Source organism: Anolis sagrei, chromosome 2 (assembly GCF_037176765.1).
Source record: "Anolis sagrei isolate rAnoSag1 chromosome 2, rAnoSag1.mat, whole genome shotgun sequence".
NCBI lineage: Eukaryota > Metazoa > Chordata > Lepidosauria > Squamata > Dactyloidae > Anolis > Anolis sagrei.
Window position 1 is genome coordinate 126067419 of NC_090022.1, and position 72089 is coordinate 126139507.

A 72089-nucleotide genomic window follows, 5' to 3' on the forward strand; every position below is an offset into this window, starting at 1 on the left:
TCCAATGTTCTGCCGGCTTATGTTGGATAAGCGAGACTCTACTGTACTTGTGCAAAGAAAGTATGGAGGCTGCCAGTTTAACTTCTCTGGGAAAGATATTCCAAAGATTGGGGGCCACTGAGAACACCTTCTCCTGTGTTCTCCCACAAGTGTACCTATGAGAGTGAGAGGGAAGGACTTCTCTAAAAGTTCTGTAAACATGGGCAGGTTTGTAGGGTCCTTCAAATAATTGAATACAGGGAATGTTGTGCTTGGAATAGTCTTTCTGCTTGTGTGTATAAGAATCAGAGAGGATGCATCTACACTGTAGAATGAATGCAGTTTGATACCACTTTCCCTGCCATGGCCAATCCTATGGAAACCTGTGAAAAGTAGTTTGGTGAGACACCAGCACTCTTTGGCAGAGAAGGCTTTTTTCATGTCAGGAGTGCAAGTTGCTTCTGCTGTGAGAAAATTGGCTGTCTGCAAGGACATCACTCAGGGGATGCCCAGATGTTTTACCATCTTGTGGGAGGCTTCTCTCATGTCCCCACATGAGAAGCTGGAGCTGACAGATGGGAGCTCACCCCTCTCCCTGGATTTAAACTGCCAACCTTTTGGTCAGCAGTCCTGCTGGCACAAGTGTTTAATCCAGAGGCAGAGAAGGCTAAATACCCAGTAAAACTACAACTCCAAGGATCCCATAGCATTGAGTCATGGCAGTTAAAGTTCTATCAAGCTGCATTAATTCTATAGTGTAGATGCACCAGGAGAGAGAGAGAGAGAGAGAGAGAGAGAGAGAGAGAGAGAGAGAGGATAAGGAACCCTTACAGCCAAGTCTCTTTTGCACAAGGCCAGGTAACCTTGAACAGAATCTTCAGTTATTGTCTCATCACCTCGGGAAGAATTGGCAGAAAGAAGAAGAAGGGAAAAAAAAGTAACGGGTGCTTGCTTTTGTCATGCCTAATTATCATGATTATGAATACAACTGGTTGGTTAATGGGTATGAACAGATTATTAAATTGCATGCACACCCTATTTAGTGCAAACCCATGGGGAGTCTCCTTTATGCACTGGCTCCTGTCACACCAACACAGGGTCACACCTTCATTGTCCTCCTGAGTCATTAATCTGGAATCCCTGCTATTACAATGCTAACATTTTCAAACACAGGTCAGAACCTCATGGTCCTTGGTCAACATGCAGCCAGAAAATCGCGGAACACATCCCTTTGTCATTCCTTAACCACACGCTTAATGAGTCAAATTAAAAAAGGTGTTGACAGATAACTAACTTTATTAATTTATTGCCGCTGCCTCTTTCCTTCCTCATTTTTAAAATATCTGCCACTTCACTCAATTATCTGGTAATATCAAAGGCCGTGGATAATTATGCAATTCTTATTAACAATTTAATAATTCAAATTCAGAGATTGGGTTTAGGGCTGCAGCATACTGAGTATATAACACTGCTTGCTCTTCTTGTGCCTTATCACCAAAGTACATGAAAGCTTTGGCCCTGCTAGATGCCTCATGGTGATTAAAAAACTCTCCATATGTGCTCAGAGGTTTACTTATAATTGGCATATTTTCAGCCTCTGTTTGCTCTAAACTAGCGATGATGTTGATTGTATCATTCTATGCTGAACTATGCTATTAGACAGGAAACTATAAAACGCTCCAACTTCATTACATTCCCAAAGAAAATGGCCTTTCCTTTTTTGAAGCTGGTATTTTCTCAGGACAAAAAGCAATAGGAAGTTCCTTTCAGAGATGAAAAGTAACTTTAGAAGATGTTCCTTGGGAGGAAGGAGGATTAGGACTGCTGGCTAATCTACATGTATTAGATGGTTGTTATGATACATCTTAAATGAAACATTGTTGTCAGCCATTTTTAAATGTAATATCTCATAATTTGTTTTTAGGCTGTACGCTGTAATGTTTATTTATGTTTTAGTTTTCATGTCTTAATGGATTGTTCTTGGTTTTTATTTTTATTTTTATACTTACCAGTAGTTCCCTTGTTGTAAGTTTTCTGTTGTTACTCTCAATTATTTTGCATTATTTTGATTTGTCTGTACCTATTTTGAAGCATTGAATGTTTGCCTTTTTATATGCAAATGGCCCCGAGTCCTTCTGGAGAGAGAGGGCAGTCTAGAAACGGATGATGATGATGATGATGATGATTATTATTATTATTTGGAAGATTGAGATTTCTTTCTGTTTGTCCCAGTCCCAGTTCTGATTCCTGTTGTCTGGTATTAAACATTGTCAAAAGTTTCATCATTTATTGAATTCATGTACAATATTGTACATACGCTTCTGCCAATCTAGCAGTTCGAAAACATGCAAATGTGAGTAGATCAATAGGTACTGCTCCGGCAGGAAGGTAACGGCGCTCCATGCAGTCATGCTGACCACATGACCTTTGAGGTGTCTACGGACAATGCTGACTCTTCGACTTAGAAATGGAGATGAGCACCACCCCCCAGAATCAGACACTACTGGACTTAACATCAGGGGAAAACATTTACCTTTACCGTACAGTTTACCTCTAAGAATCAATGGTTTTCTTTCTAGTCCCTGGCTGATGAAACAGCAAAACTTGTAACCAGTAGAAGCAAGTTTTCCTCTTTCCTTTTGAAAACATTTGCTTGTGAAAACATTCCTTCCTGTGAAGAAAACATGAAAAATTTTAAGTGAACCCAGATAAAACAAGTCTATTATTTATTTACATTTTTATAATTTTATAAAGGCATATACAATTACATAGATGTGTATTATTTTAAAATGCCCTCTATCCACTAATAGCCAGAAAGTTTTGTTTTTCTAAATAAATTTATAAAATTTTATCAGTTCATTTCTTTTTTTATTTTAAAATCCAGATTATCCAAGATCAGGTGGAATCTGGTGCCTTGAAGGTATGTATGAAACTCGTGTTCCTGCTCAGTCATGGAAACCCACTGAGTGGCTTTGGGCAAGTCACACTCTCTCAGCCTCAGATGAAGGTAAAGGGAAACCCCTACTGAACAAATCTTGCCATGGAAATCTTGGGATAAGTTTGCCCTAGAGGTACTATACATTGAAAATGGTTTAAACGCAAACAACAGCAGTACAGGTGTATGTTTTTAAAATGCAGATTACTGGGTAATACCCTGATAAAATGTTGTTCCCTATTATTCAGCTCAGAGTATTTCCTAATCTGTTTTTTCCAGGATCTCAAAATAACTTGGGTAGAGTTCATTCCTGGTGAGTTACTGGAGACCGACTTTGACCAGGTGTCACTGGCAAGCGCTGGAAAAGGATGGTTCAGGTGACGCCCTCTCATCCTCTGGCCAAATTCCAGACAGACGAGGATTGCGTGCAAACAGATAAGCTCAGAGAAGTGTCAGGGACAAGTCGAACCTCTGTCCCCTTTGTACACCTACAAAGGGGCTTTGCTTTCCTCGGTGAAATTATTGCTCTGAATGGCCTCCCTGCTAATGGGTTTGTAGAGCTGGTTTGTGTTTGGCTAGGACATCTGAAATATGCAATCTGATCTTCCGATGTAGCAACTTGGTCCTGGTAATGAGTATTTTCCACCATGGTGTGTGTGCCCCTATCCAATGCAACTGGTGTGCGCAATGTCACCCTTTCCTTTGCCCACAGCCATTTCACCTTTTACTCCCCCCCCCCTTTTTTTTTGCCTCAAGGGCCTTGAACTGACTGCAGCTTGTCCCCAGAATTCAGCAGGAAAACATGAAGAACAAGCTTTTCCGGGGCCTCGAAGTAAAAGAAGAAAGGAAATTACCCATGTTTTTTTTCAGGGCTTAAGCAACAATCCATTCAGATTCTACTACAGTAAGAAGCTTTTATTTAAGTACTAGGTGAAGCAACCCACACCCATTACCTAATACCCCAGGTTCAAATCTGAGGAGATTGGGTTGAGCTCCCTCTGTCAGCTCCAACTCCCCATGAGGGGACATGAGAGAAGCCTCCCACAAGGATGGTAAAAATCAAACATCCAGGTGTCCCCTGGGTAACATCCTTGCAGGCAGCCAATTCTTTCACACCAGAAGGAACTTGCAGTTTCTTAAGTCGCTCCTAACATAAAAAAAATCCCCCAAAAAAACGAAGACCCCAAAAGGCCCCTAATGTCAGGAATTTTACCAGCAGGGCCTCAGACAATACCATTTCCAAGCTTTTTAAAAATTTGAAGACTCTTATGAGCTGTCTTCTCCTGTTCCTGCTTTTTCACCTTTTTCTCCAGCTTCAGCAGTAATACCTTATAGTTCTATCTCTTGTTTTTAAATTGCATTGTAACTGGTACGTTATACCCCAAAGGTCCTTGAGAGCTTCTATTTCCCCTACTTTCCTTTTAACCTCATAAATCTTAACAGCAATGTCTTTGCCCTTTTCGGTTCTCCTGTCTTTCTTTTTGCCTCAGGAACAGTGCCTTAGAGAGCCCTTGTCTTTTTTCCCCTAGAGCTTTCAAAATTTATTTCTGAATGAGTTCTGGCAGGACCTCCTTTTTCTTCAGTTGACTCTCAGTTGCAGTTTCAATTTTGGCTTGAAACTGGACAGGTGTATAGCTGAAAAATACATTTTCCCAGGTCTTTTTATCTGCCTTGTCATTGGTATTAATTTTAACTTCTGTAATTGCTAGCTTGTGGTGTAAATAACCTAAAGACACAAGATCCCATCTGAACTTGAAAGCTCATCAGGATTAGCCCTTGTTAGTACTTGGATGGGATACCACTAATGAATAGCAGGCACTGTAGGCTATAATTCAGAGAAAGGAACTGGCAAAACTACTTCTAAGTATTCCTCATCTAGGGAATCCCTATGAGTTACTTGGAGGCACATACATAGACATTTACCTAGGGAGTTTGCATATGAACCTGCCTTTTCAGTCAGAGTGATTGTGCACCAAAAACAGAAAAAAATAAATATAGAAGGAGGACATATCACCTTACCTAGCTGGGCTGTGGCTGTTATGAGTCACTTACTTGAGTTCAGGAGTCAGAGGAGGGAAATGAACATAAGAAGCTGTTTACTTTCAGTCAGGCCATTTATCTTTCTATGTAAATGTTGCCTGTACTGCCTAGCATTAGCTTTCTAATGGGAGTCTTCCTTACCCTTACCTAAGATCTTTCAGATGCCGAGCGTATGCTTTGATACTGAATTGTGGCTTAAGGAAAGGTGTAGTGATTTCAGCTAGGACCGTGGTTAAAGGCTCCATGCCTGGCGAGCATAAGCTAAACCAGATAGGCCAGGACAGAGAAACAAACTCACCAGATTGAAGACAAGCCACAGAGGTTTATTACATTTCAGCTAAAATGAATGCTAGTATAAGCAATTTGCTTCCAAAGGTACAAGCATAAACATACAGAGAAAAGCAAGATATCTTGTACAGTTCTGATAGCTATTCAGACTTCATGCTCCCTCTCCTCATTGGCTGAGAAAGAGGCTGGTCAGGATCTTCACAAGGATTGATCAGGGATTCCCTTGATATCATAGCGTACAAGCAGGGATTCCCATGGTGGGAAGAATGGCAACCAGGAATTGCTCTATGTAAGGAGTCAATCAGCTGCAGAGATGCCTCCTGGGAGGGTGCAGGCCAAGAGGAAAAAATGGAACATACATGCTGTGTTTTGATAAACTGAAACATCCAGATCCATGTGAAAGAAAAGTGCGGAGCTCAAAATACAAAGACTCTTAGACAATCAAGGACTTGACTATCAGTATAGAAAGTTAATTAATGCAGATCTACTGAGCTCTCTCTTCTGAGGGAGTGGCAGACTCTCAGCTTCAGGTTAAGTGGACAAATATTCTGAGCTTTTCTTGTTGGTAAAGAACATAATCTATCTATACATACACACAATGCTTCTGATACAGTAGTTATCTGGCTTGGGAAATAGTTGGAGGAATTTGGCCAATGTCATCCTATCCAAGAGATTATGCAAACGGGGCATGAAGAGGTGGCTGCCTTCAAGTTACACTTTGATACATATAAGAAACAGTTTATACACTTCATATAAGAAATTGATACAGTACACAGAAATCATCAGATAGGCACATTTTATTAAAGGGTTGAGCATTGATAGAGTTTGTAGGGTATAGCTGCTGCTAGGTCTGCTCCTGTTCCCCTCAAGCTTCCGAATTTTGCAACTTCGGACCTTTGGAGAAGGTTTTAAAAAAAATAATAAAAAATTGCTTGTAGTCCCTTGATGAACTATAAATCTTTCTGGGGGGGGGTGCAGTTACTGTGGCTTGATAACAAAGGGACCTTATAGCTTACACTGATAGATTTAACTATATGCGTGGACCTTTGGAGGAGAAGGAACTATTGTAGGTTAGAGGTTAAAAGCTTAAATCTTAGATCCATGCTAAAGAAAAAGGCATTTGAAGTATTAGTGACAGAGAAGAATATTAAAAAAAAAGGTGGGCCAGGGCTCCAGGATTTGGTATGACTGACTCTAATATTTTCTTTGTGTGGCGCAGGGCTGTGAAACAGATTAAACTGATGGCTGGAACTGTGGCCTGTGAAGTTATGATGCAGGAAGACAACTCAGTGAGCATCAAGTGTACAAAGTTCATTAACAAATGTTTTATTAACTTCTCAGAGCAACTCCTGCTATAGATACAAAACAAGCAGTTTCAACAGAAGCATCAACTAAAATAGGTTAAAAAAGGACAGCATATTTCAGGCTTTTGCATTTCCAGTTGGGAATAATATGGAAGGTTATAACAGCATGATATGTGGCACAATTCAACTCAAATTCAAGGTTTTCCCAACCATCTCCTCTGCAGGAAGAGGAATCTTCCTTGAGACATTGTGACATAGCAGTGTTTAGTGTGTCAAGTTAGGACTGGGGAGAACCTGATTCAAATTCCTGATAGCTACCAAGCTGTTTGGATGACGTTTGGACAGTTGGTATCTTCCACTTTAACCTACCTTACAAAGTATTGATAGGGGAAGAATTTGCATGGCACATTGAACTAATTTGAAGAATAACTCATTTGAAGAAGAACTCATTTGAAGAAGAAAAAAGTAAATAAAGATAGAAATCTTTATTTACTTTTTGGTTCACTTCTAGGCACTGAGTTGTCAAGAGTCTAGGGGGTTTGCAGTGGAACAGAGAAGGAAGAGGGGTTACCAGCTCATTGTGAGGGCTACTTCTGGGCATAATCATCACCAAAGCAAGGTTATATTGCCAAAGGTTGCTCACTTCCCTAAGTTTTAGCGCCAGTCAAGACTAGCCATTACTGTGAGATATGGGACAGATTATCCCACAGGTAATTCTTTCCACCACTAACAATAAATCAATCATTCAGATAACTATTGTGGTAGAGCAAGGCAGCTTTTGTGGTAGAGCAAGGCAGCCGCTTCAGGTGGCAGATGCTGGGAGGTAAAGTGGAACATTGTGACTTAAAATTGTTTCTTTCATGGATTTCCCTGGCCATTCCCAATTTTGAAGGCTATTGGTGTGCCTGTCCAGTACCCATCAAAGGAGGTTTGTTGCCCTCAGGTGCTGGTGTAAAATGTAAGGTTCAACTTCCAACTTCTGCTCATGAAATGGTGGTGGGATGACCTTTTAGTTGTTTCAAGCAACGAAATACTGTGGGTGGGTCCTCTAGTCAGAGTCTTCTGTGTTTGGGATTATTGATATGTCTGTGTGTAAAGATATAGTTTGCTCCCTCACCATTACACTGTTCTGTTCACCCAGCTACTTCTGAACCCCCTCCAAGAGGGCAGTGGTTTTTTGAGCTTGATTCAGCTGCCAATCAGACAGTCTGTAGCAGGCAGCACAGCAGTTTGAAAGCATTGATTCCCAGGAGAGTGGTAGCAATGCCAGTGTGATGGGAAGCATCAGGAAACACTTAGTGTGCTCAGATTTCAGCAGCTGCTGGCCTCCTGAATGGAAATTTTACTGTCTCTGACTGCCAAATCCCCTCATGTTTTCCCAGAGAGTTAGAGAAAGTGCACTGCATACTCCCATTAGTGTTCCCCACCCTTTCCCACTCCGATCAGCTCTTTTAAAGGGAGATTGTGCCAGCAATCTCCCAGCCTAATAGCAGCAGAAGAGAATGATACACAATTATGGAATCACTTTTTGAGAAAAGACAAAAGACTGCATTAAGGCATCATGTGGCAAATTGAGCACATAAATCAAGTCAGTTGTCAAATCCCTCTTTACCCTGGAAGTCTGGAATGTAAAGCCTTTATACAGTTGAGGCTGTAATCCAAAGATGTGTGGTCTGAGGGCTGCATGTAGCCTCCAAAGTGCTTTTGTACCCCTGAGACCCCAAAGTGGCCAGAAACCCAATTTTGGGACATGGGGGGGGGGGAATAAATGATGATAAACCTCAGTCCTTAGATCAGCAATTTGCAGTTCAACCCCAAACAAGTCTCCAATATTCAAGAATAACCGAAATACAAACCAAAATATACTGTCTGTACCTTTCCAGTGACAGTTGGCTGACCTGATGTCTCTAATGCACTTGTTCAGCCCACAATGTCTGGGCGGGAGAACTGGCCACAAGCTCTGTTGTTTGGGATCATCTTTCACAGTGCTAGGAAATCACATATTTTGTTCTACAAGTGCAAGTGGGAACACATAAGAAATGCATTTTGGAAGGAAGATAAAGAGTATGTGAAGCAGCACTGAAAGAATGCACTTTGGTATAATCCAGAAGGCAGAATGTTATCCAAAAGGCAGCTACAGGAAAATCTAGCAACATTACGGCTTCTTTAAGGAATAATATCTCTGGCTTGTACTTTCAATTTGTTCTAAATAAATATCCTAATGCTTCATCACCAGGGCTGTACAAACAGCACAGTTCAATAGCCTTTGAAATGATTTCTGAGATAATCCCCAGTGACAATGTGAGTGCGACCTCTGCACAGATCTCTCACCACTCCTGCCTACTGTCCAGTGCCCAAGTCATTCAAATTTCCTTTATGCTTGCCAAGTCCAAAGCACTTCTGTCTACCTCTAACTTTCTATTTTTCTCTCTGTGTCTCTTTCTTTCCTCTTTCTCGGTGTACAGTGGCGTCTTCAAGGATCAAGTAGCTCTACTAGATTTTGGATTGTAATGAGGAATGGTTCTCATGGGATTGCAAGACTTTGGCCATGATATTATTTCAATCTGACCACAAAGAATGAGGAGAAGGCATTCAAATTGATGAAGAAAGCCATTCTAAACATCTGCACATCTCAACCCTTCCAGGTGTTCATGGAAAGTTGATTTCACAGTCATGATTTTCTAAATCTGGAATAAGTGATTAAATTTCACAGATTCTTGTTTCTTAGCAACGGTAGTTGTCCTTGAACCTCTTTTGGATCAATGGAGGTTTGTGTTGCATCATTGCTGGAAACTATCACCAAAATCCTAGATTAGTTAAGTATAATTACTTAAGTAGTGTATCCTGGCTGAATCCTGCCTTACTGGCCATCAGCTGCAGCAAGCAACAGAGGTTTGTTTTCTTGTCAATTTGGATGCAGTACAATGATGTTTCCACAACCTTCATGTCAGCAATCTCGGTGCAACAATCAGAAGTGAGGCCCCTATCATGATGGGATGATGAATACACATATTATGAATCTGTAACTCATGGCCAGCATTAGACTAGGTGGAGAAAGCGTATTTTGTACACAGATCCATTTTCCTTATCAAACAACCAGCCATTTCTGCTGCAAGTGTAACTGCCAGACCCTAATTTTATAATGTTTAACCATTATTGTCTCTTCTTTTGAGAGCATTTGCCTCTGATTTGAGAATCCAGGGTCTGACAAGTACACCTATACTCCCTGGGAAACATCAGACATTCTCCTGTGGAAAATCGGAGACATTTTCATGATAGATAATTTTGCTCTCATAAAACTGTCAGCTTGCAGAATGGCTTCCTTTCATGAAGAAAAACAAAATGAAACAAAAAGTATTCAATAAAATTGTCTTGGAAACTTAGCACCATTTCTGCGATCAATTTTTTGTTCAGTGTACTGTCAAAGGCTTTCATGGCTAGAATCACTGGGTTGTTGTAGGATTTTTTGGGCTGTATGGCCATGTTCTAGAAGCATTCTCTCCTGACATTTTGCCTGCATCTATGGCAAGCATCCTCAGAGGTTGTGACTTCACAGCCCAAAAAACCTACAACAACCCAATTTTTGTTTGTTTTTGTTCATTTGTTTTTAAAACCTGATGCCATTTCATAAAAGAAATACCTTACTGCTTTCTCGGAGAAGCAATCTCTATTAGTCACACTGGGGGCAATATTGGTTATAGGCAGAGGTTTCCACTATCCAAACCTTGAATAGTAATAAAAATGTAAGTATTCTTCAAAGAAAATTCTGTGTGACAAGATACCAGTTAGTTGAATGATTGGTGTGGCATCTGTTTTGCCAGTTTTAGTACCTGTGCCGCTAATATGGGATAGTCTTGTGGAGAATGTGTAGATTATTTACTGAACTAATACAAACCACTCAGTAGTTCCTCTGCCTAGCGGTGGATTAATCCCTTATACACAGAGCGAAGAGTAGGGGATTAGGGGTAACATCCTTTCAGATTTGTAGATTGATAGAATGGACACTAGGCCTTGTCCTGATCACGCACAGTCCTCTTCCTCCTTGCAGCCAAATCTGCCTTCAGCGGTTAAGAAAGAAAGACTTAATGCTCTGAAGAATGTGGTACTTCTGCTTCTGTCTCAGCTTCTTGCGAATGATAGGGATCCAGACGAGCCCACAGACGAGCAACATGAGCCCCAGGGACAGGAAGGCTGGTCCGCACAGTTTAAATATCTCTTTGGTTGGGTTTTTGGTTGTTGTGTTGGCTGCCATGGTTGTGTTTTTGTCCATAGTGAGGCAGGTTAGGCTGGTGATAGCCACGCCGAAGAGGAAGACTGCTCCACCCACCGACAAGACAATGACTGGCTTATGGTAAACATCCCATTTGTTCAGTGGTGGAGCGCTCCATCCAGACTCACTGCGTGAGCTGATGCACAAGGTACTGGCTGTCCGACTGGTCAGCAGGTCCTTGGATTCGGGGGACTTTTCTCCTTCCTCTTGGTTTTCTCTTGGTTGGATTTCCATGACTACCAGCTTTAGAGTCACATTAACATTTCTAAGTGGGGAAGAAGAGAAGAATTAAAGTTAGTTTCTGTACAATTGATGCTTATGACTAGTAGTGACTCATTTTATCAGTTACATCTCAGGTATAGGTCAAAAGACCCATTGGACTTTGGCATCCCTCAATCTGTTTTCTTTTTGACCTTACCTTTTAGGGTGAACATTAATATATGTCTTGGGTGAGAACTGTGTAATCCTTACAATGTTATTGAACTGAAATCCCCAGAATCCCTCACCCTTGGCCAGGCTTGGTAGCACCTCGGGAGATACAGTTCAACAACATCTGGAGGGCCACATGATTTGTGGCCCTGATTTTGTTGTGTGCCTCCAAACCAATTCTGACTTATGGTGAATATAAAGCAAATTGTCTCAGAGTTTTCTTGACATGATTTGATTTCCTCTGAAGTTGAGAGAGTGAAATTTGTCCAAGATAACCCACTGTGTTTCCATAACCCAGTGGGGATTCAATCTCTGGCCACAGACACTGAGGGAAATGCTCTGCTCCAGGTTTTTAGTCTGAGTTTTAAAGCAACTATCAGAGATGTTGAACCCTAATCTCAAATAGCTTCAGCATCTGATGCACCATCTACACGGCCAGATAAAATCCAGATTGTCTGCTTTGAACTGGATTATATATAAGTCTACATATAATTTGGTTCAAAGCAGATAATCTGGATTTTATCTGGTAGTGTAGACAGGGCCTGAGCAGCTACCTTAAAGGTTCAGAGCCAATTTGCTCACCTGCTTCAAAGTAGGAGTCACCAGCTATCATCAATGCATTCCCTTCAGAAATCTTGGAGGAGTAAAACAACAACAATCAAACAACATCAGCACTTTCAATAGCTCTTACTTATTTTCCTTAGATATACAAGTTGTGCATGGATAGACAACTTCCCTCACCGATCTGCACCCATTGCCAAATATAGACTATTCTAACACTTTCCTTCCTGTCTGCCACTTCATCTTGAGTTTTCACTGTTATCTTTCTCCCAGCCCCCATCTTCACTGCCATAATATCCAGATTATCTGCTTTAAACTAGATTATATGATAGTGTAGACTAATATAATCCAGTTGAAAGCAGATAATCTGGATTATCTGATTAGATAATCTCCATTATATTGCAGTGTTGAAGGGGCCTCAGTTGGTGGATCCCAACCTTGATCTGGAATAGAAAGAAACAGATCTGGCTGTATCACCCAGGATGGAGTTCTGGAATAATTCCTGGTAAATTTTTATCCTGCAATCCCTCCTGGTTTAGTCACATAATTTTATTCAGTATCTGGGGCTGCTGTCATTGCTCTCTATTTATAATTGCTTTGTATTTTCCTTTTGCTTGTTCTGTATCTTATCCTCAGAAAATGTCACAACAAGAAGGGAAAAAAGACAGTAAAGATTTTTTTTCATGCGACATGGACAGGAATGTGTACAGTTGATTCAGAGCGGGAGCAGCTGTTCCTGGAAAAGGTGGAGGACGTGTTAGGGATGCCCCCTCTCTTTCCCTATCACAGGCTGTGCCTTTCTATTTCTAGAGCCATTTCAGGTCCTTTAGAGTACACAAAACTTTCCTGAAACTTCTCTGATCTCACAAAGCAGGGAGAGGTCACAATGAACCCAGGAATAGTGGATTTTGAATAAACATATGTAGGCTCTGGTTGTAAAGCTACAACATTCTTATAGGCAGTCCTAGATTTACCATTGTGCTTAGGTGTGCTTCAGATATCAGGGGGAATAAAAGCAGACTGAGGATATCATCAAGACCTCCTGAAGTCTTCTACTCTTCTTTTGAAAACTGATTTTTAAATAAGTCTAGAGATATTGCCCCACAGTAACCAGTGAAAGGTAATGCTCTAATCCACTTGCACTCTGCTGTGACGGTAGTTTTATGTTTTTTTAAAATCAAAATAAACACAAATATTCAAAACCAGTTTTTGGATGGAGGGGAATTGTATCTCTCTCTCTCTCTCCTCCCCCCCCCCCCTCTCTCTCTCTTTCCTCTCTCTCTCTTTCTCTGGTGTCACAAGGTAAGCCTCGGAAGCTCTAAGGTTGGGCTTGATCTTATGGGCAATGTTGTGATTGTGGAACTGCACTGCCTGAAGGCATCTTGTTAACAAGCCTGATGCCTCATTTTCTTGCCAGCTACAATCCCATGGTTGAAGAGGTATGTCTTTTCCTCCATGAGTATTTGTGTGGGTGCACATAAAACCATTGCATGCCTCAACAGAGCCTAAAACACTGGGGAATACACCACCTTTCAGAACTGCAACTGGAGATTCACAGTCTATATCAGGGGTCCTCAAATGTTTTAAACAGAGGGCCGGTTCATGCTCCCTCAGACTGTTGGAGAGCTGGACTATAGTTTGAAAAAAAAAACATGAACAAATTCCTATGCACACTGCTCATATCTCATTTGTAGTACTACACACACACACACACACAAGGACAATACAAGATTTAAAGCAAAGAACAATTTGAACCAACATAATTTTTTTCAGTATTTCAGTGGAAAGTGTGGGCCTGTTTTTGGCTGATGAAATAGTCAAGTTAATTAGGATTGTTGTTGTTGTTGTTGTTGTTGTTGTTGTTGTTGTGTGCCTTCAGGTAATTTCAGACTTAGGATAACTCTAAGTCGAAAGTGTAGGGCAGAGGCTGGGCACATGACTTTAGAGGGCCACATCTAGCCCACAGACCTTAGCTTGAGAACTCCTGTTCTAAATGATTATTTGCAAAGCTTCCAGCTGTGCAAAGGCTGTGGGAAACTGGAGGAGGAGGTGGAAGGCACATCCTGCAAATCCTGAAGCAGAGAAGGCTAGAAACTGAGGTAATGCTTTGGTCCCTTGCTTCCTGGCACAGTTCAGATTACCTGGAGAAAAGCGATGCCTTTCTCTTCCAACAGCCAGTTCCACATGTGTTCTGATCTTGCCAGAAAGCCTTTTTGGTGTTTTTTTTTAAAAAGCTCTGTCCTCCTTCAAAGTTTTCCAGCAGTGTTAGCTCCTTAGTTGCCTTTGACAATGCCTTATCTTTCCAACCACCATTCCAATTAGTACTGCTAATTGGACACAGTAGATAGTGTGGATAGTTCAGGATCATCTTAGACCCTGGGGTTTTCTGGCCAAAATTTGAAATCTAGGGACAGATCCTGGTGAGGTCATTAAGCCTTATACCTTAAATACCTATCATAGTTGCTCATATGTATGCACCATAATTTCCTGTTTTGAATTTAAGACAGAAGTCATAGCCAAGGGGCTGGTTGCAGAGGCAAATAAAAGAAGAGGATTGTCAGTTCCAACCTAGCAGTACGCATGAGGGAAACGTTCAATTTAGATTCCTTGCTTCTAGAAAGAAGGTGGATATTGAATGGAGAGTCAGCCCCATCACTATGATGAGGAAAGTTGGAGGAAGCTAAGTACACAGATCACCTACAGAATCTTTGCAAGTTTCAGCAACAAATCAAGACTTGCAAATTGGAGCAAGCTGCTGGTATACTTGTTGGGTTTGAGACTTGCTCACAACTCTTTCCTCTCCTTCTGGATTGGGCCATCACAACTGGAGAATTTGCATTTTTGTCTCGTATTGATGAGGCATGCTGGCAGTTACAATCTAGTAGTATCAGGAAGGCCACATGACCACCTAGCACAGGTGAAGAAAGAAACGTCATAGGCTGGATCTACACTGCCCTATATCCTAGGATCTGATCCAAGCTTATCTGCTTATCCCAGATTATCTGGCAGTGAAGACTCATATAATCCAAAGCAGATAATCTGGGATCAGATCCTGGGATATAGGGCAGTGTAGATACAGCCTTAGTTCAAAGGGAAGAGGTCTTAGACTACACAAAGGCTATCAGGACTGAAAGCTACCCAGGATCCTGAAATGCCCTGATGTGGTTATCTATCAATTTTGATTTCAAAACTGTATCAAGGTTTTTTAAACTACAAGTTATTTCTTTCACAAATATGAAGACATTTGTACATTTTGCTCAGTTTTTTTTAAAAAAAGATCTGTAATCAAATTCTCTTCCATTTGCAGATAGTTCTGAACATGCTCAGCATGGAGAGGGCCAAGTTGTACCTGTTTTCCCGGAAGACATGGGACTTCTCAGAACAAAGGAGGCAACCATTCTCATACAGCTCTAACATGGTTGGCTACTAAAGGGATTCACTTCCAAACTTTCAAAGATTACATATTCAAAGCTCTGAATGGACAAATCTATCAGTTTCAGCTTCTTTTATGATAATTTTTATAATTTTGGGTTCCACCCTGATTTTAAATAGAAATGATTATTAATACATTCTTCTCTAGAACAAACTGAAATTAAAACTGTACTTCTTCTGTAGGATGCAGAGATTCTCCTGTCAGTTGGGAAACTCGCAAAGGGGGGTGTACTAAAGCTGGATATTGATATTCCAGGGAATCTTAACTGCCCATTACAATAAGAGCAGATATATGTATCCATCTCAAGTTCTCTAACTCAGACTGCAAACTGTTCTCAATATATTCTGAAATTTCACTGATGGAAGCAGAGGCTGGTCAGAACTACCCCCAACTCATCAGCCCCAACCTAGCAGTTGATGGTGACCTGAAAAGCTTGTCCATAAAGATCCAGTTTGGGTGCTCATGAGCACTGTTTTGACACACCCAGCCTCTGCAATTCAGACAGGCAGAGTGTGCATTGGCCTTGGTCCCCAAAGTTCAGGGATGGAGATAGGGTGGTCTGAGGTCTACAGGTGGACCCCCTTTTGCAGCCATCAGACACTCCCAGTTCTTTAGATCTTCCCTCATATTAAGAGAAATTAGGTGGGAAATCACCTCTGAATTGCCCAAACCCCATTAAAACAGTCCCCACACATTTCACAACAGAGCCTCATGTGCCACAAAAGTAGACTGTACTGGATATACAGGGCATTAATCTGAATTGACTGGTAGGTCTCCTGGGTGATTTGCATTAGACTGTCAATGATTTCTGGTTTCTGTTTGTTTAATAAGCACAGCAACAAAAGGATGCCTTCCACGCCCTAAATGATACTGCCAGAGACAACGAGGCGCGGGCTTTTGTGTGGAAGGACTGAGAGCTCAGTACAGTTCTGGTGTTCAAAATAAATGCCTGGGTTCCAGATTCCATAATTCAAGGTATTTGTCTTTTCAAGTGGGCTTTCCCATCAATAAATATTTTATGGGCTATTGTGGGCTTTCCCATCAATAAATGTTTTAAAAATTCAGTTTAAAATCTCTGAAGTCTTGAGAGTTCCAGTTTAATTTTTTCCTTTAAAATTTTGTATATTCAGATTATATGTAGCCAGACCGATTCTTTTTTGTACTTGTATTAGTCTCTTTCTTCCCTCATATTCAGATTCCACTACATCATATACTTTTGGCAGGGATTTTTGTTTTTATTGTTTGTTGTGTACAAAATACTAACAACAGCTGCAATCCTAGATCTCTAGAAGTATTGTAATTATTATCATTCCTAGATTCCGCTTATAATCATTAGTGGACTGTGAAACAAGAGTGATAATAGTAATAACAAAAAATGACAATGAGAACAACACATAATTCTAGCTTGACTGACAAACCATCAGAATGAAATTGTCATATATAGATAGGCTCACAATAGCACAACTACAAAAAGTGACTTTGATAATGTGCCACATTCTCTGATGACACCACCCTGGTTTTTTTAGATTCTAGAATACAACCCAAATCGCGAAGGGTTCAAGATTCCAGTTGGTAACTCCCGGTAAACTGCAAAACCCATAATGATAACAACGGTGATAATTTCATGGTTTTATTTTTTTTTAAAACAACAAAGACCACCAGCCTGAAGCTTGCTCCTCATCTTAGCAGTCACAACACTTCTTTTGTTGTTGTTACTAACTAGTCTGCCAAATCTTCTTTCGGGGAGCAAGTGCCACATGAGAAAACATCTCCATGTTTCCCTGGAAAACTTCCCATGCTCTTTGTTGTTATAACTCAGCCCTGATATGTGGGATAGCCCTAGCATTGGCACTCAATTTTGCTCTAGGTGGGGCTTGGGATCCACCCTGCAGATCACATCCATGCAAGGGATTCAAGGACTTTATTTCCATATGGGTTTTCTCAGCACTGAGCACTGATGCTCAGCTTCATCCAGACAATGGATGTTATGCCAACTTCAAAGTTCAATGAGTAGCTCTGAGCAAAATAAGGTGAAATCAGCTAAGATCTATTTCAATGTGGTGAGGATGATGGAAAGCACCCCGGATTCCTTGAAGGTTCACAATATGAGCTTAGAGGAAGGGGTCTGTTAGGATCCCCCAGTTCTTGCTACCCATAATACCATGACCCCCCCCCCTCCAGCCCCCAGATACAACAGCCAGCATTTCTACTCACACGATGCCCAGAGGCTCCTTGCAGTTGGCTCACTGCTCTGTACAGGCATGGAATGTGTCCTAAGTGGATGTTGCTGATTTCCTAAGTAGCTTTCCTGACAGCCTCAGCTATCCCTCTCTGATATTATCTGTGCTGAGTGGCTCATAAACCAAGGAGCCTGTTCCAGCTCAGATGAGCTCACTCGCTTAGGCAGCCGCCAATGGATTGCCTTAACCCTTCCCTGGCAAGGCTGTCAGTTGTTTTCATTCAGCAAAGCAAACTATGTTGGGGGCCTGCACTGCAGAGGTGGTGCTAGAGCTACCTTGGACAAGCTACCTTTCTGTCAATTCAGGGTTCTGAATTGACAGAACCCTGGCAGCCCAGGGTTCTGTCAATTCAGGAGCATGGAAATTGAGCATGAATGTTTATGTTCTTTGAAAGCAACTTTCACCAAATGCTTACCTTCCATGCTAATAAAATGTTTCTGCTTTCACACTGATAGTATTCCAAAATTAAAACAGGAAAAGTACTCTGGTCCTGGAAGGCATTCTAAGAAGCTGTTTTTGCTGGGTTTTGTGTTTCCACAGCTTTCATTCGGAACCCCGAGGAGAGTGTGGGTGAGCTCCCTCTGTCAGCTCCAGCTCCCCATGTGGGGACACGAGAGAAGCCTCCCATAAGGATGATAAAACAGCAAAACATCTGGGCACCCCCTGGGCGACATCCTTGCAGACAGCCAATCCTCTCACACCAGAAGCAACTTGCAGTTTCACAAGTCGCTCCTGACATGAAAAAAAAATCAGAAACAATTCTGCAGGAGTCAGGAACTGCATAACATTCGGACCTTGTCTTTAGATTTTCTCCCTCTTCCTCTCCTTTCCTCCCAATTTCCTTTCTCTTATCTGTCAAGTGTTAGATCTTAAGGTCTAAGATTCAGATTATCAATTGATAAGTAGCAATTCTAAAAGTCTTTGCAGCCTTTCAGGGGTATGAGCATAAAGCATCCTCTATCAAGAATTCTGAAATCTGAAATATTCCAAAATCGGAAACCTCCTATATGGGTTGTTGAGATAGTGACACTTCTTCTCTTCAGTGGTCCAGTGTATACAAAATGATTTTCATGTTCAGGTTTGGATCCCATCTGTATGATATGCATATTATGTATATGTAAATGCATATTATGTATATGCAAATACAGGCATTGCAAAAATTTTAAGAAATCCAAAATCCAAAACATTTCTGGTCCCAAACGTTTTAGAAAAGGAATACTCAGCTAACTAAAATAACATAGTTATGGTTTAGCATAGCTATGATACAGCAGAACATTGTCAGAGCAGAACCAAGCAATTATGCCCATTCCTTATGAAACCTCGATTTTACTGCCTAGGACTATCTTGCTATGTTACATATGGAACATATATTTTGACTATTTCTGATAGTTTCTTTGTTTTCCTCCCCTCCCCTTTTGGGATATACATAGAAAGATTATGAGAAACCAGATATCAAATGAAAAGGGGAATGTGAATGTACCTGAATAGATAGCAATACCACAATCAACTCAATGAACCCTTTGAAACTTTTCATTAAACTGTTTGAATTATTATTATTATTGTTGTTGTTGTTGTTGTTGTTTCTTCTTGTAACCCAAGGTGGGTTACAAAATAGAATATGAAATATGTAAATGGCCCACATTCAGTCCTTCATGTGAAGACCTAAGTGACCCAAGCTTATGTTCAGGACAGCTCTACATACTGTAATTCCTGGGAAGACACATGTTATCCATTAGAGGTCCATGACACATGCAGATTCCTTCTATTTCCCAAAAAATCTGAATTATCGGGAAATAAGATATGATGTACAGAGATAAAAAGGTATAAACAAAGCACAAAAAAGATTAATATGCTTAATTACCTCCTGCCTTTAGAATCTGTTACTGGAAAAGCCTGTAACAAATGTAATTTTGTTTCCTTTTTGCTTCCCACTGTGCAGTGAATGTGTTTTTCATAATTTGACCCATTGCATTGGTGTTCTGGACTATTAGGTGATGTATCAAGCAAACACATCTTGCGATCAAGAGAGGAGAACATGATATGCTCCTTTAAGTAATGTGTTGTTTTATCCAACCATTTTTATGGGCAGCCATTTACCTGAAATTTAAGCTTATTGCTTCTCATGTTAGGGCAAAATTAGACCTGATGTCAGAAATACCTAATAGTTCATCTTCTCTTTGTTTCTTTCTAAAAGCATCTATGGAGAGCAGCTTTTCCACATATCCTTGAGGAGGAAACCTTTAGCTTCTTTGAGTCTTCACCAGGAGAGATAAAGCAGGGTAATAATAATAATAATAATAATAATAATAATAATAATAATCAACCTGAAACTGGATGATGGGAGTTGTAGCCCAAAACATTTAGAGCATCAAAGAATCACATCTCTTGTTGTTGTTGTTGTTGTTGTTGTGTGCCTTCTAATTGTTTTCAATTTATTTATTTATTTACTATTTATGGCACCTCGAATGAAACTTGTCATGGGATGATCTAGAGAAAGGTTGCCTGTGCCTTTTTCTGAGGCTGTGAGAGTGAAATTTGCTCAAGATCACTGAGCAGGGATTTGAATCCTGCTTTCCAGGATCATTGTCAAATGCTCAAACCACCTGCCCTTCTGTTTACACACCTGAAATTACTATGAGAGGAAAGCAGGGATCAAAGGTAACAGCATTATGCAATAAATGATATTTCAACTTCTATTTAATGTTCTAGTTAGCTTCAGGGTATTTCCTTAATCCCCACACATAACAACAATTCACAAAGGGCAGTTCCAGACATACATTAAACCCACTTCGGATTGTCCCGTGGGTTGTCCCCATTGCAGTGCAGTAACTATTGTGCTGGAATGGGGCAACCCCAACGCCCACCCTGCTTTAAAACTAAAGAAAACCTTACTGGGCCATCATTAGGCCTCTCTGGAGCTCCCTGGAATGTACCAATGACACATGAGGAGGTGGGTGGGGGGTAAGGAGGAGTGATTCTCTCCCCCCCCCCCACTTCCTGGTGCATAATTGGTATGTTTCAGGAAGCTCCAGAGAGGCCTAATTGCGGCTTGGTAAGGTTTCCTTTATTTTTAATGTGCCTGGGACGGGGTGGGATGGAGGTGGCGGCATCTCACATCTTTAGGTTCCAGAAGCCCCAAAAGTGTAAGATGTGTCTGTGGACTGACCCCTGGTTAGTCACGAGACTACCCATGGGTCAGTCCCCACAGGGCCCATAGCCTATTAGAACTGGGTCTTTCAGAAAGCCCAGGATCTAGTGGGCTATCTAAGGGCCCATCCAGGCAGGACCCATAACGTGAGAGCTTCCGCAGTTGTACTGGAGGTGCCCAAATGACATTGCCGGTAACTGAATTAATGCAAGATAGAGCAGGAAAACCCTGCTTTGTTCCAAATTAATTTGATACTCCATTAGACCTGGGTCTTCCTGAAAAACCCGGGTCTAATGGAGTATGGACCCTGTGGGGACTGACCCTCGGGTAGTCCTGGGGCTACTGAGGGGTCAGTCTGCACAGTCCATTCCGCTTCTGCATGCTTCCTGGAACGTACCAATGTAGCACTGGAGGTGGGGAGAATCACCCCACCCCACCCCACCCCACCCCCACCTTGCTTCCTGGTGCAACACTGGTACATGCTAGGAAGCATGCAGAAAGGCCTAATGGTGGCATGTTAAGTTTTTCTGTTATTTTAAAAGTTTTAGAGAGGGATTTGGGTTGTTACTGCACTACAATGGAGACAACGGACAGGAAAACCCACTTCTTTTGGGTGCCTATACAGATAGCAACACAGGAGAAAATGGGTTTTCCTTTTTTGTCTCAAATTAATTTGCTTTTCCTGAAAGCATCATTTGGACGCCCCTGGAAAAAGCGCGAGAGCTCGTGCTTTTTCAGCCCTGTTTGATTAGGCCCAAAAAAGTCCTGCTGCAGGAGCATTACAGAAAAATAACTCTATGGTGTTAATCTGCTGATAGAGTTAAAAGGAACTCAACAATTGACAGAGGATAATCTCTTAGGGTCCTTTCACACAGCCCTATATCAGAATATCAAAGCAGAAAATCCCACATTATATGAGTGTGGATTCAGATAACCCAGTTTAAAGCACATATTGCAGATATTGTGGGATTTTCTGCCTTGATTTTCTGGGATATAGGGCTGTGTGGAAAGGCTCTGGGGAATCAGATGGGAGAACCTATTTCTTTTTTCTTCTATCTCTCTGTACCCTCTCACTCCCCCCCCCCCCCCAAATGATGTGAGGGAATAAGGAAAGGATTACTTTTACAAGACCTCAGATAATAGGTGGTTTAGGGTACATAATTTAACAGCACATTGTATACAATCTAGGAGGAATTTGGAACTGAATGGGAGACAGAAGACATAGGAGACAGTGGACATTTGGCTGCCTTCCCTAATACAACGTACCGCAAATGATTCTGGTGACATTCACTCCTCTCTTTTTTAATTTTGCTTTATACAAACTTAATTCATCCTCTCTAAGCAACAAAGAATGTTGAGGTTCAGCATCCTACTTGTTTCTGTAGCAGAGGAAGGGAACATGTGGCTTTCCAGATGTCATTAGCTCCTTCAGCACCAGCTATCATGACCATTTGTCAGGGATGATGGATGCTGTAGTCCAATAAAGGCTGGAGACTCATGTGTCACCGTTTCTTATTGTGGGAGCAGAGGGAGAAAGAGAGAGATCAACAGCTCTAGTGGTGTTCAGCTTACAAAGAAGTCTGGCAGGTATGGACAAGAATGTTAGAAGAGACGGGATCACTGGCTGCACTCTGCTCTCTCTCCATCTCCCTCCCTTCTCTGAATTTCAAATAGGTGACTTGGAACTGGAGGATTATAACAAGATGCTTGCGTACATCTCCACCTGAAGCTTCCCCTCCCAGCTAAACAAAGCCAGTTCCTTCAAGATTTCTTTTGTGTTTTTTTGACCTATAGGTAAAGATACAAATGCTTATATATTGATGGAAAATGACTTTTTGGGGTATTTCCTTTATTTTTTAACCATGTTTCTCCTGCTACTCTCAGTGGATGCTAGTTTTTCTAGCTTTACATCATTTCTAATATCAGAGAGGTGATTTGCTCCTGAATACCAGATGCCAGAAGACATGAGCCAGGAATGCTACAGTGATCCTGTTGTGTTTGTGAACTTCCTGTAGGCAGCTGGTTGTCAGGATCCGCTGGATCTTAGAAAAAAAACTCGCACTCACAAGTAGATACTCGGATTTGGAGTTTATTTCAGTCCATACAGAGCAAATTCAAAGAGAGAACTGAAGTTTCCCGCCCAGAGTCTCCAGATCCCCCCTCCTGGCTTCGCCCCCTCCTTCTCCCCCTTTCTTATCAAAGTTTAGACTAAGATTCCTTTTCCCACAGCTTCAAAGCGAATACCATGCCCAGATGTCCCTGCCATAAACCCATCTATCATGACTACCCCCTCTAGTGTCAGGAAGAAGACTTCTTGGAATCTCGAACATGAAGGCACATCCTGACATATCTCCCCCCCTCAGAAGACGGCCCCCATCTGAAAAAGAAAGAAAGACACAAAATGAGACACAAATTCAAGGCTTGGGTTTCAGAGGAAAAGCAGAGTGGAACCGTTTCACGAGGCGCGGGGCCTTGACGTGTTCCTGTAACACCCATTCGGGATGGATGGCCTTAGAGGACCACTGGACCAAATAATAAAGCTTTCCCCGAGTCCTTTTTGAGTCCAAAATGTCCTTGATCTCAAAGTGAGTGTGGGCCCCCACCATGATGGGGACCGGTTGGGAATTGGCCTCCGACCACTTAGGGGAGGCAGTTGCGGGCTTGAGTAAGCTCACATGGAACACCGGGTGGACCCTCTTCCACGTGTGGGGTAGCTCCAGCCGTACAGTGACAGTGTTGACCACGTCCTGGACGGGGAAGGGCCCAATAAACAAAGCCGACAATTTACGTGAAGGCTGCGTGGATCTCAAATACCTGGTGGATAAGTAGACCAGGTCACCTACTTTGAACTGGGGCTGAGGTGACCTTTTTTTGTCAGCGAACTTTTTGTAGTCCATTTTGGCTTTGTCTAGAGTCTCTTTGATCATCGGCCAGGCCGCTGCAATGGACTCCCCCCACTTATCGGGGGTCTCTCCTGGCTCGGGGGGCATCAGGCCAGGGAGGGGAGGAAAATCTCTACCCCCCACAATTTTAAAAGGCGAAGCTCCCGTGGATGCATGTTCGCTATTATTGTAGCTATATTCGGCGAAGTCCAGTAGGGAAGCCCAGTTGTCTTGTTGATAAGTGGAGTAGCATCTCAGGAACTGTTGTAATGTCTTTTGGACCCTCTCGGTGGCACCATCGGTCTCAGGGTGAAAAGCCGTACTTAGTGCCCGCTCAGTCCCCAACATGGACAAAAAGGACTTCCAGAATTTGGAGGTGAACTGTGTGCCTCTGTCACTTATAATCCTGCTGGGGCAGCCATGTAACCGGAAAACATGGTGGAGGAACAGCTTAGCCAACTCAGGGGTTGAGGGGAGTCGTTTTAAGGCCACAAAGTGGGCTTGCTTAGAAAACAAATCAATCACAGTCCATATGGTATTGTATCCCTGGCTATCAGGTAGCTCCACTACGAAGTCCATGGCAATCTCTGACCAGGGTTGTGAGGGGTTGGCTACTGGTTGTAGCAGCCCTGTGGGCTTTCCCACTTTTTGTTTGTTTTTTGCGCAGGTTGGGCATTCTTGGGTATAGTCTTTTATATCTCTGCGCATTGCGGGCCACCAGAATTGGCGGGCCAAAAGCTTGAGAGTCTTAGTGAACCCAAAATGACCTGCCAGCAGCGAATCATGGCCCCTTTTCATTATGTCTTTCCGCATAGAGGCCGGCACGTAATATTTGGACCCATAAGCCCACAGCTCCCCCATCTGGGTCAGTTCCTCCTTGTGGTTTTGCAGCCACTCATCTTTTTTAGCTGCCTCTTTTAACCCCTGAAGCACTTCGGCTGGCTGGCTGGGAGGCGAGGGTTTGTCTCGGAGGCTAGCCCGAGTCTGCACTACCAGACCCATCTGCTGTTTATTAAAGAGCGTTCCTGACTCTGTGGGGGATGAGTAGTCTGCCTCAGGCATGCGCGAGAGTGCGTCCGCGACTTGGTTTGTCTTTCCTGGGACAAACTTGAGGCGAAAATTGAATCGCTGAAAGAACTGGACCCATCTGAGATGTTTGGCGTTAAGTCTCTGTGGGGTCTGCAGGGCTTGCAAATTTTTGTGATCTGTCCACACCTCAAAAGGGGTTTGGGTGCCCTCAAGGAAGTGTCGCCAGTGGGCCAAGGCCGCTCGCACTGCGAAGGACTCCTTTTCCCAGACGTGCCAACGCTTTTCAGTTTCAGAGAATTTTTTTGACAAGTAAGCGCATGGCTTGAGCTGACCCTTCTCGTCGGCTTGTAACAGCACCGCCCCGTAAGCTGCCTCCGAGGCGTCGCACTGTACTACAAAAGGCTTAGAGGGTTGGACATGCGTTAGGATGGGCTGGCTTGTGAATTTCGTTTTGAGGACCTTGAAAGCCCTTTGGCACTCAGGGGTCCATTCCAGTTTTGCCCCCGGGGTCTTTGCCTTTCTAGTCTCCCCCTTTCCTTTTGTCTTGAGTAACTCTGTGAGGGGCAGCGCCACCTCAGCAAAGTCTTTGATGAATTGCCGGTAAAAGTTGGCAAACCCCAGAAATCCTTGTAACTGCTTTCTGGTGCGAGGGGGTTCCCACGCCAACACATCCTGAACCTTTGCTGGGTCCATGGCTAGCCCCTCTGTGGATATGCGGAATCCTAGATAGGTGAGCTCGGTGCGGTGGAACTCGCACTTTGAGAGTTCTCAAAACATAAAGCTGGTTCTCCCTCAGGATTTGGAGCACCTTTTGTGTGGTTTTTATATGCTGATCTAAGGAGTCTGAGTATATCAGAAGGTCATCGAGATAGATCAGCAGGCCGTCATATAGCATCTCCCGGAAGATGTCATTTATGAACTGTTGGAACACCTTGGGGGCTCCTTTTAGCCCAAAGGGGGTCACGGCCCACTGGAACTGCCCATAACAACAATTAAAAGCCGTTTTCCAACAGTCCTCCTCTCTCACCCTCAGGCGGTAAAACGCCTCCCTGATGTCCAATTTTGTAAAGATCTTGGCTTTGCCTAGCTGTGCCAAGATGTCTGACATGAGGGGGAGGGGGTACTGGTTAGCGGTGCATATGGCGTTCAGCCCCCTATAGTCCACACATAGCCTCAGCGACCCGTCTGCCTTGGGTCTAAAAAGCACTGGGGCGGCCACTGGCGAAGTGGATGGTACTATGAATCCCCTTTCAAGGTTTTTATCTAGGAATTCTCTTAAGGCTTTTCTCTCCGGCTCGGACATCGCGTATAGCTTGGGGCTGGGCAGTTTAACATCGGGTTCGAATTCAATAGCACAGTCCGTTTTTCTGTGGGGAGGTAACTGATCACATTCCGTCTCACTAAAAACGTCCGCCCACTCTCGATAAGCCTCTGGGATGTCGATTCCCGAGCCCTCCGGAGTCGCCTCCGCCTGTGCTCCCTGTATCTGCATGGGGGGAGGGGGGGGGGTTGGCCGGTTGTGTCCCTCAGGCTTGTACTCCCCATCCGCGAAGGAAATCACCCCCTCAGCCCAGTTAATTTGAGGGTTTTGCCATCTCAGCCATGGGATCCCCAGTATGACCGGCTGATGGGCCATGGGGGATATCACAAACTGCAAAGTCTCTTTGTGGGTTCCCATTTCTAGATGTAGGTAGTCTGTTTTTTCCATTACGGGGCCCCCGTGTGCTGCTGTCCCATCCAGTTGGGAGAAAACAACGGGGGTCTTTAATGCCAGGGGCTTGACTCCCAGTTTGGCTGCCAGGGAGGGGGTGATTAGGCACCTGGTGCACCCGCAATCCAGCATGGCTACAGTTTTTATTTTCAGTCCCGATTTGGGGTTGGTCAGGGCCACAGTCATTTTAAGCACATCACAATTTAACTTCTTCAACTCACCGCCTGTCGCCTTCACGATCTTCCTGTCGGCGGTCCTCACAGGAGATCTTGCCCGTTTCCCGCCAGGTAGAAGTCTCGGTCTGCGCCCTCCGGGTCTGTCTCCTCCTCCGCGGGAAGCTGGTACGGGGCCAGTGCGGTCTCCACGGCCGTGGAGGCTTTCCCCTTTGCCGGTTTGGTTCCTGGCGCTGGCCTCGGGGGAGGGGGTGTCTTGTCAGGCCTGGGAGCGTTGGGAGGGGTGCGTCCTCTCGGGCACTCTGCTGCTCTATGTCCTTCTTGGCCGCATGCGAAGCAGGGGCCCCTCCTCCCTTTCCTCTCACGGCTGGCTGACCTTCCTCTGGGCGAGGGGCGTCGCGGCCCCCCCTGCGGGCCCGCTGCGGGGTGCCGAGTTCGGCCTCTCTCTCTCGCCCTGCGAGGCATCTGCTCCTGGTCGCACTCGACTCTTCCGGCCAACACAATCCATTCCTCGAGCGTGGCTGGGTTGCTCCGGTGTAAAGACCATTCCAACACATCGGGGCGCAAGCCCGCTCGGAAGTGTTCGAGCTTGGTGGCATCCGACCAGTCTCTAATCCGGCCTGCAATGGCTTTGAATTCCAGGGCATATTCAGAGTCTTGTTGCCCTGGTGTATCCTCTTGAGCTGTCCCTTCGCCTTCTCTTCCGCCAAAGGGTCCTGGAATCTCGCCCGCAGCGCCCTCAGGAAGTCGTCCAACCTCCTCAACTCCGGTGCCCGGGTGTCGTACATTTGCATGAGCCAATCGGCCGCCACGTCCTTCAAGTTGGCCCCCACTGCGTGGATCATGGCCCCCTCTGAGGGGAAGGAATCTCCATAGTCCTCCATGTAATGCCTCACGTTTGTGATGAAATAGGAGAGCTGTTTGGGGTCCCCGTTGAACTTTACACGTAGCTCTCCTCTTCCGGGGCCCCCCTGGAGATGGCTTCTCCCTCCCCATCCTGATGTGAATGTTGAGGTCCCGGGCGGGGGGTGCGAGGGTTCTCCTTCCGTGGCAAACGCCACTCTCCCTGAGGGTCGGTATCCCCGTCCCATACCTTGCGGGAGGGAGCGTCGCGTCTCTCTCTCCTCCAGCGTGGCTCTCCAAGATGCCGTCACCTCTCTTCTCATCTCCTCCAGTTGGAATGAGAAAGTCTGCAGCATTCTCTCCATCGCGTCCACCTTTTCCCCGAGGTGCTGCGCGGGAGGGGCCGGGGCGCCGCCGAGGGGAGAGGGTTCTGTGTGAGGCTCCCTCGGCCCCAACATGGGCAGCTTGCGCCGCACGGTTATGTCCTTCTGCGGAGGCCTCTGCGTGGACGTCAGGGGGGCTCCCCAAGTTTCAGGCGCCGCCGTGGGGATCTCTCCTCCCCCTTCCAGGTCTCCGGCTTGGGAAGATCCCTCGTCTCCGAACTCCTCGTCTTCCAGCCCCGGGGAGGGGGAAAGGCCGATGCTCTCTCCAGCTCCCATCGGGATTCCTCCTTCCTGGTACATGCTCCTTTCCCGGATAGTTGTATAGTTGTAATCCTCACGGGTGGAACAAGAAGTTGTGAGTTCTCTCTTTATGTCAGGATCCGCTGGATCTTAGAAAAAAAACTCGCACTCACAAGTAGATACTCGGATTTGGAGTTTATTTCAGTCCATACAGAGCAAATTCAAAGAGAGAACTGAAGTTTCCCGCCCAGAGTCTCCAGATCCCCCCCTCCTGGCTTCGCCCCCTCCTTCTCCCCCTTTCTTATCAAAGTTTAGACTAAGATTCCTTTTCCCACAGCTTCAAAGCGAATACCATGCCCAGATGTCCCTGCCATAAACCCATTTATCATGACTACCCCCTCTAGTGTCAGGAAGAAGACTTCTTGGAATCTCGAACATGAAGGCACATCCTGACACTGGTAGACCATGATGGAAAGAGGATTTTGGACCAGATAAGCGCTCTCATTCTCACAGGGGCCACTTCTACATTGACAATTTAATGCAGTTTGGAGGAAGCTTGACAGCACAGTGGTTACAGAAGGCACACTGAGAACACGCACTTCAGCACCTTTCAATCAGGATAAGGAAAGTCGAGATACATCTAAACTGAGCTCTTAGTGTACATCTGCATGCTCTACTGTTAACCACATCAAAAGTGTTTCCACAGAATGTGAATTGATATGTGGACATCCAAAATGCTCTGGTAATCCACACAGGTGCACTCCAGTAGGGGGGTTGTAAAACAACACTGCATTTTCCATGTCTGTCAAGCTACAGATACTGTGTATCCTGGAACCAGATCAAGGTCAGCCTCTGCAGTACCTGTAAACACCACCTGGCCCCCAAACTGATTCCAGGGCTTACAATATATATTACAATGTGTTTTGCATATATTTTCTTGTTAAATCTATCTGTTCAACCAATATGAACATCATTCCTGTTTGGCTCAGGTTGAATGTCTCATCCAATCTACTATCGTATTTTCCACAGGAGCTGGTCAGATGCTGTTGGAAAGCCTAAAAGCAAATAGAGGGACATTCCACAGACATAGAAACCTCATTTGTCTGGTTTCCAACAGACCCCTCAACCTCTGAGGATGTCTGCCATAGCTATGGGTGAAACATCAGGAAGAATGCTTTTGGAATATGGCCATACAGTCTGGAAAACTTACAGCAACCCAAATAGAGCATTGGTGGCTCCAGCAGATCTTAGCTCAGATGTTAAAGGAGCTGTTCAGTAAGATGAACCCTAGCCACAAAACAGTTCATCATCTTGAACACCTCAAATTAAATTCCAGAGTGGATTCACTGCCGCATTGATATAGGCAATGCTAGCTAGCATCAAAAGCAAGAACTGTGTGCAAGAGCTTTCTCCTCCTCCTGCTCCTCTGGACACTCCACGACTATGGTAATAAATCATCCTTGACTTCCAAGACAGAAAGCCTCAACCATTCAAGTAGTGTCAGAGAAAAAGAATCAAGAGCCCTTGACAATTTAGTGCCTCATGGTGGCCATGCCATGTTGTTGTTTATTCATTCAGTCACTTCCGACTCTTTGTGACCTCATGGACCAGCACACGCCAGAGCTCCCTGTTGGCCATCACCACCCCCAGCTACTTCAAAGTCAATCCAGTCACTTCAAGGATGCCATCCATCTTGCCCTTGGTTGGACCCTTTTCCTTTTTTCTTCCATTTTCCTAAGCATCATTGTCTTCTCATGATGTAGCTGAAGTACTTCATCTTTGCCTCTAATATCATTTCCTCCAATGAGCAGTCAGGGTTTATTTCCTGAAGTATGGACTGGTTGTACTTTTTGCGGTCCAAAGCACTCTCAGAATTTTCCTCCAACACCACAGTTCAAAAGCATCTATCTTCCTTCACTCAGCCTTCCCATGGTCCAGCTCTCACATCCGTAGGTGACTATGGGGAATACAATTGCTTTAATTATGCGGACCTTTGTTGTCAGTGTGATGTCTCTACTCTTCACTGTTTTATCGATATTGGCCATTGGTCTCCTCCTAAGAAGTAAGCGTCTTCTGATTTCCTGACTTCAGTCTGCATCTGCAGTAATCTTTGCACCTAGAAATACAAAGTCTGTCACTGCCTCCATGTTTTCTCCCTCTCTTTGCCAGTTGTCAATCAATCTGTTTGCCAGAATCTTGGTTTTTTTATGTTTAACTGCAACCCAGCTTTTGCATTTTCTCCTTTCACCTTGATTAGAAGGCTCCTCCTCACTTTTGTCCATCAAAGTGGTATCATCTGCATATCTAAGTTTGTTAATGTTTCTTCCAGCAATTTTAACCCCAGCCTTGCATTCCTCAAGCCCCACACATCGCATTATGTGTTCAGCATACAAGTTGAATAGGCTGGGTGAGAGTATACAACCCTGCCATACACCTCCCACAATCTTGAACCAGTCTGTTGTTCCATGGTCAGTTCTTATTGTTACTACTTGGTCATTATACAGATTCCTCAGGAGACAGACAAGGTGATTTGGTATCCCCATACCACCAAGAACTTGCCACAAACTGCCACAAATTGCTATGCCATGCAGCACCTTAATCACATAGTTACTTTCTGTGGCTGGTTTGGAGTGCTGCTACCATCTAGTGGTGAGATATGAAATAACATGAAAGAAAATAGAAATTGAGTAGGCTCTGATTAGAGACTGAGCATTTGTTCCTGTATGGTTTGTAGTTCAAAACTGAACCTGACTCAGCACATAGAAGATGAACCTGACTCAGCACATAGAAGATGGCTTTGAAAGGCAGCAGATCACAGGAGCTGTCTTCATAGACCTGTCAGCAGCCTATGATACTGTGAACCACTGCCTCCTCCTGAAAAAAATGTATAATATCACAAAGGACTACCACCTCACCCGCCTCATAGGAAACCTGCTACAAAACAGGAGCTTTTTTGTTGAGTTCCAGGGCCAGAGAAGCAGATGGCGGAAACAGAAGAACGGCCTGCCTCAGGGGAGCGTGCTTGCTCCATCCATGTTCAACATCTACACAAATGACCAGCCACTGCCAGAAGGGACAGAGAGTTTCATCTATGCTGATGACCGTGCCATTACTGCTCAAGCAGGGAGCTTTGAGACTGTAGAATAGGAGCTCTCCGAAGCTCTAGGTGCTCTTACTGCCTACTACAGGGAAAACCAGCTGATCCCTAACCCATCTAGACATGTGCCTTTCATCTCAAGAACAGAGAAGCATCCCGAGCTCTGAAGATCACCTGGGAAGGAATCCCACTGGAGCATCGCAGCGCACCCAAATACCTGGGAGTCACTCTGGATCGTGCTCTTACCTACAAGAAGCACTGCCTGAACATCAAGCAAAAAGTGGGTGCTATAAACAATATCACACGAAAGCTGACTGGCACAACCTGGGGATCACAACCAGATACAGCGAAGACATCTGCCCTTGCGCTGTGCTACTCTGCTGCTGAGTATGCATGCCCAGTGTGGAACACATCTCACCATACTAAAACAGTGGATGTGGCTCTTAATGAGACATGCCGCATTATCACGGGGTGTCTGTGCCCTACACCACTGGAGAAATTATACTGCTTAGCCGGTATTGCACCACCTGACATCCACCGGGAAGTAGCAGCCAATAGTGAAAGGACCAAGGCAGAGACATCTCCAGCTCATCCCCTGTTTGGGTATCAGCCAGCATGCCAACGACTTAAATCTAGACATAGTTTTCTAAGATCTACAGAGACACTCGCTGGAACACCTCAGCAAGCGAGAGTCCAAAAGTGGCAAGTTCAAACCCAGCACCTCAACCAATGGCTGATACCAAATGAGAGACTCCCTCCTGGGCACACAGAAGACTGGGCGACTTGGAAGGCATTGAACAGACTGCGCTCTGGCACCACGAGATGCAGAGCCAACCTTCAGAAATGGGGCTACAAAGTAGAATCCTCGACATGCGAGTGTGGAGAAGAGCAAACCACCTGCTGCAATGCAACCTGAGCCCTGCCACATGCACAATGGAGGACCTTCTTGCAGCAACACCGGAAGCACTCCAAGTGGCCAGATACTGGTCAAAGGACATTTAACCAGCTACCAAACTCACAAGTTGTGTATTTTTTTGTTTGTTTGCTTTGTTCTGTTAGAAATGTAATATAATGGACTGGCTGCTCTGACACGACAAATAAATAGTTCAAAACTTAAACTGCTTCTGCACAGAAATTGTACTGCAATTTGGAGGTGAATCAAAATGAACTGGTTTTGCTGTGCAGCACCCACACAATCACTCCAGGAATGAGTTTGAAGCTGGGACTGGGGCTATAGTATCCCCTGAATGTGATTTGGAACTGGAACTAGAAATCCCAGTATCTGCAGCTAGACAGCCACTGGAGACTGCTGGGATGCACTGATGTTGAGATCCATGTCCATTCAAGATCAGCACTAAATAGTGGTTGAGCACAGGAAATGAGGACCGAGCCAGAATAGGAGAGGAAAGCAAGCATTCCCATAGGAATGCTGTGGCTTCATATCCCAGAGGAATTTTTTTTTTAACCTTCTGCCAACTGTGTTTCAGGATTTTAGTGCTTCAGCATTAGTGGTGTCATGACAAGTGTTTGGTCTTGGATTCAAGTTTTGCATGTTATGTATTCTGGTTGACTTCAGTGTTTTTTTTCCAGACTTTTTGGTGAGTTTTTAGTTAATAATACGTGTGAGTTCTACACTTGCACCTAGACTATTACATCCAAATTTTATATAAAGTTACATCTTCATATCTAGCTATTGGAAAACCTGGTCCAGGTTTTTCCATTGGTTGGACAGCAACTTCCCGAAGCCCCAGCCAGAATAGCTAATAAGGAGGAATGCCTGAAGTTCAGGTTAGTAACATTTGAAGGAACGCATGGTTCCCACTCCTGAGGAGAAAAAACAGCTCAGAATATAGCAATTCAAATACTGTGGAGTAGAAATGGGAGGGAAGGAGATGAGGAGAGAGAGAGAGAGAGAGAGAGAGAGGGAGAGAAAGAGAGAGAGAGAAGGATGAATAGACAGTTAGACCAAAAGACTAGGCTACTTCTTTCTTGTATTGTCGAAGGCTTTCATTGCTTGAATCACTGGGTTGTTGTAGTTTTTTTCGGGCTATATGGCCATGTTCTAGAGGCATTCTCTCCTGACGTTTCACCTGCATCTATGGCAAGCATCCTCAGAGGTAGTGAAGTCTGTTGGAACTGGGAAAATTGGGTTTATATATCTGTGAAATGTCCAGGGTGGGAGAAATAACTCTTGTCTGTTGGATCTAGGTGTGAATGTTTCAACTGGCCACCTTGATTAGCATTGGATGGCCTGGCAGTTTTTTTGGTGTGGCTTGTTAGTTCCTGGGGGAATCTTTTGTTAAGAGGTGATTAGCTGTCCCTGATTGCTTCCTCTCTGGAGTTTCCCTGTGTTTGGGTGTTGTTTTACTGTTATAATTTTAGAGGTTTTTTTAATACTGGCAGCCAGATTTTGTTCATTTTCATGGTTTCTTCCTTTCTGTTGAAATTGTCCACATGCTTATGTATTTCAATGGCTTCTCTGTGTAGTCTTGTATAACATGACATTCACAGCAGATTACACTGAACTCTCATTCTCATCATCCCAATTGAGCTTGGTCTTTGGTGTGGAGTAGGAAGAGGAGGTGATAGGTGTGGCTACAAAGCAGCATTAATTGTGATGAACAGCTACAACCAAGTATACTTGCAGAAAGCGAGCTTTGAGAAAGTAGATTTTTTAGCACTGTGACTGCTTTTCAAATGTATTCATGTCGTTCAATATGCTCAGATTGTATCAAACCACAGAAGTGTTTTGCTGGCAGCAGACAGGCTGCTCTTCATATTCCTGCCCTCTGCCCCAACCTGCTCTATATTTTTTGCAGCTTTTTTGCTAACTTAATAGCGGGGCTTTTTAGAAAGGGGTACTGGCTGGCTAGTGTCTCCAAGATGCATTCTTTCTTCTGTCCATCTCTTGCACACACAAACACACACACATGTGCCCTATATTGAAGACTCTCATATTGAACTTCAGAAGTCTGGGCTGCTTCTTCTTTTACCACTCTCTTCTGTGGCTTGCTACATCCCCTACATGCTCATTACCCAGAGGAGAAAAAATAATGATGTTGTGCTTTTCAGTACAAACTGCATGAAGCAATACCTTGCCTCCGTTACCCAGTTTTTATGTAATTGGTCATCAGTTATATTCCTGAGCTAGCCAGGATAAAGCTATTTAGCCTTATAGCATGAGGCAGTAAGGTGCAATAGTGCCAGAATAACACCTTGTGTTGTGGTTTATAGCATGGCATTGTTGCTGTTCTTTTGTTGCATTGGAGGCCCATATTAAAAGCAGATCTTTTGGTTTTCTCACTCTCTCTCACACATACACACATACTCCTGTTACTGACCTCATTTCCACTTTTGTCATGCTATGATTTCCTATATACAATTCAACTGCAGTACTACACTGATTTTGGGTGATCAGTGAATGTGTACTTTAGTGGAAGACCCAGACCCTTTCCGGTATTCCTTTTGCTAAAATGGTACAAGGAGCCCCCAGTAGTGCAGTGGGTTAAACTGCTGAGCTGCTGAACTTGCTGACCAGAAGGTCAGTAGTTCAAATCTGGGGAGTGAGGTGAGCTCCCACTGTTAGCCCCAGCTTCTGCCCACCTAGCAGTTCTAAAAATGTTCCCCCCTCCCATTTGACCTTTCCCCCCTTCTCCTCATGAAGAAATCCCCCCAGGAAACTGCAGAGCCCAGGCATTCACTAAAGAACTTTAATCCAAAATTTCCTTTGCATGAACAATATCCTGGCGGCTGCCCTTTGTTCTCGGAGGATCGCCCAACAAAGTTGCCGCCCCCTGGCAAAACTTTAATCATTTTTCTACCTGGAGGTCAGGGGACCTTCGAAAAGCCCCCACCTTCACTGGTTGATTTAACTAACTTCCCACTAAGGAACACTCACCCCAGTTTCGCCCTCATTGTCCTCATGTTTGCTGGCCTGATTTTCTTTTACACATGTTGATTTATTCCAACCAAAACACAATAGATCAGCCCTGCTTGAGACTTCCTTTTTTGTCTCGCAAGCCACATGGCATTATTTTTTCAAAACTCATTCACAGATTCCTTTGTGTTCTATCGTCCTGTCTCCCTCTCCCCTGATTTGCTGTCGCCGCTAGGAGGCATGAGCCTTCCCATTGGATCCATCACACCGCTGAAGCTTCCTGATTGGTCCTGAAGCCCAGGGGGTGGGAGGGCTGCCTACCAGCTGTTCACCCATCACCCAATCATGGCGGGGAACGTCAAGGAAGCCGGGGCAGGAAGTTTGAACTCTACAACTTTGAATTGGCTATAAATATGACTGTATTGGTGTATTCTCTTCATGCTCTGCTGGCGAATGATTGCAGGTCTGCATCCTTTTCAGCTGAATTGCTAATAAAAGCCTCAGTGGCCATTTCTTGGTGAGATTTATTTGGGAAAAATCAGGGAAAATTCTGGGCCTTTCTCCTCTTTCGCTTGCCAAGGGTTTTGGACTCTCTTTGGTGGGTCTAAGGACTCCTCTCTCCTGGGCAGGAGCCTCCAAATTCTAGCTCAATAACATGAGTAGATCAATAGGTACCACTTCTTAAGGAAGGTAATGGCACTCCATGCAGTAATGGCACTCAATGCAGTAATTGTCCACATGACCTATGGACAATGCTGGCTCTTTAGCTTAGAAATGGAGATGAGCACCACCCCCCTATGCTAATACTTTGGAATGGGGGATGGGGGGTAGAGGGGAGAGACAGGGAAGAAAGGGAGGTTGGGAGTGAAGCCACTTCCTCTTCCCCACTTTGGGGGGCTTCCAAATATGGCCGGTAGGTTGTTGCCTGGAATGTCATTGTTAATTTGGTTTGGGGTATTGGAGTTAATTTATGCATAGGGCAAAAGTTTCTGGCTATTTGACCAAGATTGCCTTTAATTCATTTGAATCAAAGAACATGTTCTTCATTTGGCATAAATTAAGAGGGTAGCCGAAAGCTTCAAAGTTAAAATTGTTGACTTTAAGAAGTTCCAACAATCTCATTTCCTCCCACTGATAAAACAACAGTAAACAACATTCACTAGTAAATGTATCAAGTACAAAAATAAAACAAAATAAAACATCAACCAAATTGATGAGATTTAAAGAACTTTACTTACAAAAACTTGCATAAGTTATCACACAGGCTCAAAAACTTGTTTAGGTAGATCAGATCCAGGTTTTTGTTTTGTTTTGTTTTGTTTTTTGTCGTGTCAGGAGTGACTCCTGGTGTGAGAGAATTGGCCGTCTGCAAAGACATTACCCAGGGGACACCTGGATGATTTTATCATCCTTGTGGGTGGCTTCTCTCATGTACCCGCATGAGGAGCTGGATTCGAACCAGGTAGAAAATATAAGTTCAATAAAATGAGGAATAAAATAGGATTTTCTCTCAAAAGAGAGAAACCACATGCGGTCAGCTAGAGCATCATGCAAAAGGGTTATAATGAGCATGAAGGTACTAACAGGTTGGTATTCTGATACACACAGAGACTGACAGCCTCGTCACTCTAGAGCATGGATACACTTTAAATCTAGTTTCTGCCTCTTGAAGAATTTTGGGGTTTATAGTTTAGTGAGGCCCAGGACCTTTTTGGCTGAGCAGTTCAAAAGCCCCTTCCAAACTACAAGTCACAGGATGATTTCAAAATTGTGCAAGGAGAGAAATGAAATAAGATTTCAATGGTCAACACGATTATAGCAGGAGAAGAGCCTTGTGTGGCAAGTCTTTTAGCGCCATGTTCCTTAAGACACTACTGTCATTGTAGTTGCCAAAGCCAGCCTGTTCTCCATGGAGGCCATCTCAATGCAGGGATCACTGTCCTGTCAAAACATTCCAAAGTCCAACCCCTTCCTTCATCAGATTTTGTGGCTTTCTTTTTACTCAGCTTTGCTCTCATCATCAAAGATTTATTTTTTTTTGCAGAAAAAAGCCGGGGTGGGGGAGGGGCATTGTAGTCTACATCTTATTATGGTTTGAGAAGAAGGAAATCTATTAAATTTGACTCATCAACGCAAACCCCCAATGGAAATGGGCCTGCTGAGAGCAGAAAAGGATGTAACAACCAGAGCAATAAAAGGACTGCTAATGTCTTCATCCTTGTCCTCTCATGTTTTCCATCCTCACTATAGGTATTGACTAAATGATCTTCCTGGATTCTTAGTTAAATGCTGGAAGACTGCCAGAGATGTGGCTTTGAAATGATAGCTGGAAAGTTGGGTGACTGTAGCTATAAAAAAGAGAGTAAATTCTCTACTCATTCAGGTCCCATCTAGACTTACCATTTTAAACAGTTCAAAGCTAGTGTCAAACTGCAGCAGCCAGACAACAAACTCCCACAAAAGCATGCTGCCATTCATGCTCTATGGTGTCATTGTCGCCATCCAGGCCTCAAACCGATTCCAGGATTTCTTGGAATCACTTTCTTCAATACCAGTTTGTATTAAATGGTAAATATAAAAGAGAGAAATGACTGTAGACAATTTCACAGTAATAAAGCACCTGATTGTTGTTGTTGTTGTTGTTATTCCCCAGCCCCTTATATTTCTGATCACAATATTCCATTGCCATATGATTTTTTTTGAGGGGAGGGAAAATTGTCAGTGAACCTGATGTTAATTTTTATTCTTTGAGGAACATGGCAATTTTTCTGCTTAAGATCTCATTTCGGTTTTGTTTTCATGTAGCCATAGGGATGGGTGAGCAGGGTAATTTGATTCAATCCTGTTCATTCTTCAATTACATTATTATTTACAACAAATTCTTAAATATATGGGTTGTTGTAGTTTTTTCGGGCTGTATGGCCATGTTCTAGAAGCATTCTCTCCTGATGTTTCACCTGCATCTATGGGAGGCATCCTCAGAGGTTGTGAGATCATAAATAGAGCATGACTCTATCCAATGGGATTCTGGGAGTTATAGTTTGGTGAAATACTTAGAATTCTCCCCGGCACTCCCATGCACTACAGCACAAGAGTACTTTGTCAGAGGATGACCAGTGCTACTTTAAACTATAAGTCCCAGGATTCCATATGACGGAGTCTTGATAATTATAGTGTGATTACAATTCTATAGTATTCATAGGCTGACTATGAGAAATAAATTCATGAAAAAGCTTTCATGACTCCCAGCCGAAAACAGCTATGGCAGTGAGACAGAATAATCAAGAAAGATTCCAATTTTCATGGGAAGATTCTGCACCACTGATGGGATCCATCCAATTCTTCTGCAAGATACATTTTCCTGTCAAATAAAAAATACTATCTGCAAATAGCAGCAACCGTCCAGAAGAACTGTGAGCAGAAAGGCATGCTATTGGCACTGGTTTAGCTATTCAAAAATTTATGGCTTGATAACAAGTGGAGCAGCAATTTTGTATTTCTGATAAAATGTGAAATGACCTTTAAATAAAGGAGAACAGGGAAAGTAAGATGATGAAATATGCATTCCTCATGTAGCCACTAGGGGGCAGTGTTGCTCTACTGGGAGGTTAATGATCAAGCTAGATAGGCTCAGCCTGGTGGAGATGATTTTCTCAAGAAGCAAAGAGTAGGCTGCCCTGATGCTGGTGCTGCTGGTCTCAGTTGTGCCTATCCTGGTGCAACACATTTCCATGCAGACATGGCCACATTCAATGTACAGCATCTTCTATTGAAAGGACAGGGAAGCAATTGGCTTTGGTTTTGCCAGAGACTCCAGAGAACTGCTGCCATTCTTGGATGTATAGTTCTGGATAGATAAAGTAATACCAGTGGTTCTTTTCCTCACCACAGAGCCATTTAAATCTCTGCCAGAGACTAACAACACTTAACTATAGGTAGCGTTCAGATTACAATCACAAATTCATAGCCTAGATTCCCCTGGATTACTATATGGTGACTATATGGACACAGATAAAACCTCAAGCAAATTGGGAAAGGGGAAAACAAAGACATTTAATTGTGATTTCATTTTAAACTGCTCTCTGTCCTATGAAATCTGGGAACTGATAGTCTGGTGATGCAGTAGAGGAGCTCTGTAGCTGGCCGTTCTAAAATCCCTGTTCCTTCAGTGCAAATCAGAGAATTCAATGGGACAGAATACCCTGGCAGTTAAGGTGACATCACAATTATTTAATTGTGTTGTGAAACAGGCCCATGTCATTCCTCATAGGAAGTTCATCTTCTCTGCACATCAGCACTTTATTATTTCTGGTGTGTAGTCCCAAGCAGGGAGCAGAAGCAATATCCATTAGGGAAGTTTTGGACCAGATTGTTCTATCTCTATATAAATATGTGGATTCAGCCCCATCATTATCTAAATCTGAAACCCTCTGAAGTGGAGATTCAGGTAAAGTGAGCCTGCTTGGCTTTGGAAGCAGGAAAACACCCCCAGCTGAGCGCTGCTGTCAACATCATTTCCCTTAAATCCACATAATGGGCTCAAGATACCAGAACTTCCACTTCTTCCTCACCCGTGGACTTAGTACATCTCTGTGTGTCTTGATTAGAAACTACCAGAGCTAGCACACTGGGAATGAACCTGAGCTCAGGAGAACATCATAGTTTGTCTATTTATCTCTTAAGCAGACCAAATCAGGGCATCATTGCATTCATTCATTTAATGCATTTAATAATAAAAGATAAAGGTTTCCCCTTGACATTAAGTCTTGTCGTGTCTGATTCTGGGGTTGGTACTCATCTCAATTTCTAAGCAGAAGAGCTGGCGTTGTCCATAGATGCCTCCAAGGTCATATGGCTGGCATGACTGCATGGAGTGCAGTTACTTTCCCACCGGAGTGGTACTTATTGATCTACTCACATTTGCATATTTTCAAACTGCTAGGTTGGCAGTAGCTTGGCCTAACAGCAGGAACTCACCCTGCTCCCTGAATTCAAACCGCTGACCTTTTGGCCAGCAAGTTCAGCAGCTTGGCAGTTTAACCTACTGCACCACTGGCGGGGGGGGGGGGGAGGCAATAATTCACAAAGCAGCTCATAAATATGCAGGAATAATTCAAATTCTACAAACTCCCATCATCCACAGGTAGCAAAAATGGTGGTGAGGAATCTAACTTTTTAAAATTTGAGAAAAATTTAAGCAAGTGCAATCTTCTTTCTCATGCTTGTTTATCCAGTATCCAAAAGGGATAAAAACAATTTTATGATAAGACTGAAAACCTGGCCAGATTCCCGGTCCATACAATGAATAAAGGTTTTATTGTTGCAAAGGATTGCCGTCTGAAGCCCTAGAGTGACACGCCTGCATTTTATCAAGCAGTTTTCTGATTGCCATAAGCCAGCTTTCTACAGTCTTGCTTTTAGAGTCTATGTTGCCATTCCTGCATTTATGAAATGGGGGTTTTAACCTCTTCCATCATCACTGAGTGAAGCCACAAAGTGAGATTTGAGATCTGTTGCAAGTAGATAAAACGTTTTTGGCTGACAGCCTCCCAACATGGTGGGCTCCTTATCTTTCAAGTGAGAGTGATGGATTTTCCATCAGCTGCAGTGGTGGCTTTAGCTACACAGAGCAAGACACTGACTTGATTAGGAGGTGTTGCTAGTACTGGAAATGCAGGATGTAGCTCTTACCATTATCCTACCGCCTATGGCTTTGACGTTTTTCACTGCTCTGATGGAGCCTACTCCACCCGTAATTTAAATTAGGCTGTTTCAGGCTGTGGACTTATGGCATCATCAGTCAAATGATATCATGCATTCCATCTTTTCTTCTTTAGCAGTTTTTTTTTCAGGTAAATATATGGGATGGGATGGAAAAACTGAAAAGTTACCAATTTATTTATTTATTGTGTCAAAAGCAAGTTGAGAATACAGCTATAATGTATAAAAAAAACCCCACAAAGTTAAAAACTTGGCATTATGCTAAATTTCCCTTGACCAGAAGCCAGCCACTTCAAGTCCCTCTGGTGCCATTGTAAGAAGGTCCTCCATTGTGCATGTGGTGGGACTCAGACTGCCTTGTAATAAGTGATCTGTGTTTTGCTCTTCTCCACACTTGCATGTCATGTACTACACTTTGTAGCCCCATTTCATGATATTGGCTCTGCATCTCGTGGTGCCTTCCAAGTCACCCAGTCTTGTCTGTGCCCAGGAGGGAGTTTCTCATCAGGTTTCAGTCACTGATTGAGGTTCCAGGATTTACCTGCCACTTTTGAACTCTCATTTACTGAGGTGTTCTTGTGAGTATCTATGTAGATCTTAGGAAGCTGTTTCTCGATTTAAGTCATTGGCTTGCTGTTTGATATCCGAAAAGAGGATGGGCCGGAGATGTCAATACCAATGGATACCAGCAGTATCTAGACCAATGACTTTTCAGATTACATCTTCCAGAATCCCCCAATGGCCATCCCCATATTTATTTATTTATTTATTTATTTATTTATTTATTTATTTATTATATTTGTATACTGCCTTTCTCAGCCCGTAGGCAGCTCAAGGCAGTTAACAGGGCAAAATTCAATGCTTACAATGTTATAAATACAAGTAAAAACATAACATATAATAAAAACTAAAGAAATCAATAAAATATAAATTCACAGAGTCTCCTTGTTAAAAACGTTGTCGGGACTCATTGTCTAGTCATTCCATTTTCCTATGTCAGTTACTCTGCATTTGCAAAGGCTTGTTCAAAAAGCCAAGTCTTGACTTTTTCCAGAATGTTAAAAGGGAGGTGGCCGATCTAATATCTATAGAGAGGGCATTCCACAGCCAAGGGGCCTCAGAGAAGGCTCTGTCTCTCGTCCCCGCCAAACGTACTTGTGATGAAGGCGGTAACGAGAGCAGGGCCTCCCCAGACTATCTTAAGGTCCTAGATGGTTCATAAGGGGAGATGCGTTCGGACATGTAAGTTGGGCCAGAACAGTTTAGGACTTTATAGGCTAAAGCCAGCACTTTGAATTGTGCCCGGTATTAAACTGGCAGTTAGTGGAGCTGGTGCAACAGAGGAGTTGTACACTCCCTGAGCGCTGCTCCTGTTAGCAATCTGGCTGCCATTCGTTAGACCATTTGAAGCTTCCAGACAATCTTCAAAGGCAACCCCATGTAGAGTGCGTTGCAGTAGTCTATACAGGATGTAACCCGTAGAATTTTCTGACAATTGTTGTCCACAAATGTTAAGGTTTTCAGGTCCTCCTCTGGACCAGGCATACAATTCTGTGAATGAAGAGGGGAGACAGCATAGTGAAAGCCTTTTTAGCAGGTGTATCACAGAAAAACACACAACGTTCCAGAGATTGCTGGGTGCCTGGCACAATGCTGCCATAGACCATTTGGGTCCCAGAATTCAATGGGCCGAGAATGCCTAGCAAGAAAGTCATAAAGATGGATTTCTCTCTTGCTATGAGATAGGTGCAGAAGCAACTGTGAGCTGCAAATTTGTTTCTGATTGTTGGCATGATGAGCTCCTGGGGAAAAATAAGGGAAGGACAGTTTTTCATTTATTGTCAGTTCTAATCAGCAGACAGACACATTTGGCTATGTGCAAATTATACACAGACATTACATCACTTAGTCGTTAAGTCTGATCCTGTGTCACAAAGCAGTGCCTTGTCACGCAGGGAAGCGTTGTGAAGCCTTTGCGAAGACAGAAATGTGTGTGCTCTCAGGTCAGCGTGAACCCTTTGGAATAAGACTGGGCTTTTGGGGAGCTCATGTTCAGATATTCCCTGTCTCAGGGGCCCAGAGGTCACTCCTGGCAGTTTGGATTCAACCTCTAAACTACCTCCCGGTTCCTTCAGAGTGTCCCATGTATTTATCTTTTTAATCGCTTTTTAAAGCAACCATGCTTTATTGCACTATTGATCAGGCAAAACCAAGAATAATCAATGAAGCATAAAGTATTCTTCCCAGATGACAGAAGTGCAATTAACTAAAGTATATGGCTAGAGCGTTAGCCCATTTAATTAATTAATGAGGTCACTTTGTCAAGTGTTTCATAAAAAAAGCCTTCAGGAAGGAGGTGGCAGTTCGCAGGATCCCATGGGAGAGAAAGACTGGTTTCCACAGAGTGGTTTCGTGCTCTCAGCACATCCAGCGTGAGTGGATGCTCAATGACTTCCAGCTGCCTTTCAACTCCTGCATGACCCCCAGCAAAGAGGAATACAGTATCAAGGAAGGGGAAATTGGCTCTCATGCCTCTCAGTTATGAAAAAGATCTGAAATCTTTAGCTTGGGGGATCTTGGCGAAGAAGCAAGTTACACAGATGTCCCATCAAACAGGGAGAAGAAGAAAGGACTCAATTGCCATGAAGACTACATGGGCATAAGCTTCCCATACAACAGTGGAGCTCAAGATCTTGGCTTGAATCCAGCAAAGCATCTATTTGGATTTCAGAGACTAAATCAGTTTATTGGGGGGGGGGGGGGGGGAGAAGCTTTCATAGCATAGAGGTCACGTCCTCAGATGCACAGGATGGACTATAGCCCACAAACGTTTTAAGACATCACGTTTCTTTGACTTGAAGATGCAACAGAGTAACATCTAGGTTAAGGTAATTCAGAAAGGAGAATGGCACTGCATAATTCTAAAAATCTAAAAATCAGAAACAAAGTCCAATAAGTTAGATAATGCAACATCTGGACCCCCCTCTCCCAGTGTATACAATTGTGCCATTCTTTTCTGGGTATGTTTGCCCATGATATTGTTCACATATCTTTCTCAAGGCTCCATGTATTCTATCTTTTCTTTTTTAGTAGTTTTTTCAGGTAAATATATGGGATGGGAAAATGAAAAAGTTACCAATTTATTTATTTTGCAAGTTATAACCCTAAGATCTGGAGAGAACCTATTTAAAACATATTTATAGAAATTTTATAGTTTAGAAAAGTAACTTTTTAGACTGCAACATGCAGCTATGAAAATGTCTCATAGCCCATAGTCATGTTGCTTGAGGGAGCTATATTTCCCATGAGTAACATTTCCATGCTCCCAAATACCTGGCAAATGTAATGAGAAAGTAATTTTCCCAACGTATGAGAAACCTTTTAGTGAGCTTACAGGGCTATAGCATAGCAGCTGCTCGGTGAGGGTGAACTCTTTGAAGAAACAAGGCATTGAATCATTGCTTAGAACAACACTGTATTTTTATTGGAGTCACAAAGTCACATATAAGCATTCCTAGTGACAATACTGGCTGGGGAGCCTGAGAGCTGTAGTCCTAAAATGATAACATTCCCAGGCTATGCCAATAAGGACAACACTGATGTTGCCAAAGTTAGGGATGATAGAAATTCTGGATTGATGTGGGTTTGTGCTTCTTGTGCTGTGGATGGTGAGGAGCTTATGAATTGGAAGTTAAAGTTGTAGAGAACAACAAGAGAGGGTCAATGCAATTATGTGGGAAGGATGCTATGCAGATTCCAGCATTTGCTACCCATGGGAGGTTACCGGGTTGCAGCTGGACTTATGACTCAGCCTTCCTACCCTCTCCTCTCTCGGCCCTCAAAAATGGGAAACCCACCAGCCTAGGAGGGAGCTCATCCCTTCAGAGGGCATGATGCCTGGTGGATGGGAGGGTATGGCAGATAGGCAGTGCAGGCCACATCCAAGACACTCTGGGAGGCAGACCTGCAAAGATGTGGAGCAGCTAAATATAGGAGAAACCTGCCTGGGCAATATTTATATCACCATTTTATTTATTAATACTCAAAAACTGACTTCTAGGGTCCCACTGCTGCCTAATGGATAACAAGGGATGTCCCATTAAAGTGTACACAGAGACACTGAATGGCTTTGACTGGCAGTCTGTCTGATGAATGCTGTGTATTACAACCATCTTGTGTCTGGAGAAATCAATCTCTCTCCTTGGGGAAATTAGCTGCCGCAGAGCAAGAAGTTGAGGTACAGGCAACGTCTCAGCAAGCAAACGGATTTCATTCCACCATCAATCTCAGGTGTGTGGGAGAGGCTAAGGAAGTAGCAGCGCTGGTGCAATGCCAGGCCTCAGCAAAGTCAGCAGAGAAAGAGCAGGAACAATTTAGGCTTGTGGTTGAAATCATTCAGAAATATTACTAAAGGGATGGCTTTGTTTCATACAGTGGATCTGTGGCTGTTGTGAATGGAACTGTGGGAATCCTAGAATGCATGCAGACAGACTGAAGGAAGGAGCAGAGTTTAGAAAGTTCCTCTGCAGGAAAACAGAATGGCTGAGATCTTGCATCAAACATACAGCCACTATACCATAGCTATGCTTTACCAATCTGTCTAGTCCTTGAAATCCACCTTGAAAGCCAATCAGCCATCCAAAGTGATGGAGGTCATCTAGTGGTGAGCAGGATGCTGCACAACCAGCCCCCTCCTGCCAGAAAGTGACACTGTGTGAAGAAAGATTGTGACAGGTCCAGGTCCCTGCAGGGTTCTTTGCTTCTGCTCCTCACAGCCTTGCTCCCTGGTGGGTAGGGGGATGGTCATGCCACTTTGCAGCACCCTATTTGGCAGCAACACATGCGCCGCTTTCACTCCAGACAGATAGCAGGCTTTTAAGGTGGCTTTCAGAAGGGCTAGGAAGGAGAATGATCTAGCAGCAGTGGTCCATGAATTGTGCCAATAGCCAATGGATGCAAACACCAACCATAGCCGTTCCTAGCATAGCAAAGGAAGAGAGGGCTGCTGGTGTACCCCAACCAATACGTACACTGATCAAGAAGCATAGGATTGCAATCAAAATTAGCCACAGTTATTGTAAGTTAAGGGTAGAAGGTTTCATGTAATCTGCATTGCTGATAAGGAAAAGCAGGAAAGGAGGAAGGGAGGCAAGAAGGAGAGAGGGAAAGGCTGGAAGACAAGCCCCCCTTGGCTGGTGGGCTGGCTTCTTGGCTCCCCACCACTTTGCTTACCTACTCCTTGCTCTTCTTTCCAAAATGAAAATCAGAAGCAGAAGGGAGGTGACAGTCTTGACCTCAGATTCAGTTATGGGTTCCCAAAGGGGGTTGTGACCCTAGTTTGAGAAGCTTTGAGTTAGACCATGGGTCCTCAAACCTTTTAAACAGAGAGAAAGTTCACAATCCCCCTGACTGTTGTGGGGATGGACTAAAAAAAATGAAAAAAATTCAATGGACTGCACATATCTTATTTGTAGTGCAAACAAGCAATGAAAGAACTATTTAAAATAACAACATAAATGTACCAATATTTCAGTGGGGAGTGGGGGCATGCTTTTGGCCAATGAGATAGTCAAGTGAATTAGGACTGTTTTGGGGTGCCTTCAAGTCATTCCAGACTTAGGGCAACCCAAAGTCTAAAGTATAGGGTGGGAGATGGTTAAATTACCTTGGAGGTCTGTATCCAACCTATGGACCTTAGTTTGGGGATTCTTGATCGAGCCTTTTTGCTTCTAGTCAGAAAGTGAACAAAAAGAGAGCCCTGGCATTATAGTAACTAAAGGTAGCTAAGTAAATATGAGGGTCATATGTAATGTAATGCCTGTGTGCTATTAATCCAAATGTGATGCCTTTACACTATCAGATAGAGTAATTCTTACTACACAACTGACATAATTTCTGGATATGAAGCAGGAATGAAGCACAATCATGTATTCTTAACCAAAAAAGGATCTACTCTTACTGACATCCACAGAAGGTTCAGATATATGCATGGTAAAGTGACAATTGATAAAAGTACAGTAATTTCTGAAGATGGGTGAAAAAAATTAAAGAAAGCAAAACCAATGTGGGCCATTGACAGCAGGTACAGATGAAAATCCAAACAGTGTGGATGACATGATTTGCACAGACCAGTGTATGACTGCCCAAGGGATTGTTAAGGGACTTTGCTATGGTCACAGTACTGATAAACAGATTATCCACAACCTTGTATACAGGAAGGTGTGTGCTACATGGGTTCCTTGTCAATTAGCAGCTGATTTGAAAAACAAGAAGCTGCATGATTTTCTCCAACATGGGACAACAATGAGTAGTGACCACTACATCAAATCATTCTGGAAATATTGAGAAGCTAAGACCACAAAACAGCTGAATACATTCTAGTTACATCATGATAATATATGACCCCACACTTCTTTGACAACATCACAAGTTATTGCACAAATGGATGGTCAATGGTGCCAAGCTGTAGCAACAAATCAATTAAACCTTGCAAATTGAAGCAAGTTTCTGTTTTAGCTGAGTTGGCAATTTGAATTCAGACTCTTCTGCTTGTCTGGTGCCAATTTCCCCCAAAATGGAGAATTTACATGCTTGTCTCCCCCTAAGAGATGACCCACAAAAACTAGAAATTGAGAACTGACAACCCTACATTGAACCTCATATATTTACTGCAGAAATTTGAGTAGCTTCCCCTCCTTCTCCATCATGTCATGAGAGATGCAGCAGTCATGTACTGCTAAATATTCCTTTTTAAGATTCATGCTAAGTGTCTCATCGCCTCTTATTCCTCAGACATTTGCTCTAATAACATTAGCCATTCGTTTAACTTTACTGTGGCTTTAATATCTGACAATCCACAGTCCTTTACAAGATTGGATCAAAAGGCGTCATTGGAGGAATTGTTAGTCCCATTTTATGCATCATTTCTTTACACTTAAAAAAAAAGTATACTGACCTTTTAAAACTAATTTATGGTATGCTGAAGAGATATAAAACTCCATCCCCTGCACAAAGGGCTGTTTAGGGATATGATGAGGCAGGCAGGGAGTCAGAACACATAAACACCGAAGCCATGATGCACAGCCCAATGATGGTTTCTGGTTGTTGTATCCCCATCTCCATGACAACTGCATATTCACAGTGTGGTTTAACTTTTCCTCTCTCTGAAGTAAGAAGGAAGAGAATGCTTTGGATTGTAATTAGACCCTTCAGGAGAGATAATATGAGGATGAGGATGTTTTGTGGTGGCCACAAAACATGTTGGAGCATACAAGCAATCAGTGTGTGTGTGTGTGTGTGTGTGTGAACTGCAAAATAAGATGCATGAAGCTGATTGGTCGGGCAATGCCTGGGGTGATGGCTGAGCCTGAGACTTTTGGATATTGTTGCATTTTGTTCAGGCGTGAGCCATACAGATGCACAGAGAGAAGGAAAGAGAAACAGAGAGAGAGACTGTTTTGATTCTTGGCTGCTGAAAGAAGGTTACTCATATGGACAAAGAAAGACAATTTTAAATCTCTCCTAAAAGGACACTATCTGAGTTTGTGCAACTGATCACATTGTACATATGTTGTTCTGAACTAAGACGAGTTAACTACTTGTTCTTTATTGTTCATCTGCATGGCATATTTTCTTTCTCTGGCAAGACAGTGTGTGGGCTGATCAAATGTAAACTACATGTGATTTATTTTACATTATGTTACAAAGCACACACTGCAACAAAGGGTAAAACACATTTTAAAAGGCCCAGGATAGTATTAGTTCTGTCAAAAATGTGCACCAGAAGATACCAGTGTACCCCAGATCCAGGGCATAATTGGCTGTACAAAATGAGCACATTTTAGACCCCACCTGTGCTGATGCACAGTAAAGAATCTTGAATGAGTCTGCTGAAAACCACTCTAAGGGCATGGGAGGTCAGCAGGGGATTAATCCACCCCTGGGGAGGGATGAGTGATTGCCTATGCTCCTATCTGCTGTTGCCCCCTTTCCTACCCTATATGCCTCTGATGCACTGGTGCACATTTCTGCAACAAATGGGGTGGGGTGGGGAGAAAACATGCAAAGTGGTTTGAGGCCAGGTTCTGTGTTCAATATAATCTCCTTCCTGGCCTCAAACTGTTCCAAACATGGCAATCAAATCACCTGCACAGAGAAGCCAGTTGCTCCCAAACAGTGTAGAATCACCTTCAGTTATTCTTTATAAGGCAACACACTCTGTCCTCTCCATCTGGATTTGTGCCAGAAAGGCCACTGAAAAGTGTAGTGACATAAGAGAAACATTGCATGCAAACATAATTTTTAACATTACATATCATCATTACTGTTTGTGTGACATATCTCTTAAGACAGCAGCTTCTGATATTCTGGGGATTTTTTTTGAGCTTATGTCAATATAAAACAACTTCAGTTCTGGTTCCTGTGGAAAAGAGCACCAATATAGCATCAGCTCTTCACATTTAATTTTTGAATACATTCACAGATATGATTAATATGTTATCCCTAGGTTCTTCAATACGCTCTACATCAGTGTTTTTTTTTTTAAATCTGTGGGCCATGGAACACCAGTGAGAGGACAAAAATCCGGTCCGCAAGCCTCCTTCCTCTATTTATTTTATTTATTTTATTTCTGCTCCTTTTGTACCACCTGCCACTCCTTCCCTGTCACTGACCATGGCATATGTTCTGTATCAGAAACTAGAGCTGATGTGGTCTATCTAATGCAATTTTCTGAATCAGCACTCCAAACCGAATTTAAAGTTGACCAAAAACTGATTCATAACCCCTTTGGTACTAATACTGGAGAGAGTGGTCCCTGGTCAAAAAAGGCTCTATGTCAACTTCTGCTAGAGAACCTAGACATTTCTTGATAGTATGCTTTCCTGGGCAATGATCCCCCAGCTCAATTCAATGGTTCATGCATTTAATGTGTAAAACTACAATAAATTTCTCATTACTGCTCAAGTAGAATTCAATCTTCTGTTTAAAAATTAAACAACAAAACCTAACCTCCAAATCTCACGAGGGTTGTCTTTTTTCTTTTTTCTTCATAAATGATAACAATGGTTCCTAATCTTTTCAAAAATTGTCCAAAAAATTCTCTTTGATCAAAGAAGTCAATTTATCCATTTCAACCATTTCAAAAGTTTTAAAATCCATTCTTCTTTTGTTTGGTAGAAGAATCAGGTTCTGATTGTGCTGCTAGCCTTCCTCCTGCTGCTATTTTGGGATCAGAGGTTTAGCTTCAGGTCTCCCTTTGACTTGGAGTTGCATGGGGAGCGGGATGGGGAATCCAGAGGGGATTTGCTGACCTCATGTTGATAGATCACTGGGTTCCTCTACTAAGAATCCTTGAAAGGCGGGGTTATATATCAATAAAGTACCTTTCCCAAGCTCTGCTGCAAATACACATGAGCAAAACAACCAAATATTTTCTCTCACATTCACTTACTGCTGTGAACACGCTTCTTGTAGGTGTTGTAGTCATAGCTGTTTTAGCCACTGTCTAATGCACCAAAGTTAAACAAGTAAAACTTACCACATCTGCCAATTTCTATGCCAAGGAAAGCTTTGGTTCTTATAAAGGACACAGGAGCTGTGAGGGAAAAAAGAAATGGAAAGAGACAATTTTATGTGCATGTAATAACTGTGACAAAGAATGAACCTCTTTTCTACATGGAAGACCATGTAACTCTACACGGTTCTTGATCTGAAACAAAAGCAAGATTTATATCTTATATAATAACAAGAATTTTGAAAATGGAAAGCTGTGCTTCTCAGGGATACCAGATTGAAAAATAGAGAGGGCTTCTGTAGCATTTAAAGGCACTGTAAGGCAATTAGATAACAAGCTACACTTCCTGAAATTCCATGCTCTAGATAAGCATAAAAAAGTTTTAATGGGCTACACTGTGGTTTTATTTTTTTTAATAATTTTTTAATGTGTTTTACATTTGTGTTTTGAGATTTTATATCATGGCACAGGAAAAATAGCATTGCACTGTCCCAATGCTGGGTGCCTCTCTCTGCTAACCTTTCTCCTCCCCTAGTTATGAATGGGTAAAACCCATCACTAGCAACCTACAGCTTCTCAAGTCGCTCCTGACACACACACACACACACACACAATCGCTCCCCAGATCACTAGCTCCCAATCCTGCAACGTTCCCATTACGCACCTTGGTGCATTTGGTACCTTCTGCTTCTGTGTTAGCGTGTCAGCAATAAAGTCACTTCAGAGGGCAGGATTCTCCTTCACTCTCCTTTTCCACATGCCTCCCGATTATTCCCAAGCTGTCCAGTTTTTCCATTTATTTTCTAGTTCATACCTATACCTGACTCTCCCCCAAAGCTAGAGTTGTGGAATTTCTCTAAAAATTAAAATTAAAAAGAGTCAGTGACAGTATGGGAAGACAGGGTTACAAGGATATCCTAATTCAAGGGCTCAACTGGTATCTGCTATCGGAGATGACATCACAGTAGTGGATTAGTTGGTTTATGTCTTAAAGTCATAAAGTTCTTTGTTTGTTTAATTTTTTAAAATCAAAATTTTGATACTAATAGTTTCTTTAAGCTGTAGGTAAAGTAAAGGTAAAGATTTCCCCTGACATTAAGTCTAGTTGTGTCCGACTCTGGGGGGTGGTGCTCATCTCCATTTCTAAGCTGAAGAGCTGGCATTGTCTGTAGACACCTCCAAAGTCATGTTGACAGCATGACTGCATTGAGCACCATTATCTTCCCACAGAAGCGGTACCTTTTGATCTACTCACACTTGCATGTTTTTGAACAACTAGTTTGGCAGAAGCTGGACCCTCGCTCCCCAGATTTGAACTGCCAAACTTTTGGTCAGCAAGTTCAGCAGCTCAGTGGTTTAACTTGCTGCACCACCGGGGGGGGGGGGGGGGGCTTCTTTAAGCTGTACTTTGTTTTAATTTTAATTTGTTGTAAGACATCTTGAGTCCTGTTCTAGGAGGAAAGTGAGATACATATTTGTTCATTCATCAATCAATTAAGGTATTTATTTACCATGTTTACCATATTTGTACCCTGCCTTTCCCACCCCAAAGGGGACTCAAGGTGGCCTTATAACAGGCAACAATTTGATGCCATACACATATGCATGCATAAAATAAACAAATACATTTAAACCCAGCAGTTAAACATCAGTTATTAAAAACATCCATTAAAATCATGGAACTATCTACAGTGTTCAATTCTGACAATCATTGTCTTTGGGGAAAATCTATCAAAAGTCATTATCCTCTCCAGCCATGTCCCCTTTCCCTTCCTCATGGGTGAGAAAAACATTGGGAAAGACTGCCAACTGACCCAAAAATAAATAAACTGGCCAATTTTCCTACTTTTAACAGCTGATTGATCTCCAAAACCCAGCAGGTATAGTTTTGCACAGCATGTAGATAAACATTATCATGTGGCAATATCTGTATCCTAAAGGCACACAGTTACAAAGGTTGGTTGGCTAAAAAAAACTGTCAGCCTTAGAAATAAAAAAACACTTACAAAAACCCAGCTGAGCAACCTGACCCACAAAATTACTTCAGTAAACTACATAAAGGAAACAAAACAGATTGGATTTCTATGACTAAAAGAGGAATGGGGGAATATGGGTTGCATTGAGGGGGGAAATTGGGAGAGGCAGGCAAAAGTCTCTCTGGCAACCTAGCTTTATTCCAAGTAATCTTCACTGTGCCCGGAATGGAAAGGATGCCTGGTATCTATATGGAAAAAGAAACAGATGCTCTACACATTTTTCCATACACAAATAAAGTCAAAGGTAGCCCAATATTATGCACAGAGTTTCCTGGAAGAAATCAGTGCTGTAAACTAGAATGAGATGTCCAGAACTAGTATAAAATCATTGTTCCAGCGGCACAGAGATTCTGGCACTAAGTTGCTACAGTTTTGCCCAAGGTTTTGCTGCAGTAAATTGGAAGAATGGTGGCCAACTCTCCCAGGTCCTGGAGACAATATTCTGTGACAGGGCTATAGAGGGGGTGCATAGAAGGGCATGCTGAAATGCAAACCACCCTTCACATCCATCTTGCTATTAGATAATGCAGACTTCAACAGGAAAAATGCGCCCTGCCTTTGTCTTACTCTTATTGCTTGGGCTGTGAGATTTGTTCTTGAAGTAACATTTCCTAGCAAAGGCATGAGGATGCATTTTGCTTTGATTCAGTATAAACAAGCAACCCTTAGTGGTCTCAGGCTAACTAGTGGAGTTAATTGGGCTTCAGCAGATGCCTTCTAATTGTTTAGAGCAGTGGGCCGCGAGAACCAAAATCCAGTCCGTGACCCTCCTTCCTCTTTATTTCATTTCATTTCCACTCCTTTCCTCAGAGCTGACCAGCCCCATCCAGAGGCGGCCCTAGGTAATTTTCAATGGTAAGCAAACAGTATTTTGGCGCCCCCCCCCCCAAAAAAAACCAATCACTATCTATCTATCTATCTATCTATCTATCTATCTATCTATTAGGCCTGGGTAACAACGCAAAAATTTGTTTCTAAAATCGTTTTGTAATTGGGGTTTTTTTTTTGTTTCGATATTTAAAATAATTACAAAATTTTCAAAAAAAAAAGTTCGGTATTTACGAAATTTCGTAAATATTTACAAAACATTTTGTAAAGATGGCGCCCTTTTTTTTCAATATTTTTTCAATATTTTTTCAATATTTTTTAAATTTAATTATTAATTTAGTAGAATAGGGAGGAGAAATTAAAATTATTATTAAGGAGGGAAGGCAGGCACTCACTCTGGCGGGCCCTCTAATCAAGGTGGTCAGTTGAAACATTCACACCTCGCTCCAGCAGACAAGAGTCCTTTGTCCCACCCTGGTCATTATTCCACATAAATGTATAAACCCTTTTTCCTACTTCCAACAGACCTCACTAGTAGAGGATGCTTGCCATAGATGCAGGCAAAACGTCAGGAGAGAATGCCTTGCTCGCCCCTCTCGCTCGCCGCTCGCTCGCCCCTCTCGCTCGCTGCTCGCTCGCCCCTCTCACTCGCCATAGATGCAGGCAAAAAGTCAGGAGAAAATGCCTCTAGGCCATGGCCATATGGCCTGAAAAAACCTACAACAACCCAATCAGGGACATCTGTAATCACCTCTCAACAAAAGATTGCTCCAGGCACTGCCAGGCCATCAAATGCTAATCAAGGTGGTCAGTTGAAACATTCACACCTCGCTCCAGCAGACAAGAGTCCTTTGTCCCACCCTGGTCATTATTCCACATAAATATAAATCCTTATAAATATAGACTTCACTACCTCTGAGGATGCTGCTTGCCATAGATGCAGGCAAAACGTCAGGAGAGAATGCCTCGCTCGCCCCTCTCGCTCGCCATAGATGCAGGCAAAAAGTCAGGAGAAAATGCCTCTAGGCCATGGCCATATGGCCTGAAAAAACCTACAACAACCCAATCAGGGACATCTAATCACCTCTCAACAAAAGATTGCTCCAGGCACTGCCAGGCCATCAAATGCTAATCAAGGTGGTGAGTTGAAACATTCACACCTCGCTCCAGCAGACAAGAGTCCTTTGTCCCACCCTGGTCATTATTCCACATAAATATAAACCCTTATAAATATAGACTTCACTACCTCTGAGGATGCTGCTTGCCATAGATGCAGGCAAAACGTCAGGAGAGAATGCCTCGCTCGCCCCTCTCGCTCGCCATAGATGCAGGCAAAAAGTCAGGAGAAAATGCCTCTAGGCCATGGCCATATGGCCTGAAAAAACCTACAACAACCCAATCAGGGACATCTAATCACCTCTCAACAAAAGATTGCTCCAGGCACTGCCAGGCCATCAAATGCTAATCAAGGTGGTCAGTTGAAACATTCACACCTCGCTCCAGCAGACAAGAGTCCTTTGTCCCACCCTGGTCATTATTCCACATAAATATAAACCCTTATAAATATAGACTTCACTACCTCTGAGGATGCTGCTTGCCATAGATGCAGGCAAAACGTCAGGAGAGAATGCCTCACTCGCCCCTCTCGCTCGCCATAGATGCAGGCGAAAAGTCAGGAGAAAATGCCTCTAGGCCATGGCCATATGGCCTGAAAAAACCTACAACAACCCAATCAGGGACATCTAATCACCTCTCAACAAAAGATTGCTCCAGGCACTGCCAGGCCATCAAATGCTAATCAAGGTGGTCAGTTGAAACATTCACACCTCGCTCCAGCAGACAAGAGTCCTTTGTCCCACCCTGGTCATTATTCCACATAAATGTATAAACCCTTTTTCCTACTTCCAACAGACCTCACTAGTAGAGGATGCTTGCCATAGATGCAGGCAAAACGTCAGGAGAGAATGCCTTGCTCGCCCCTCTCGCTCGCCGCTCGCTCGCCCCTCTCGCTCGCTGCTCGCTCGCCCCTCTCACTCGCCATAGATGCAGGCAAAAAGTCAGGAGAAAATGCCTCTAGGCCATGGCCATATGGCCTGAAAAAACCTACAACAACCCAATCAGGGACATCTGTAATCACCTCTCAACAAAAGATTGCTCCAGGCACTGCCAGGCCATCAAATGCTAATCAAGGTGGTCAGTTGAAACATTCACACCTCGCTCCAGCAGACAAGAGTCCTTTGTCCCACCCTGGTCATTATTCCACATAAATATAAATCCTTATAAATATAGACTTCACTACCTCTGAGGATGCTGCTTGCCATAGATGCAGGCAAAACGTCAGGAGAGAATGCCTCGCTCGCCCCTCTCGCTCGCCATAGATGCAGGCGAAAAGTCAGGAGAAAATGCCTCTAGGCCATGGCCATATGGCCTGAAAAAACCTACAACAACCCAATCAGGGACATCTAATCACCTCTCAACAAAAGATTGCTCCAGGCACTGCCAGGCCATCAAATGCTAATCAAGGTGGTCAGTTGAAACATTCACACCTCGCTCCAGCAGACAAGAGTCCTTTGTCCCACCCTGGTCATTATTCCACATAAATATAAACCCTTATAAATATAGACTTCACTACCTCTGAGGATGCTGCTTGCCATAGATGCAGGCAAAACGTCAGGAGAGAATGCCTCGCTCGCCCCTCTCGCTCGCCATAGATGCAGGCAAAAAGTCAGGAGAAAATGCCTCTAGGCCATGGCCATATGGCCTGAAAAAACCTACAACAACCCAATCAGGGACATCTAATCACCTCTCAACAAAAGATTGCTCCAGGCACTGCCAGGCCATCAAATGCTAATCAAGGTGGTCAGTTGAAACATTCACACCTCGCTCCAGCAGACAAGAGTCCTTTGTCCCACCCTGGTCATTATTCCACATAAATATAAACCCTTATAAATATAGACTTCACTACCTCTGAGGATGCTGCTTGCCATAGATGCAGGCAAAACGTCAGGAGAGAATGCCTCGCTCGCCCCTCTCGCTCGCCATAGATGCAGGCAAAAAGTCAGGAGAAAATGCCTCTAGGCCATGGCCATATGGCCTGAAAAAACCTACAACAACCCAATCAGGGACATCTAATCACCTCTCAACAAAAGATTGCTCCAGGCACTGCCAGGCCATCAAATGCTAATCAAGGTGGTCAGTTGAAACATTCACACCTCGCTCCAGCAGACAAGAGTCCTTTGTCCCACCCTGGTCATTATTCCACATAAATATAAACCCTTATAAATATAGACTTCACTACCTCTGAGGATGCTGCTTGCCATAGATGCAGGCAAAACGTCAGGAGAGAATGCCTCGCTCGCCCCTCGCCCAAAATCTGGCTACCAGTACCCTCTAAAATAACCCTCTAAAATCAGAACAATAAATAAAGAGCAACACTAAAAAGGGGGGGGGGATTCCTGACATAAAGCAATCAGGGCCAGTTAACCGCTCCCAACAAAGGATTCCTGGGCAGCAACTAGCTCGGCTTCGAAGCTGCAAGGCCATTAAATACTCATCAAGATGACCAATTGCAACATTCACACTTACCTCAAGCAGACAGGAGTTCTTTTTCCCACCCTGGACATTCCACAGATATACAAACCCCACTTGCCTAGTTACAAACAGACCTCACAGCCTCTTGAGGATGCCTGCCATAGATGTGGGTGAAACATCAGGTGAGAATGCTTCACCAAGCACCAAAGAGCATTCTGAACTCCACCAATAATAGAACTGAACCAAACTTGGCATACAGGACTTTCATGACTAACAGAAAATACTGGAGAGGGGGTTGGGAAAAATAGACCCTGACATTTGGGAATTGCAGTTTACCAAGCACCAAAGAACATTCTGAGCTCCACCAACAATAGAATTGAACCAAGCTTGGCATATAGGACTTCCATTATTACCAAATACTAGAGGGGTTTGGGGGAGGCATGTACAGAAGATGACATTTGCAGTACCTTTTGACCAGGCCTCCTTGCTGCCCTGAGAGGAGGGGTCCAGGCTCAGCTGCAGCAGGGAAGGAAAGCGAAAGCCAAAGAAAGAGCCTGGCTGGCTGCCTCCCTCCCTCCTGGCAGCAGCACGTGGAGGGAGGGAGGGAGGGAGGACTTCCCTCTCGCCTAGTGGGCGGGGCCTGCGCTTCTCCATTAGAAGAAGGCTGTGGAGGGCGCATGGGGCCTGCAGGAGGAGGCGTGGCCTAAGGACAGAACAGCGCCCCCTGGCAAAAAAAGTATTCCGCCACCGCTTACTTCGAGTAATGGACGGGCCGCCCCTGGCCCCATCCCACCCCTTTTGGTACTAATATTGGAGAGTGGTCTCTGTTCCAAGTGGTCCCTGTTCAAGTGGTCTCTGGTCAAGTGGGCCCTGGTCAAAAAAAGGTTGGGAACCATTGGTTTAGAGAAAGCTTCTTAGTTGGTGAATTTTAGCTGACCCTTTCATCTCCTGCTTGTTGCTCTGTGTGGAAGCAAACATATATATTCCTAGAGTCAGTCCAGAGGTTCCAGGACCTTTGAAAGCACATTGCTGGGGACAATTGTAAGCAATGGGCACTGAGACCCGAGCATGGCATATGGGGTTCCCCCACATTAACTTTTTTCAATGCTCAGCTGGACAATCTAATCTCTTATCACAGATATGAGTAAAAAGTGCTTGGGAAAGGTTAGCTATGAAAGAAGGCGCTTCATCAATACACAAAAATGATGCCCTGCTCTGATCTATAGGGTGGCAGTTTCCCATCCCTGACTTCAGTCACAACCTGTTATCCTATTTGGCATTGCTGGGCCAAACATGGTGAATTACTTTCAGAAAGTCAGAATCCAAACAGAAGTCTTACATTCACGACTATACCCCATCTGTTGGGTGTGGCCATTTTAGTTTCATTTTTAATATACAAATGAATTGATTTTGTCTCAGCTTGCCTCTTATGCTTTTCAAACAATTAATGAGATCCTCATTAGTCCAAACCAATTTAATGTTCTTGCATTATTAATGGGAAACATATATTACTCTCCTGCGTGATGAGTCCAAGGTAGACTTCAGCAAAATTGATTTTTTGAGCTGAGAAATGTTCAGAATGTGAAAGGGCAGGACATATAAATCATGTTGTTGGTTAAATAGCAGAGGCCATTAAGCCCTTCCATTGAGTAATGCTGATGACAGTCTTCTGGGCTTCTGAGCGTAAACTCAGATTGAAGCCAAATTCAGAAATGGAGCTGTGTCAAGCACCCTGAAACCATTCTCTGTGGGAAGACATAAGAAGAGGACAAATGATCGCTGCTTAAGATCAAAGCACTCAAGTGGATTGCCTTTCATGTGACCATGGCCCTGGTCCCAAACCTGTATTTGTAGCATAGTAGCTGTAAAAACATTATGAAAGTGACAAAAGAAAAGCAGCTTGCTCATTTTTCCATCTGATCCCTGCAACCCTGATATACAGCATAGAAAAGCTAAAATCACAGATTCTGCAATTGCCTTAATTTGGCAGGGACAGCCCCAATTAATCCTCTACCATCCCAGTTTCTCTCTCCTCCTTCAGTCCCTGTTTATCCTCAGTTTACTTCAATTGCACAAACTGATTCCAAACTGCAAGAGTAGCTGGCATCAACTAAACGCTTCAGAGGAAGAAGGACAGGAGGGGTCAGAGTCTTGCCCTTCTAAGAAGGCGGATGCAAAAGCAAGCTGCTGCAGCCTCTCCCAGCTTATGTGTGCTTCCTCATTAATAACTTTTGCCATTTTTATCACACTCTAATATTGGGTTGTTGCAGGTTTTTCGGGCTGTATAGCTATATTCTGGAAGCATTCTCTCCGGACGTTTTGCCTGCATCTGATATCCCTTAGCCACAAGCACCTTGTGGTCTGTCACTGTAACTCCTATTGTCATTGTAATCATTATCATCAGCAGCAGTAGCATCTTTATACCGGGCTTTTCCTACAAAACTGGGATTGCAAGTGGCTCATAAGGGAAAACAAGATGGAAGAAAATGTTCTCTAATAGTTTGTACTATTTTCTTTTTCCTTTTATTTATTGCATTTATAAACTGCTTTTCTCGCCCATGGGGACTCAAAGCGGTGCACAACATAGTAAATGGCAAAATTAAATGCCTCACCAATACATTACATATCAAATTAATAAATTTATGACTTCTGATGTGAGAGAATTGGCCGTCTGCAAGGACATTGCCCAGGGGACACTTGGATGTTTTGATTTTTTTTAAAAAAAAATTATTGAGGGATTTAAGGGGGTATATCTGTATATCTGATTAATCATAAAAAAAAGAAATCAAATCTAATCCTTTATCTTCTCTCTCTATTTTACTCTTTTGTTCTCTTCTCCTTGCTATCCTTTTATCTCTGTACTTTCTCTATTTTTTGATGTTTTATCATCCTTGTGGGAGGCTTCTCTCATATCCCTGCATGTGGAACTGGAGCTGAAAGAAGGATTTGAACCTTTGACAGGGGCGGCTCAAAGTAAGCATTTGCAGTATAGTTGATTTTGCCCAGGGGCGCTCTTGAGGCGCTCTCGGGGGAAAATATACTTTGACATAGGCAAGTTGTAGTTACTAGGATGTATAGTTCACCTACAATCAAAGAGCATTCTGAACGCCACCAATGATGGAATTGAACCAAATATGGCACACAGAACTCCCACGATGAACAGAAAATATATATCAGTGATTGGTTGGGAGCGGGGGGCACCAAAATACTGTTTGCTTACAATTGAAAATTACTTAGGGCTGCCTCTGACCTTTGACCTGTTGGTCTTCAGTCCTGCCGGCACAAGGGTTTAACCCATTGCGCAACCAAGGGCTCCTAACCCAGGAATGAACATGCCACACACCTATACCTGCTTCTCCCTATGCTTTCCTGATTGTAGTAGCTTCATTTAAGATGAAGATATGTTAAAGCAATGGATGCCAGAAAACCTTACTTCTCTACTGCAGAGCAATGGATTCCATTCTGTCTTTTCCTTGTTTGTTTTGGATGCACATAAAAATGTAATTTTATATTGTATGCAATAAGTTGTCAATATCAAAAGACTACAAATAACCAAAGAAAGCCAAAGATCAATAATTATTTATGCCCTTCTGGCATGGAGGATTTTGTTGTGAGTGCTGTATATACCTGTGTAACACATAATGATACAAATAGAAGCCTCCCATTGTTCTTTTCATGACTGTTGCCCCATTTCAGCCATACTTCTACCACACACACTTCTATTTATTGTATTTGACTAAAATCCATAAGACTTATGATAAAGGAATATGCACACACACCTCTGTTAAGAAAGCATTTGACAATGAAGCTCCTTTTTTTCAAAAATGTGTACATTTGGCCAACTCCCACATTTCCTACTCATTCTCAGTCTAGCCAGAAGGTTGTTTTTAGCAGCAACCTCATTCAGAAGATGGAGAAGGTGGGCTGGAGTAACATAGTCTTTTAGAGTCAGGTAGCCACACAATGAACAGAGCTGGAGATGAGGAAAAGTGAGACTGTACCCTAGCTGATGTGAGAGTACCTGTTTGTGCATGCCTAGCAGGCAAGGTGACTAGACTTCAAAACCCCATATGTAGCATGTAGGAACAGCAAAACAGAGAGAAAAAGGGTAAGTCTGCCTTATCAGTATCCTCAGCATGTTAAAAATAAATCTACAAATGTGGCTACTAAATTCAAAATTATTAGAATTATTAGATTTTCTGAGAGGAAAATAAATAATCCCCTAATGTGTTTTGAAAAAAGACTTCAAGAGATCTCTGTAAGGCTAAAATATTTTTAAAATCTCTTTTGCAATGATTAGCTGATTTAGTTGCTCATTGTACATGTGAATTGCTGTAATTTTTGGATTCAAAACTTCCTGAAACACATTGAAGTACTCTCCCTGTCCCCATTCCTATGTATTTGTGTTTCTTTTCTGGTGGCAGGAACCTATTGTTATTCTTTCCCTGTTACTTCTGCCTCGGGTACCAAATTTTCTGTTTAAGATATCATTTCCAGAATACATGAGTTTTGTTATCTGAAATACCTATGTATTAGATCATGCCTTTACCTTTCAAAAATGGAAAATTTGTCCTCTTGTTTCCCCTGCTTCTACTCAGGGAGGCTGCTCATTAATTTTCAGCAGTTTTTTTTCCTTTTAGCAGAAGCTGAACCAAGGATGTAAGCCAGCCAAAGTTCACCTATTGATTTCATGATGGCATTCGCATCTGTGATGGATTTAAAGGCGCTCAGCTTTAGCTGAATTTTGTCCTTGGCTATTCTATGATTCAATTCCACACCTTGGTTGATATACAGCTGTAATTCAACATTCCCTTTCCTTTCTTTAGCCCTCCAGATGTTTTGGACTACAAATCCCACAGTCCTTTGCTAATGGCCATACTAGGATGAGTTCAAGCTGCCCACAAGCCCTCCACAATAAGATCATATGCTTACAAACTTTCCCTCTTCTTGACCTTGCTGGATGCCGGGAAGGATGAGTCCCTGGCACAAGCATCGATGCAGGATGTTCTTACCATTTTATTCATCATCTCCAATGATGCACTGGCCCTCTCCTCTCTCAAGGGATGCCTGGCAGTGATTTCATGGTGCTTCCAACAACAAGGGAAGCTCTCATTCTTTGCCCACCCAATGGTCAAGACCTTTTTCCTGGGCTACAAAAACCTGCACCTGCTGACATGCCCTCCAACCACAGGTTTGAATTTGGAATTTGTTCTCTCTCACCCCTTAGAACCAATGGTCACATGTGACCTTCAACTCCTATCATGGAAGGTCGCCTTTCTGGTGGCAATTACATCGACACGTTAGGTTCTGAGATCGATGAGCCTTCTAATAATTAATGGATGCACTTGTTTATTTTAATCCACTATGTAATGTATTGTACTGTTTTTTGTTTAATTTTTTTACTTTTGTTTATATAGGCATTGCATTTTTGCCTGTTATTGTTGTAGCAGGAGCGGTTTGATGAAAGGAGACACAGAGAGAGGTCTGGAGACTTTAAAGCACGTTTATTTACCAGCTGGTGTCTGGTGTGGAGTCACCTCTAATCACACCAGCCGCGATCAAGGTGCGGACTGGCCTTTTATAAGTTTCAGACTCAAGTAGACAAAGAACATACTATAACATATATCATCGTCATCCCTACGTCATTTTGGCATCAAATTCTACCTCCAAACATGCAAAAAGCATGTCTCTGCCTTGCAGAGCAAGCATGGAGATGTTTCCCCCTCCCTCTTGGCTGTGCTTACAGTCATGAATCAAAGACCACTTTGAGATGTCAAAAGGCTTCTTCTCCGTCCTAGCACGGGTTTCTCCACCAGGCTTATCTCTCTTCTGGAATGCATACCCCCCTTCCTCGTAGCCTGCTTGTTTTGCCAGCTTAGGTTTCTTACAGAGAGAGATTTTCCTATGCATTTCAGTGCTTGTAAGGTACATATGATTTTATGCATAGATCAATCAATAAATATCTATATTTTCCCAATATCTCCTCATCAATTCCCCCCTTTAGGTGCTTTTAAGACTTTTTTCTGGTATTATTATTATTTATTTCCAGTCTAAATAAGTCTAAATGCACCTACTTAACTTCTATTTGAGAATAATTTATTTCCTTTATTCAAAAGCATTTACCTGGGGGTTGCTTTCAGAACCTGTATTAATCTGTGTTGCAACCATTGAAAAGACTAGGAGGATTTAAGACTCAATGGTCTGACTTTTGCTCTTATAAGACTAGAGTAGCCAAACTATAGCTTCCTTATTAATCAAAGGCAGACAGAAAAGCAAATTTTACAATTGACTCATAATGCTCATATATCTCAAGTTAGCATTTCTCCCATTATTGATGAAACATACATTTGACATGCTTATTGAACCAGTTACCAAGTCACAAAACTGACACATAAATAAACACATCTATTACCTACAAAGTTCTCATTCTTCTGGAATCTGGCCGTACGTTGAGTAACCGTTCCTGTGGGTTACAGTAAGGCCTAGCTCCGTCTTCTTTCCTCTCCAGTTGTGGGTCTGACAGTGCGTAGAGCTTAATCGCTTCCAGGTATGGAATAAGCTGCAGTGTCTAGCCCAGTTTTCTCATCCTTCAGCAGGTGCAGATCTGACAGTACGCAGGGCAAGAGCTTCCGGGTTGTCTTGCAGTAATGTCTAGTCTGAATCTTCTTTCTGCCACCTTTCTCCATTTCGTTAGAACAACCACAATCCTGTGTTAATTTAAACTTTAGTGGGTATTTTGAATCTAGAATAGCTTGCTAACTGGGAGCAGTTAGACTCAATTCTACTCCAAGGGAGCAAGGTTTGATTTCTGCTACCTTAACTGCACTAGGTGATGTAAAAATCACCATATAAAGACCTTTTCATTTGAGTTGCAAGGTTTCTCATTACCACTCTTTAACCCACACCTCATCCCCTGGCTTACACAAACATTAGGGGTTAGGTGTGTGTGTGTGTGTCCTGAACTCATTAAGCATTCGCCATTACTCTTACAGCATTTTCCCAAAGCAACCATTCCTGTCTCTTTGCCTGGGCCCTTCTCATGCTATTCCCCTTTATGACCTTGGGAATGAAGAAGGGACCTCTCATACAACATTGCAAAAGAAGACAGTCTAATGGTTCTGGTGGGAATGCCTCTAATATGTACCACTGTTACAACCATGGCTTCAAAGAGTACATTTACACAATGCTGAGTATCTGGGGGATGGCATTGCCCCTGACACTGAATGTTTTTGGCACAGGTATGACACCTAGCTGAAGCTGCCATTGTCAAGGAAGTGAAGACAATCTATGTTTAACTGTCTTTCTAAGAGCTTAGCTAGTGCCATTTTCCTGAAATGACTCATGAGTTCCTTTTACTACCTCTCATGCCATGGTTCTGGGGACAATTATTCTTCCATCTGAAAAAGCTCACCAACCAATAGAGTTAGCTAAGTCTATTGCACCATTGTCCTGGGCCCATTGCTGTTCTTCTTAATTATAGGTGGGCTGCACACTGGGATTGGGCAAAGGAAGTAGGATAGCCACCTGGAGAGACATGGCATCTGCTTCTTTGTGGCAGCTGCATCTGCGCCCTCTGGTTTATTTCTGGCTAAAGGATCCTGCCCTTCTGTGCATTACAACCACCTGTTTTGGGACCCATACAGCTTCTAGGAAATGCAATATCTTTTTCTGAATGTTTGACTGGTTGGCATGCTGCAGTTAAAAGTCCTCTTTCTTTTTGTAAAGCACACCATGGACATGTAGTACTGAAAATACATGCTTTGTATCAGTGTATTTAATAAGCTGAACTCCTTGCAATGGAACATCAGTCAAGTCAAGACAATTGGTATAAATTGTGTCCAATTTTCAATACAGCTATGATGCTCCTTTTGCAGGAGGGTAGCAAGTTTAAAAGGTAGAGCATTGCTGAACCTTTAATGTAAGGATTCACAACAGTGCCTGATGTTTTAGCATTCTTGAGGTGCTAAGCATTTGGTTTCTTTGAGTTCTAACAGTCTATGGTTTGAGTTAAATGCCTGTTGCTACATCTTCCTTCTCAGCAACATAACAAGTGAAGGATTTTATTACTTCAGGCAGGCATAAAACAGACTGTCCTTAGCACAGACTTTTATTGCTGAAAGGCAGCATTTTGCTCTTGTGTCCACTGGAAAGGGCTCTCTTTCGCCCCCCTTTGTAACTTGACACAAGAATTTGCCACTTACTTCATAGAGATCCAAATTTCACAGAACTTTGCTGCACCTATGACTTGTATTTGACTTGCTTCCTTGTATTGGGGACTAAGATCTGGCAGATGGCTTGCTTTCAGTCCTATGACCCTCTTTTATCTGGAATCCTAAGTATTTGACTTCAGTTTTTGCACGGCTGGGTCTAGGAATTGGAGTGTTTCTTCAGACTGACTTGACAGGCTCCTGGAATCGGCTGTACTATTTTTGGAGATATGCATTTGGCTATTCCGGGGGGGTTGTTTTCTGCCCATACCTCAGGAATTTCAAACTTTCTCCTATTCATTTTTCTCTGAGCCTTTTTAAACTACTAGCAGCCTCCACCATGGGACAGGTGAGGTACAAAAGGCTTGTTATTTTCTAAAGCCATCTTAGCAAAATCATTTTCCTCAAAGAATAATTATTAGACTTTGTTTGCATGGCAAGTCACTTCCCAGCAATGAACTGGGGAGTTAGGCATATATAGAAAACTGATGGTAACTTCTTTTGTTGCTAGCTGACTTTTTATTCCTCTTTCTTTCTTTATTTCTTTCTTTCTTTTCTTTCTTTGGAAAGGAGGTAGGCATTGATCTTCAGTGGCTCCCATGAGCTTTATGGCTTTCTGGGTTATGGTGCCACTGGTATCACTGATTTCTTCTGCTCTTATGTCTACCAAAAATGTTTTCTGGGATCCTACTATTTCCTTGAATAGGGATCCTAAGGTTAGAACTCTTGACTGACTACAGTCCTCTTCTCGCCCTCTTCATTGGGGGCATTTTTTTCTTCCCCTGGCTGCTCCTGTGACTCTTGATAGAAGGGCAGCTCTCTGGGTCTTCCTATCTGCTCCTGGTAGCCTTTTTCTCTTCCTCTCATCCTCTGGAACATTTCTCATTCAATGCCCATGACTCTGTTACCATTCGGACATTGATTTGGCTCAAGAAGCTGTCCTCTTTTCTAGCTCATACTTCACCCTCTGCTTCGCCCTCTTTTTATTTGCTTCCATTCCCTTAATGCCGCTGATAAGTAAATGGCTTGAGCCTTCATTTGTCACTGCTTATCTTCTCCTTTTGATCTCTATTCACAACCATTCAGCTATGTCTGTTAGAAATGAGTGGCTGTGGACCCAGACGGCATAGAATCTGGTTCATCTATCTCATCTGATGGGGAAAGATTCAGGTATCTTCTATGTAGGGACACTGTGGTGTTGGAGGGCTATACTGGTTTCTTGCTGCTGCTGGCTGGAGGGCTGGATTTGCAGGACTTCTGCAGATTTCCCATCATCTCAGTAGAGTAGGGAGATTAGGCATTTCTTCCTCAACAGAGTTGGGGCAGGATAGGAGATTTGATCTCATTTATTCCTGCCCAACATCTAGTTTTACAAAACTTTTCTCAAAATCTGCTAACTTGTACCCTAGCAGGGATTTAGGCTTGCTTCTGAATGATCATCACATGTTTTAGACAAACAGACAACTAATACACAAAAGAAGGGAAAAGGTATGTGGGACCTAACCACACAGCATCTGGTTTCAGACAAACAAACATTGATTCATTCAATTCATTCATACAACATACAACATTGATTCAAACATACAGACAATGTACCTAGGCTTTCTCTCTTTTCTCTCTCTCTCTCTCTCTCTCTCCCTAGGCAGTCGGTTTCCCTTTCTGGCACACCCAAAAAATCCCAAAAAGTCTACTCGGGACTGCCTTTTTTCCAGGTTAATTACTCCTGGATTGGTCACTAGCAAACACAGCTATGACCTGTCCTGACGTCTACACTCTTCTAAATGTTCTTTTTTTCACATTCATACTTGCCTGATCCGTGGTTTTCAGCCTCCTCTGATGAAAGGATGGAACTTCGTCGGAAACAGCAGCCCGTCTTCATCCTCCCGAGAGAACCCCTTCAGTGTTAAAAAAACACTGCCTGCAGGACGGGGATAGCTGTCGAAAATGATGGGAGCCAGCCTGCTGTCCGAGGAATCTCCAGGCTTTTCCAAAAAAGCCCCTTTTCTCTGTCTCCCCTTCTGCAAACCTCCTTCAAAACTCCTGCCTGCTTCTCCTGGCTGGCTCGCCAAAATGTTGTAGCAGGAGCGGTTTGATGAAAGGAGACACAGAGAGAGGTCTGGAGACTTTAAAGCACGTTTATTTACCAGCTGGTGTCTGGTGTGGAGTCACCTCTAATCACACCAGCCGCGATCAAGGTGCGGACTGGCCTTTTATAAGTTTCAGACTCAAGTAGACAAAGAACATACTATAACATATATCATCGTCATCCCTACGTCATTTTGGCATCAAATTCTACCTCCAAACATGCAAAAAGCATGTCTCTGCCTTGCAGAGCAAGCATGGAGATGTTTCCCCCTCCCTCTTGGCTGTGCTTACAGTCATGAATCAAAGACCACTTTGAGATGTCAAAAGGCTTCTTCTCCGTCCTAGCACGGGTTTCTCCACCAGGCTTATCTCTCTTCTGGAATGCATACCCCCCTTCCTCGTAGCCTGCTTGTTTTGCCAGCTTAGGTTTCTTACAGAGAGAGATTTTCCTATGCATTTCAGTGCTTGTAAGGTACATATGATTTTATGCATAGATCAATCAATAAATATCTATATTTTCCCAATATCTCCTCATCATTATCACACTGGAAGGTGCCCTGAGTCCCCTTGGGGAGATAGGGTGGGTTGCAAATAAAGTATTATGGGTTGTAGAGCAAAAGTTTCACATTTCAGCTACCACATTTCTATAACCCCAGAATGAATTCTACCCCTCCCCATTTTTTTAGAAAATATATGGATACTGCTTCCTTAAACTACAGCTATTTCTGTGGATTTAAAAAAAACGAGTAAAGAAATACATAGATTGAGGCAGTACTCTAATCTAGAAAAAACCCTGGAGGGCTTGTTGAAACACATTGCAGGCTCAGCAGGAGCTGTGAGCAAATAAGCACATAGCTGAACAGTCTGGGGGAGGAAAAGGGCTGAGATGGTGAAAATTGACAGAATGGGATGCGAGTCTCTATTGCCCAATCATATGCAGACAACAAATGCAGAACCACTGCTGCTCAACATCCCATATATACTAAACTAAACTCCCAGGAAAGCTGTGCTTTCTTGACATCAGCAACCAAGACAAAAATATGTATATTCACTACGGCATCTGTGATCCTCATCAACAAGCTGCAAAATGCGCCTTCCTGGAAAAGCTTCTAGTCTCTCTTGTGCTTTAGAATAACCTCTTTCCACCTACTGAACTGCCATTCATGGGAATCCTATGATGATCACAAGGCTTCGAGGGGACTCTTGTAGATATTCTGGGAAGAGCCATCGCTGACTGTTTTCTCTCAGCTTGCCCAGGTACCCACTTGTGTAGTGGCACCAATCCAGAAGGCAAAAGCTAAGCCAGCAGTGTTTTACTCACTGCCTCCCTGGTGCTAATAATGGGCACACTGCATTTCTAATAGCAACATCTCCTTCTATGAGAAACAAAAAAAACTCTAGTAAATCTGTTTAGTTCTGGTACTGGTACATTGATTCAATCGCCTTACTGTTGTTTGGACAGCCATTTCAGCAGGCTGCCCAGCTCAGTTATATCCATTTCTCTCTTGCTTTTCTGCTGTCGGCTCACTACCTAACTCTAGCCAAGCATCAATTCTACCATATTTCAGTAGGGGGAGAGCTTGAGTTAACCATTGGCCTTAGCCTGACGTTTTTGATAAGAGGAAAGAGTACTGGAGAGGTTTGCTCAGGATCTCAAACTGATGAATTTTCAGATACTCTCTCAGATCTTTAATTTTCCTCTGGGATAAGCAGCCCGCTTTGCTGGAAACATATGGGGGTTGACAGGAAATAGTTCTTTTTGCAGCTGCCACTTTTAGAACATTCTGTAGCTGGTTTTATCATCTATTGACGATGAGAGAGAGAAACACCATGAAAGAGCATTTGCTTAACAAACCAATGGAACGTAATACAAAAGTATAAACAAGGGCACTCCACTGAGAAGAAATTACTAATGGACCTGTTTTGGATATTTCAGTATCACATAAAGAATATATCAGAGGATGATTCTCATTTAGACCTATATAAACAGGGACCCCTCTCAAGCTATTATTGCAGTCTCCATCTCTCCTTTCAACAACACCGATCCTTGTGCAGTTCCAACTTTTTGTTGTTGTTGCTGTTATTAATTTGTATCTTTAAATCATTTTGAACTTATGATAATTCTAGTGTATTACGGGGTTTTCTTGTCAAGGTTTGTTCAGACAATTGGCCTTTGCCTTTGAGGCTGAGGAAGTATGGTCTAGCCCATGGTCACCCAGTAAATTTCCACAGCCAAGCAGATACAAACCCTGCTCTCCAGAGTCATAGTCAAGAGCCATGGTCCAACACTCAAACCAAACTGGTAGGGGGAAAAGGGTGGCCAAGATTCTGCAAGATTCTGGAGAAGAGCAAACCACAGACCACCTACTACAATGCAACCTGAGCCCAGCCACATGCACAATGGAGGACATTCTCAAAGCGACATCAGAGGCACTCCAAGTGGCCAGCTTCTGGTCAAAGGACATTTAGCATAATGCTCAGTTCTTTTTTTAAAAAAAACTTTGTGTTTTTAAATGCATTTTAACTGTACCCCTAACTCGCTTCTAACATGATAAATAAATTTTAAAAAGTTAAGCAGTGCACTAACTGAAGACTTTTTGAGACACTATAGATTTTGGTACTAGAAAATGAATTCTGCAAAGCTTTCCCATTAGAATAGGCAGCTGAAGAGACCCCTCAGGGTCATGCCACAGCTGCTTGTCTCAACAAGCCCCACAGTTGGGAGTGTGCCATCATTTCCCCATGCAGCACATTGGAAACTCTTCGGTTGGGCACTGCCTTGCTTAACAGGTAAGGTTGGACGGGGGGGGGGGGGGGGGGATCCTATCCAGTCATTAATGACCTTAAATGTTGACCCCCAAAGTTATGAGATCATAACTACCGGGCAGTGTCTTTCAATGGAAACCTCATTCATTGGAGCAAACACTCATTGATCAGTATGAATCAATGAACTGTGGTGGCGCAATGCGTTAAACCCTTGTGCCGGCTGAACTGCTGGCCTGAAGGTTGGTTCAAATCTGTGAGACTGGGGTGAGCTCCCATCTGTGAGCTCTAGTTTCCCATGCAGGGGCATGAAAGAAGCCTCCCATAGGATGGTAACACATTCAGCTGTCCCCTGGGCAACGTCTCTGCAGATAGCCAATTCTCTCTCATCAGAAAAAACTTGCAGTTTCTCAAGTTGCTTCTGACATGATTTTTTTAAAAGCATGAATGGGACAGTCAGCTTCTCAGATGCTATTGCACCTGATAAAAAGCAGATACTTTGTGTTCCCCTTTTGTGTGTGGAAAATTTGCATTATATCCTCAGTGCTTGTCCAACATGTATGGGATCAAATACTTTAAAAGCACCAGATCCTCTCTGACCATGGATGCTAAGCAAGGCCAGTGCTGATTAGCACTTGTGTGAGAGACCGCCAATGAATGCCAGGTTCTGAAGACCAGTGGTTCTCAACCTTCCTAATGCCGCGACCCCTTCATACAGTTCCTCATGTTGCAGTGACCCCCAACCATAAAATTATTTTCATTGTTACTTCATAACTGTAATTTTGCTACTGTTATAAATCGTAATGTAAATATCTGATATGCAGGATGTATTTTCATTCATTGGATCAAATTTGGCACAAATACCCAATATGCCCAAATTTGAATACTGGTGGGGTTGGGGGAGGGACTGGATTTATCATTTGAGAGTTGTAGTTGATGGGATTTATAGTTCATCTACAGTTAAAGAGCATTCTGAACACCCATGATGGAACTGAACCAATCTTGACACACAGGACTGCCATGACCAACAGAAAACACTAGCAGGGTTTGGTGGGCATTGATTTTGAGTTTGGGAGTTGTAGTTAACCTATATCTGTGGACTCAAACAATGATGGATCTGGACCAAACTTGGAACAAATACTCAATATGCCCAAATGTGAACACTGGTGGAGTTTGGGGGGAAATAGACCTTGACATTTGGGAGTTGTAGTTGCTGGGATTTATAGTTCACCTACAATCAAAGAGCATTCTCAACCCCACCAACAACAGAATTGGACCTAACTTTCCACACGTAACCCAGATGACCAAGAGAAAATACTGTATTTTCGGATGGTCTTTGGCGACCCATCGGACACCCTCTCGCGACCCCCACAGCGGTCCCGACCCCCAAGTTGAGAAACACTGCTTTAGACTATATTTTAGAGAAAAGAGCTGGAAAAATCACCTCTGAGTATTCCTTGCCTAAGAAAATGAAATTAATGGGGTTTCCATAATTGAAGAGCCTCCTTAACCTAGACATAGACACTGCACTAGCTGTCATGAGCACTCTCTTGTAAGCTCCTGCCACATATTTATATACCAGGGAAAACAAGCCATATCATTCATCTAAGAGTCATGTTATCCTGCTGTAGAGAGTGATCATATTTAATGCTTATCTGTGCATGACCCCAGTTATCCACACTCCTAGCTATTCATAGTAATTAATTTTTCTGAACTATTCCTACCAGCATATCATATTTCCAGTTTCACGGGTGGCATATTCATAATATTAAAATAAAAGAGTAGAATGGGTAAAGGAAACTGCTGGCCCATGAGTCTCTGCTAAATTCTGCTTGCTAAGAAGCACTTGGGTCCCCTTATTTCAGATAAAATATCACACAGTAAAGGCAGGTATTTGTGTGTGTGTTTAGAAATGCCTTCTCCCCTAATTCAAGGAAATTGATGCTTACAGAGGTGAAACAATGGCTACTTGACAACGTTGTTGCATTGGGTTACAGTCCTACCTTCCAATGTTTCACAGATGAAAATTGGGACATGCATAGCTGTAGTGGCAAATGTGGCAATAGTGTCACACTAGTGACTGAGTGGCAATTGCAAATATGGAACCGTTATCTAGATTTCCTCAACCATAACTATTCTGCATTCACAATGAGTGTTATAATGGCCCCTTCCACATTGAACTGGATTATATGGCAGTGTGGACTCAGATAACCCAGTTCAAAGCAGATATTGTGGATTATCTGCCTTGATATTCTGAGTTATATAGCTGTGTGGAAGGGCCTAATGTCATCACAACAGTAACTTCCTCCAAATCCACTTTGCCAGGCATAATCTGCATGAGCAAAATGAAGTCCACTCTGTGATTGATCAAAGCATAGGCAAACAGCATATCCATCAGGTTTGGAGAAGGGGGAGGGGGTCAGAAAAGGAGAATTTATTGAGTTAAGTAACCTTAGCTAAGTAGCTGAAACAGAAAATTGGCCATGGTTTATATAAATCATATACCGGGATACACAAAAGCTTAAATACAAACCACATAAAT

The 72089-nt window shown here is 43.0% G+C and overlaps 1 protein-coding gene across 1 annotated transcript; it reads right to left on the reverse strand.

Annotated features, from left to right (window-relative positions):
• Positions 1–6552: 6552 nt before the first annotated feature.
• PIRT (phosphoinositide interacting regulator of transient receptor potential channels) lies at positions 6553–17579 on the reverse strand. The gene is made up of 2 exons (XM_060764468.2): positions 17454–17579; positions 6553–11081 (listed from the first exon to the last, which is right to left on the reverse strand). Exon 2 carries the CDS (start codon positions 11048–11050, stop codon positions 10607–10609), a length of 444 nt encoding a protein of 147 aa, XP_060620451.1. The 5' UTR covers positions 11051–11081; positions 17454–17579; the 3' UTR covers positions 6553–10606.
• Between the last annotated feature and the right edge of the window lie 54510 nt (positions 17580–72089).

Coding starts and splice junctions, on each gene's coding strand:
- PIRT (XM_060764468.2), bottom strand. CDS start 11,050: ATGGAAATCCAACCAAGAGAAAACCAAGAGGAAGGAGAAAAGTCCCCC.